Source organism: Panthera uncia, assembly GCF_023721935.1.
Source record: "Panthera uncia isolate 11264 chromosome B3 unlocalized genomic scaffold, Puncia_PCG_1.0 HiC_scaffold_1, whole genome shotgun sequence".
Lineage (NCBI taxonomy): Eukaryota > Metazoa > Chordata > Mammalia > Carnivora > Felidae > Panthera > Panthera uncia.
Window position 1 is genome coordinate 78439791 of NW_026057582.1, and position 72089 is coordinate 78511879.

Sequence of the window (72089 nt, forward strand, 5' to 3'; positions counted from 1 at the left end):
TGTCTGTTTTTATGCCAATACCATGCTGACTTGATGATGACAGCTTTGTAGTAGAGGCTAAAGTCTGGGATTGTGATGCCTCCTGCTTTGGTCTTCTTCTTCAAAATTACTTTGGCTATTCGGGGCCTTTTGTGGTTCCATATGAATTTTAGGATTGCTTGTTCTAGTTTCGAGAAGAATGCTGGTGCAATTTTGATTGGGATTGCATTGAATGTGTAGATAGCTTTGGGTAGTATTGACATTTTGACAATATTTATTCTTCCAATCCATGAGCAGGGAATGTCTTTCCATTTCTTTATATCTTCTTCAATTACCTGCATAAGCTTTCTATAGTTTTCAGCATACAGATCTTTTACATCTTTGGTTAGATTTATTCCTAGGTATTTTATGCTTCTTGGTGCAATTGTGAATGGGATGTTTCTTCATTTGTCTTTCTGTTGCTTCATTGTTAGTGTATAAGAATGCAACTGATTTCTGCACATTGATTTTGTATCCTGCCACCTTGCTGAATTCATGTATCAGTTCTAGCAGACTTTTGGTGGAGTCTATCAGATTTTCCATGTATAATATCATGTCATCTGCAAAAAGCAAAAGCTTGACTTCGTCTTTGCCAATTTTGATGCCTTTGATTTCCCTTTGTTGTCTGATTGCTGATGCTAGAACTTCCAGCACTATATTAAACAACAGCGGTGACAGTGGGCATCCCTGTCGTGTTCCTGATCTCAGGGAAAAAGCTCTCAGTTTTTCCCCGTTGAGGATGATGTTAGCTGTGGGCTTTTCATAAATGGCCTTTATGATCTTTAAGTATGTTCCTTCTATCCCGACTTTCTCAAGGGTTTTTATTAAGAAAGGGTGCTGGATTTTGTCAAAGGCCTTTTCTGCGTCGATTGACAGGATCATATGGTTCTTCTCTTTTTTTTTTGTTAATGTGATGTATCACGTTGATCGATTTGCGAATGTTGAACCAGCCCTGCATCCCAGGAATGAATCCCACTTGATCATGGTGAATAATTCTTTTTATATGCTGTTGAATTCGATTTGCTAGTATCTTATTGAGAATTTTTGCATCCATATTCATCAGGGATATTGGCCTGTAGTTCTCTTTTTTTACTGGGTCTCTGTCTGGTTTAGGAATCAAAGTAATACTGGCTTCATAGAATGAGTCTGGAAGTTTTCCTTCCCTTTCTATTTCTTGGAATAGCTTGAGAAGGATAGGTATTATCTCTGCTTTAAATGTCTGGTAGAACTCCCCTGGGAAGCCATCTGGTCCTGGACTCTTATTTGTTGGGAGATTTTTGATAACCGATTCAATTTCTTCGCTGGTTATGGGTCTGTTCAAGCTTTCTATTTCCTCCTGATTGAGTTTTGAAAGAGTGTGGGTGTTTAGAAATTTGTCCATTTCTTCCAGGTTGTCCAATTTGCTGGCATATAATTTTTCATAGTATTCCCTGATAATTGTTTGTCTCTCTGAGGGATTGGTTGTAATCATTCCATTTTCATTCATGATTTTATCTATTTGGGTCATCTCCCTTTTCTTTTTGAGAAGCCTGGCTAGAGGTTTGTCAATTTTGTTTATTTTTTCAAAAAACCAACTCTTGGTTTCGTTGATCTGCTCTACAGTTTTTTTAGATTCTATATTGTTTATTTCTGCTCTGATCTTTATTATTTCTCTTCTTCTGCTGGGTTTAGGCTGCCTTTGCTGTTCTGCTTCTATTTCCTTTAGGTGTGCTGTTAGATTTTGTATTTGGGATTTTTCTTGTTTCTTGAGATAGGCCTGGATTGCAATGTATTTTCCTCTCAGGACTGCCTTCGCTGCATCCCAAAGCGTTTGGATTGTTGTATTTTCATTTTCGTTTGTTTCCATGTATATTTTAATTTCTTCTCTAATTGCCTGGTTGACCCACTCATTCGTTAGTAGGGTGTTCTTTAACCTCCATGCTTTTGGAGGTTTTCCAGACTTTTTCCTGTGGTTGATTTCAAGCTTCATAGCATTGTGGTCTGAAAGTATGCATGGTATAATTTCAATTCTTGTAAACTTATGAAGGGCTGTTTTGTGACCCAGTATATGATCTATCTTGGAGAATGTTCCATGTGCACTCGAGAAGAAAGTATATTCTGTTGCTTTGGGATGCAGAGTTCTAAATATATCTGTCAAGTCCATCTGATCCAATGTATCATTCAGGGCCCTTGTTTCTTTATTGACTGTGTGTCTAGATGATCTATCCATTTCTGTAAGTGGGGTGTTAAAGTCCCCTGCAATGACCACATTCTTATCAATAAGGTTGCTTATGTTTATGAGTAATTGTTTTATATATCTGGGGGCTCGGGTATTTGGCGCATAGACATTTATAATAGTTAGCTCTTCCTGGTGGATAGACCCTGTGATTATTATATAATGCCCTTCTTCATCTCTTGTTACAGCCTTTAATTTAAAGTCTAGTTTGTCTGATATAAGTATGGCTACTCCAGCTTTCTTTTGGCTTCCAGGAGCATGATAAATAGTTCTCCATCCCCTCACTCTCAATCTAAAGGTGTCCTCAGATCTAAAATGAGTCTCTTGTAGACAGCAAATAGATGGGTCTTGTTTTTTTATCCATTCTGATACCCTATGTCTTTTAGTTGGCGCATTTAATCCATTTACATTCAGTGTTATTATAGAAAGATATGGGTTTAGAGTCATTGTGATGTCTGTATGTTTTATGCTTGTAGTGATGTCTCTGGTACTTTGTCTCACAGGATCCCCCTTAGGATCTCTCGTAGGGCTGGTTTCGTGGTGACAAATTCCTTCAGTTTTGTTTGTTTGGGAAGACCTTTATCTCTCCTTCTATTCTAAATGACAGACTTGCTGGATAAAGGATTCTCGGCTGCATATTTTTTCTGTTTAGCACACTGTAGATATCGTGCCAAGCCTTTCTGGCCTGCCAAGTTTCAAAGGAGAGATCAGTCACGAGTCTTATAGGTCTCCCTTTATAAGTGAGGGCACGTTTATCCCTTGCTGCTTTCAGAATTTTCTCTTTATCCTTGTATTTTGCCAGTTTCACTATGATATGTCGTGCAGAAGATCGATTCAAGTTACGTCTGAAGGGAGTTCTCTGTGCCTCTTGGATTTCAATGCCTTTTTCCTTCCCCAGTTCAGGGAAGTTCTCAGCTATAATTTGTTCAAGTACCCCTTCAGCACCTTTCCCTCTCTCTTCCTCCTCTGGGATACCAATTATGCGTATATTATTTTTTTTTAGTGTATCACTTAGTTCTCTAATTTTCCCCTCATACTCCTGGATTTTTTTATCTCTCTTTCTTTCAGCTTCCTCTTTCTCCATAACTTTATCTTCTAGTTCACCTATTCTCTCCTCTGCCTCTTCAAGCCGAGCCATCGTGGATTCCATTTTGTTTTGCATTTCGTTTAAAGCGTTTTTCAACTCCTCGTGACTGTTCCTTAGTCCCTCGATCTTTGTGGCAAGAGATTCTCTGCTGTCCTGTATACTGTTTTCAAGCCCAGCGATTAATTTTATGACTATTATTCTAAATTCACTTTCTGTTATATTATTTAAATCCTTTTTGATCAGTTCATTAGCTGTTGTTATTTCCTGGAGATTCTTCTGAGGGGAATTCTTCCGTTTGGTCATTTTGGAGAGTCCCTTGCGTGGTGAGGACCTGCAGTGCACTTCCCCTGTGCTGTGGTGTATAACTGGAGTTAGTGGGCGGGGCCGCAGTCCGACCCGATGTCTGCCCCCAGCCCACTGCTGGGGCCACAGTCAGACTGCTGTGTGCCTTCTCTTCCCCTCTCCTAGGGGCGGGATTCACTGTGGGGTGGCGTGTCCCGTCTGGGCTACTTGCACACTGCCAGGCTTGTGTTGCTGGGGATCTGGCGTATTAGCTGGGGTGGGTAGGCAAGGTGCACGGGGGGTGGAGGGGCAGGCTTAGCTCGCTTCTCCTTAGGTGATCCACTCCAGGAGGAGCCCTGTGGCAGCGGGAGGGAGTCAGATCCGCTGCCGGAGGTTTGGCTCCGCAGAAGCACAGAGTTGGGTGTTTGCGCGGAGCGAGCAAGTTCCCTGGCAGGAACTGGTTCCCTTTGGGATTTTGACTGGGGGATGGGCGGGGGAGATGGCGCTGGCGCCTTTGTTCCCCGCCAAGCTGAGCTCTGCCGTCCGGGGACTCAGCAGCTCTCCCTCCCTTTGTCCTCCAGCCTTCCCGCTTTCCGAGCAGAGCTGTTAACTTATGACCTCCCAGACGCTACGTTGCGCTTGCTGTCGGAACACAGTCTGTCCGGCCCCTCCGCTTTTGCCAGCCAGACTCGGGGGCTCTGCTTGGCCGGCGAGCCGCCCCTCCGCCCCGGCTCCCTCCCGCCAGTCCGTGGAGCGCGCACCGCCTCGCTGCCCTTCCTACCGTCTTCCGTGGGCCTCTCGTCTGCGCTTGACTCCGGAGACTCCCTTCTGCTAATCCTCTGGCGGTTTTCTGGGTTCTTTAGGCAGGTGTAGGTGGAATCTAAGTGATCGGCAGGACGCGTTGTGAGCCCCGCGTCCTCCTACGCCGCCATCTTCCGGAACCTCCCCTAGATATTTATTAAGTGCTGACTGCTGACGACTGCTGACTATGGATTTGAGATGGTTCTAAGCAATGAGAATACAGCAGTGAAAAATTCTATTGATAAAACCCTGCCCTTGCTAAGATTGTATTCTAGTTGGGGCAGAGTTGAGATCTAGTAGACCTACCATGGTATCTACTCTGGGCGGGGTGGAGGGTGGTAAATCAAAGCAGGGGCTGAATACTGGATGCCTATGGCAATTCAACAATAAGAGTCAAGGGGTCACCAACAGGCCCCACTCAAGTTAGAATGGGCCATGTATGCATCAAGCACATTAGCTGACCTCAGACCTGAGTGCCAGCAGAGGGAGTAGCAACCAAGTCAAAGGGAAGCAGAGACATCATCAGATGAGAGAACTTCTTCAATCCACTGCCACAAAGACTTGGCAAGCCCCTTCCCCTAACATATACCCAGACACCATTTTGAGAAGAGAAGGGAGAAGATGGCAAAATCTACAAGTGGTTGGATCCTCAAAGGAGAGAGTACTCGAGTGGATCTTGATTAAAAGTGAATTATCAATGGACTGAATGTTTAAACTAAAAGGAAGCTTTATACTGGAATGACTGAATTATTTTTATCTGGGTTAAATTTACTTCTTTTTCCTTGATATCTGACAGTAGGGAGACCTGCCAGAAGAATATGGGTGATTTTATGACCTTGCCATAATGCTATGGAGATGATGTCACAGAAACAGCAAAGGTACTTGGATGCCTCACTGTTGACTATTTGTCTTAGACTAATTTTGAGACAAAAAAGAACCTTTTTCCTTCCTCTTTGACGCTTGCAGTCTTAACTAAGCTCAATCTACTGGAGGGAGATGATTTTCCAGTGATTTCTACTGTACGTTTTATCCTCAAGGTACTAGAGTGTTCAGAGGGTAATATAGAAATTGTCCCAGAACTTAGGACTACCCATGGTTTAAGGTGCAGAAAGTTGGGCTCCTACTGGGTAAATAAAGAGGTGCCTCAATTGAGAGAGAAAGAGAACTGCTAGGTCATAGCAGGGCTGGGCCAAGGATCACCCAAGGATTTATGTTTCTTTTACTTAGTTCAATGGGACCCTTTAATCTTTTTGTGATGTCTTCCTTCTTCCCCTTCCTGTTCTGAGTTCCACCCCCAATTTCATCACCCAAACTGCTTTTCCAAATGTCAGCAAAGACCTACATGTTAAAAATCCAATGAATTCTTCCAAGCTCTCATCCACTATCTTTCCACTGTATTCTTGTTTCTGGAGTTCACTGCTGAAATTCTCCTTCTTTAACATTCTGAAAGTGCAGTGCTGGTTCCTCCTATCTTGTTGAAAATTCTTTGTCAATTTTTGTTATGGGCTGGGCTGTGTTTCCCTCAAATTCATAGATTGAAGCCCTAATTCCTAGTGCTTAGAATGTGACTATATATGGAGATAGGATCTTTAAAGATGTAAATAACTTAAAATGAGATTATTAGGATTGGCCATAATGCAGTATGTCTGGCATCCTGATAAGAAGAGGAAATTAGGACACAGACATGCACAGAGGGAAGACCATATGAAGACTGAGGGAGCAGATGGCCATCTACAAGCCAAGGAAAAAGGTCTCCAAAGAAACTGCCCTTACTGACACCTTGATCTCAGACTTATGCCTTCCAGAACTGTGACAAAATGAATTTCGTCTGTTTTACTTTGTTGCAGCAGCTCTAGAAAACAAATACAGTCTCATATTGTCTTTTTCTGCTCATTCTCTAATTTCCCAAATTTCAGTCCCTAGATCAGTCTTCATGCTTAGACTTGCTAGTATCATATACCTCCACACATTCAATTATTACCACCATGAAAGTGATCCTCTAAGTTACTAGGTTGAACCATATGAGAGGACCATTTTTATATATTGAAAGTGGTTGGCTATTGATGGTTTCATTGGCTCAACCTGATATGCCTCTACTGTGGACTTTCCTGAGGCTCAAAACTTGCATGTCTCTCTGCCTTTTACACCTGCCCACATAATTATATGCTAGGAACCTCCCAAATAACACATCTAACACAGAACTTAACATCTTCTTAGGAAACCTGTAGGCTTCAAGCATTGGCCTCATCTTTGGGTCATTCCTTCCTTCAGTGCCCCATACCATGATCATCACATGTGTAGTCATATGTGATACCTGCCTTCTATATGCACTTTCTTAGGTACAGCACTTTGAGGGGAATTTTGAGGAGCCTCCTAACAATTTGCAATTTAAAATATAGTCCCTGAAACTGGAACATCCCCATTGCCTTCAATCTTGTTAGAAATAAAGAATCTTAGTTCCCACCTGGATTTAGTCAATCAGAACCTGGGCATTTTTTCTTAAGTCCCAGATGATTCTCTTACAAATTAAAGCTTGAGAAGGACAGCCTTGAAGTAGGGTAGTGGCCATAGGAATTCTAACTTTCCATAAAGATAATAAAAATTTATTTTTCCACTGGCAGCAGAAGAGTTTAGAATATAAGAAAACCCAACTCACCATAGTCTTGCAACATAGAGTATTGCCCTTAATTAAAAAAGAATTGCATTTTTATATTTAATTTTTTTATTGTTTATTTTTGAAAGAGAGAGAGTAATAGAGTATGAGCAGGGGAGGGGCAGAGAGAGAGGGAGAACACAGGGTCTGAAGCAGGCTCCAGGCTCTGAGCTGTCAGCACAGAGCCTGACATGGGGCTCGAACCCACAAACCGTGAGATCATGCCCTGAGCCGAAGTCAAATGCTTAACCAACTGAGTCTCCCAGTCACCCCTAAACTGCATTTTTAATAGGTGAAAAATTATATTTTAATAATGTTACTTCTTATTCCTCTTTGATTACTGGTGAGGTTCTTTATTGATATTTGTCCATGAATTTCCCGCACATAGCATTTGATAGTTGTTTTTCTAATCTAATTTTTTGCACACTTTTCTAAATTCCATTATTATTATTACTTTGTTATTATAATGTGGATGACTTCTAAGACTTTTTGTTAACCTGCTAAATTTAAACCAAAGCATTCTCAATATTCCTGACAGCTATGCTTTTAAACTATGTAGAATGTGAGGAATACATTTTCTTCCCAAATGATTTTAATCAGCTACACAAGTCACAAGTTTTTGCTTAATTTATGAGTCAGTTTGAGGACATTAATGGTTAACGATGATTTTAAAATAAACACTACATTGCTTGACACACAGTAGGAACTGGGGATGATTCTGAACTGAGTCAAAAGGCAGAAAATAAAATAAAAAGCATGGCCCCATTCGGCAGCCTCTTCTTTAAACCTAATAGCTGCAGCATGCGTGCGCTCACACGCGCGCACACACACACACACACACACACACACGAGGAGTCCTTCTGGAGAGCCACTATGGATACAGAGATATGAAGCACTAGGAATCATGCCTTTTCTTATCATTCAGAATGATTAGTCTGCTGGTTGTGACTATCTGGGCAGCCTGGGAGGTGGCTTGACAAGGTTACTCAGGTCAGAGCAGGATAACAAGCAGTAGAAGAAAGAGCTATACACTATTTAAGAAAATAAATAAACAGCCCTGATCATGCTCCTAAAGCCAGCTGCTTCACTTTGCAGTTGAGTAAGCCGTGCTTGTCTTCCTTGTTTCTCTTTGTTTATGAGGATTTCTAAGTTCTTGCCTATTGATGGTGTAATTTGCTCAGCCAGACAAGCAGGTACTGTACACAATAAGTTATTCTAAATAAAAGGGGCGATTAATCAAGGAAAATCAAACTGTGAGCCCTAGTACCACTCCTTCCTGGCTGGTCCCAGACTCCCAGCTTGTTTATTTAGTGTCACCCATAGTCTGTCATGGCTGACCTAAAACTATCAGGAACAGCCACAATGGCAGCCAAGCATAAACAAAAATCTGAACTGAAGGTACAGTGGGACTGCCATTCCACAGATAAGATCTATTGCTGTAATAGCCCTTGATTATGAAGACCAAAGGAGAAAAAACACCAAATATACAGACACTTTTCTGTTTATTTATACATGAAGAAGGAGGGGGAAGCAAATCATTTACAAAGAGGAGGGAAAAAAGGGAATAAGGTTTCATTACATGTCAGTGTTTCTCAGTTTATACAACAAGATTCTGTGATAGCAGGGGTTTGCTGCTGGTCTCCTTTGTTTGTGTATTGACATTTTGCAATGCTTAAAAAATCACACACTGGGACCAGAGATAGCTGGGAGAAAGGAATTGAGGTGGGAAAATCTACTGGACTGTTACCTAGGGAAAGAATGTTTTTCTCTTCCATGTAACTGTTCCAAAGTAAGCTATAGATTTAGGCAACAAATGAGTAGGTTTTTAGAGGATCTCTCATATAAAAGGATGTGCTGGGAGATTATGCTTTTTCAGATGAATGGGACCCCTTAATTATTGCAAACATGCATTATGCATTTTTCGACATGCAAGAAGCAGTCCTCACTTCTCTCTTTGCCATGATATTCTTCCATGGTGGAACCCTTTCCCTTTTTTCCCCCCATCAGTTTATTTAATTTTATAAAGTTGGGGAATTACTTGGAAAGAAAGTTATCTGGAGATGCTACTTATCCGAATGTGATGAATGTAGGTGTCCGCTTCAGAGCCAATCTGGTCACTGCTTCAAGAAGGAACGTGGAAAGATTACTTTCATCCTTAAAGAGGCCCACAAGTTCTGGGAAGCGGTGGAAATGGATCTCTTCATTGTTGTTTGTAGGTGCTACACTGCTGTTGCTCATGTTCCAGGGGCCAAATTTATCCATTTAATGGAGAAGTGTGCTTGTCCTACTCGCATTCCACTTTATAAAATGTGTAAGAGGAAGGGCAAGATGCTTCCAATAGGGTCATAGTATTGAGGAATACCGCTTTATTGTTCTCTGTTGGTCAATTACTGGGACAAATGGCTGCAGGAAGTTCTCCCCAATCTATTTTCTTGCAGGCCATGCAGTATTACATTTCACTCCAAAGAGTAAAGTTCTAATGCTTTATCACATTCCAATGCTCAAAAGGGAAATTGCTGCTAAGGTACTTAACACTAAATGCATCCATTTTGGTATACTGACATTGCCTGGGACTACAGATAAATTTCAGCAAATCACACTCATACACTAAGGAATTGGGATCTCATTCTCTGAGGCACTGGAGGAAATAGAAGGCTCTGCCTAGGGAGGGCACAAAATGAGGGTTGGCATTATCAAGACACTGCACTGAAAAGGTGAAATGTTCTATCAGCTACTGTGAAAAACCCCAACTGTGTTCACTTGCATGACTGGCTGAAAATTCATTTTCTTTTCCCTCTTGGGTCTTTTGTGGCAAAGGAAAACATTTGGGAAAGGCTGGTATGAGGACTAACATAGCGTACACAAAGAGTCAGAGAAGGGTCATGTGGTTAGCACTAAACTAACATTCACATTTAGATAGATGCTTTAGTCCATTTCTGCAAACCGTTCTAAATTCATATTTGTACTCTCGCAGTCTTTTATGACTCAAGATCCGAAGTTCTGAAGGTGCTTGTGAAGTACAACACTAGTTTTTCTTTGCCTGCTTGAAGTTTAACATGCCATTCTCTCCCCAGTGAGAGAGGCTCTACAGTGAGTGTAGAGCCTCCCCAGTGCTTTCCAGTGTGATTCCCATCTCTCCCCTGGAGGTGTTCTTTGTGCGTGGTGATGATCTGTGAGGGGATGCTTCTGTACACACAAATGATTAACTGATTGAGGCCATTTTTAGGATGAAATATGATGACCAGAATCAAGTGATTTATTATCACGTGCATTGGTTATGTTCTATCTAATTTTCCTTGTCTGTAAAAAAAAATGTTTTTCTCATATCATTTTTAAGTTAATTCACATACCATAAAATTCACCCTTTGAGAGTGTATAACTCCGTGGCTTTTCGTATATTCACAAAATTGTGTGACCATCAGCACAATCTAATTTCAGGACGTGTTCATTATCCCAAATAGAAACCCCACACCCATTAGCAGTCATTCCCCATTTTCCCTCTTCCCAACTCCTGGCCACCACTAGCATAATTTTTGTCTGTGTGAATTTACTTATACTTGGCATTTCGTGTAAATGGAATCATTCTACAGGTGGTCTTTTATGTTTGGCTTCTTTCATTTAGCATGATATATGCAAGGTTCATCCGTGTTGTAACATGTATCAGTATTCCAATCTTTTTAAGACTTTATTTTTTAGAGCAGTTTTAATTTTACAACAGTGAGAGGGAAATACAGATACTTTCCATATACCCTGACTCCACACATACAGAGCCTCCCCTTTTATCAATATCACTCATCCAAATAGTTCATAATTTACCAAGGATGAATTTACACTGACATATCATAATCATCCAGAGTCCTTAGTTTATGTTACGGTTCACCCTTGTTGTACCTTCTATGGGTTTGAACAATTATGTAATGACATATATCCATTATTATACTATCATATAGAGTATTTTTACTGCCCTAAAAATCTGCTATGGTCTGCCAATTCACTCACCCTTCCCACCAGCACTGGCAACCACTCATCACTTTATTGTGTCCATAGTTTTACCTTTTTCCAGAATGTCATATAGTTGGAATGATACAGTATGTAGCCTTCTCAAATTGGTTTCTTTCACTTAGTAATATACATTTAAGCTTCTTTCATGTCTTGATAACTCATCTCTGCTTACTGCTGAATAATATTCCATTGTGGGATGTACTACATTCACCTGGTGAAGGACATTGTAGTAGTTTCCAAGTTTTGACAATAATGAATAAAGCCACTATAAGCATCTGTGTGCAGGTTTTTGGATGGACATAGTTTCCAACTCCTTTGGGTAAATGCCAAGGAGTGTGATTACTGGTTCATATGGTAAGAATATGATTCATTTTATAAGAAACTGCCAAACTGTCTTCCAAAGTAGCTGGACCATTTTACATTCTCATTAGCAATTGATGAGAGTTCCTGTTGCTTCACATCTTTGCCAGCATTTGGTGTTGTCACTGTTCCAAATTTTTATAATATTACTAGGTGTATAGTGGCATGTGACTGCTTTAATTTGCATTTCTCTGATCACATAATGTGGAGCATCTTTTCGTCTGTTTGTTCTCCACCTATATATCTTCTTTGGTGAGGTACTTAGTAAGGTCTTTGGCCCATTTTTAACTGAGCTGTTTGTTTTCTTGTTGTTGAGTTTTAAGGGTTCTTTATATATTTTAGATAACAGTCATTTATCACACGTCTTCTGCAAATATTTTCTCCCAGTTTGTGGCTTGTCTTCTAATTCTTTTGATTCTGTATTTCACAGAACTCCAAAATTTTTAATTTTAATAAAGCCCATCCTATCAATTATTTCTTTCATGGATCATGTCATTGACATATCTAAAAAGGCATTGCTGTGCCCAAGGTCATCTAGGTTTTCTCGTATCTTATTTTCTAAAAGTTTTGTAGTTTTGCAGTTTACATTTAGGTTTGTGACTCATTTTTAGTTAATTTTTATGTAAGATTTAAGATTTGTGGTTAGATTTATTTTTGTGCATGAGAATGTCCAGTTTTTCTGGCACCAGTTGTTGAAGAGACTATCTTTACTTCATTGTGTTGCCTTTGCTTTTTTGCCAAAGATCAATCGACTATATTTATGGGGGTCTATTTCTGTTCTGTTATGGGGGTCTATATTCTGTTCTGTTCTCTCTATTCTGCTCCATTGATCTATTTACCCTTTTTTTTTTTTTTTTTTTTTTTGCCAGTACTACAATATCTCAATTACCATAGCTTGTTAGTAAATCTTGAAGTTGGACGGTCTTATTCCTCCAACTTGGTTCATCTCCTTCAATATTGTATTGGCTATTATGGGTCTTTTGCCTCTCTGGGCGCTTGGGTGACTAAGTCAGTTGAGCGTCTGACTCTTGGGAATTGCTGGGCGCTTGGGTGACTAAGTCAGTTGAGCGTCTCTTGATCTCGGCCTAGGTCATAGTCTCACGGTTTGTGGGATGGAGCCCTATATCAGGCTCTATGCTGGTGGTTGGAGCCTGTTTGGGATTCTATATCTCCCTTTCTCAGCCCCTCACCTGCGTGTGCCCACATGCATGTGTGCACTCTCTCTTTCAAAGTAAATAGATAAACTTTAAAAAAATGAAAAATAATTTGGAAATGCTTTGTTGATTGTTTTATTCTTTGCATGGCTGAATAATATTCCACTGTATGGTGATACCCTATTTTGTTTATCCATTTATCAGATGAAGGATATTTGAGTTGTTTACAATTTTTGACTATTATGAGTAATGCTTCTGTGAACGTTCCCTACAAGTTTTTGTTTGAACATCTATTTTCAATTCTTTTGAGAATTTACTTAGACGTGTAATTGCTGAGTCAATGTGGTAACTCTACATTTGAGTTTTGGAGGGGAATTTCAGACTGTGTTCCAAAGCAGCTAAAATCGAAGTATTTATAATGGTAATTTATAATTCACATTCAACAACGTTTAAAAATTTCTATTGTTTTATCTATGGTTTGTTATAGCTTTAACTCTTCTACACAAAATATTCTTTGATCAGAACTCCATTTTATATAGGGGGCGATTAAGTTGAATTGAGTTTTAATTTAAATGCCCATTCCTATTCCTTAAACTTTTTCTGACTCAAAACTTTTACTATGCCATTGCAGTCTGTATTAAAGACAAACCTAAAATACAGTTACTTCAATAATTGATAATCAATATTATATAGTTGATTGGATATATATATATATTAATAGCTATTAGTAAAAATACATTGACAATATTTATTAATTATGGTTCTTTTTACTTTTTGTGTGTATTTTTGGTTTAAATAATACCCTGTTTCACTGAAAAAGATTACCAAAGTTCATATTCCAGGAATGAAATGTTCTATTTTATTTAAACATATTTATAAAAATCAAATACATTTTCATTCACAGTGAGGACAGAAACTTTAAAACAATAAAATATCATAATTAAAAGAAAGCAACTATTAACCTTGACATTCGAACAGTAAATTAACCAATTTGCCAATTATTCTCCAGGTATGCAACAAATGAGCTAATTGACTGATTTTTTTTAAATGTTGGTCTGAATTATGTTGTTGGAGTCAGTAAAATTTGGAGTGTCAATGCCTTTTAAACCATTTGATGATATTCAAGAACTTTCTCAGAAATAAGTACAAATATCGGAAATAAATCCTATTGTGTGTGCTTTTAGTAAATGAGAAATGGCTCTTTATTCTGGTCTTGCTTGTATAATCATGCTATTTTTAACACATTAAGAATGGGTTAGGAAAAAACAAGAATGGGATGGATTGTTTGCTAAACTTAGGAGATTGTCTCTCTTCTAGGTTTATGCTTAAATTCCATTTATCCAGCTTCCCAAATTAATGACAAGTTTAGATGTTCTGCTCCTGCATATACCGTTTAGTGCTGAGAGTGGAATTAAAGACCCATGAGAAATTGAATAGGAAAAGAAAAAAAAATCTTCTGAGAATATCAAGTGCATTTTAGAAAATATTAAGTTAAAGAAATCAATAACTCAACATTTCTAAAGGTAAATAACATTAGACAGAAAGCAAACAAGCACCATTATGGTCAGTGGTCAGATTAGAGACATTTTCCCCAATAAAGATCTTATGGCACCAGAGAAACCAACACAGACTCTGTTAAGCTGTTGGAATTATTATTCATTTAACAGAGTGTCTCATATAAAAGATCTACTAGGGTGTTTGAGACCACATACCCCACTCAGGTGGAGAGTTACTTGCAGATCTAAAAAGCTTGGTTGTTATGTGAAAGGCTGATGTGATTTTGTGGAATAGCAGATCAATTTGAGTATAGCAAATTAGTAGTGTAGACTACATAGCAAGCTTAGGACAAGTAGCAAAGCCTTCTTGGGAAAAGCTTGCAAATTTTGTATGTAAAGATAATTAATAGTTGATTCTAATTTGAAAAGGGCATTCATTTTTATGCTTGTCTACTATTGAGATTTATAACATTAAAATCATTGTTATTCCTGTTTCAGACATGAAGTCTCTACACAGAAGTGCATTTGAATATTTCTTGTTTTTGTTATGAGTCACGGTAGCAAGCAACAGAAAGCGATTCTAGTCAGCTTAAATGGGCAAGAAGAATTCATTATAATGATACAGGGATGTCCCATGGAGTCCAGTAGTGGGAAGGAATTTGGGCTTTGAAAGGAATTGATACTAGGGACCAAAAAGTTGTCTTTTCCTCTCTGAAGATTGTTTTCTTTTGCATGATGATAAATGAAATTTCTTCCCCGCATTTCTAAGTCTGTACCTCACTGGTCCAGACACTTCCAAAAGGACAACCTAAATCCAATTTCTGAGGGAAGAGACTCTTTTTGGCTGAGATTGAGACAGATGCACATTCCTGGTCCAATCAACCATGGCTAAGGGGATGGGTTATAAATAAAATGGCTACGGTTGTGCCTACCATTGTGGATGGAAGGACAGGGAATGCAGGGTGCCTGAAAGTGTAATGAAGTGTGTTGCCTGTGATATGGGCAGAAATTGATCCAAGTATGCATCAGCCAGAACTAATTTCAAGTAAGTCACCTAGAATAAGATATAAACAAAAAACCATTTGTCCCATTCCCCAATAATAATAGCTATATTGTACAAATGTCCCAGAAAATTCTGCATGTGCTTAGCCTAAAAAAAAAAACAAATATTGACTTATATGTAGTTTTTTTCAAAGTACAGACCAAAGGATGCGTTCTTACGGGAGAGCATAGTAGATAACTGTTTACCAATCTTTTGAATACAGTCTCCAACTAGGGGGAAAATCAATTGCTTTTTTCAGTTGTTTCTATTAAAAGTCTTGTGAGGTCTTCAACAAAGAGCTTTCAGTTCAAGAAATTTCAGAGCCAAATAACTATTCATTCAAGGGTAAAGTGTAAAAAGTACAATTGAACATAGCAATTGGGTAGTTGTTAGAGTGACTGCTAAACTATTTACTGTGTACAATGTTGTCTTTCCTCCACATCCTTGAGGAATAAAACTCACATAGACTGTGTTCTTAATGTAGATGTTTTAGAGGTATCCAATATAATATGAACACTCAAATAAAAAGCTACAATAGCATATTAATTATTTTCCAGGAGCATTCTGCTTTAGAATTTTTATATTTATTAAAAATAAAAGAGAAGTTCTGGTTTTGCCTTTCTTTGTGTATTTTACCTTTATTTGTATATACATATGTTCTGTTATATCCCATTAAATTTTTTTCATGTATATTTATCTATTTTGAGAGAGAGAGAGAGAGAGAGAGAGAGAATCCCAAGAAGGCTCTGCACTGTCAGCTCAGAGCCTAACCTGGGGCTTAATCTCACAAACAGCAAGATCATGACCTGAGCCAAAATATAAAACCAGATGATAAACTTACTGAACCACCCAGGCGCCCCTGCTATATCCTGTTTTAATCACACAATTCTCTACTTCCAAAAAAAAAAAAAAAAAAAGGCAAAACAAAACAAAACCAAAACTGAAAACCAGATACATATTATCTTACAACAAAGGTATATTAAAAGGGGATTGTTGCTAAATCGAAAGGACTATTTTTTTATTATAGTAGGCAGAGGCTTCAAGGGAGGGAGGATGAGATCACCATAATTTGGGGAACAGGAAATGAGAAAATATCTTCATGAAGGAAGGTGAATTTAAAATTGTAAGGGGAAGAAATCACAGGGTAAGGAAATGTCATGATCTAAGTTACTGAGTGGAAGGGAGTGGTGGAAACAAATATTTCTTAAGCCAATATTATGTGGCAGAGATATTGTTGGGAAGGATACAGATATTTTAAATTGGTGATAATAGTATTTGGAATATGGAGCATAGAGAGCAGAGTTGTAGTTTTGCATAGTAGTGTGGGGTCATAAAAATGGCTGTGCAAGCTGAACCCATGCAAAGCAATCTTAATGGTCACTGGGAGAAAGTTACAATTGTTTAGCAACTTAAAAAAAAATTCTGTTAAGGGGTGCCTGTTAATTGGTTAAGCGTCCAACTCTAGATTTCAGCTCAGGTCATGATCTTGCAGTTCGTGGGATGGATCCCCACTTGGGATTCTCCCTCTCCCTCTCTCTCTCTCTGCTCCTCCCCTGCTTGTACTCTCTCTCTGTCAAAATAAGTTAACATTAAAAAAATTTGTGTTGAAAAGTAAAAACTGTCGTATTGTCAGTTATAAATAAGTAGAGAAATTAAAACAGTGAAGCCAATTTAATATACTGTAATAAAAAAAGTGAGAAATATTGAGAATTAAAGAATATTATTGTTTTTGTAAAAAATCTATCAAGAGTAGTTTTAATAGTACTTGTTATCTTCTTGCCTCTAATTTATGACAGGGGGTGAACATTTTTCTATGCATTGGCATATTGTCATACTCCTTTCTAAGTTTTGATTAGCTTCCAACATTTTATCCTCCGTGCTTTCAATATCACAAAATATCTCTGAGAACGCCTTTAATATTGAAGTTGTTTGCCAGCATCTCCCCTCTGGGACATCTTCGTCCTTTTTGTCAAAACCTCTTTCCTCATTTATGTTGATAAGTTCACCTTCAGTAAGTTCCTCTGGCTCTACATCCCAAGTCTCTCAAATGGTAGCCCTGTCAACGATCCTGTGGTCAGCTCTTTCTTCTATAACTCTTCACTAGATGAGAATTTCAGTTTTGACATTTTGCTGTCCATTTCTTTGCTGCATTTTTATCTCCGTGAACATTTTGATCTCTGTTAAGAGGCCAATTCCCTCGTTCACTTATCCATTTTTGTAATAACGTCATCTGGGCTTATCACTGGGAAACAACAAAAGTGTATTCTTCACTGTCTATGCATACACTGAGTAACAGATGTCCAGGGGCTAATCACTGCCAGACCTTGAAAGAAGTGATGCGATTGGTCACTGATTATGATGCATATCAGTTATTTGTTATATGTAATTTGTGGACCAAAAAGCTAGATGTGAAGTTCACACTTTGTGTAATTACTCATAAATACTATACTGTGGTAACTGAAATTTGGGCCATTTTGTTGGGAGACTGGTATAATTTAATTTAGCCATAGTAGCTGAAATTCATGCCAGTACTGTGTAAAGTGAGGACTGCCTGTAGAGAATAGGAATATAGTTTCCAGAGAAGATGAAAGTGAGGCCAGAAAAGGGCTATTTTTATATCTTTTAAAAAGTTAAGGTAAAATTCATATAATATACAATTAACCATTTTAAAGTATACAAGTCAGTAGAATTAATGTATTTATAATGTTATATAACTACCACCTTTCTCTACTTTCAGAAATTTTCATCACACCAGAAAAGCACCCTGTACCCATTAAGTAATCACTCCCCATCTCCTCTCCTCAATTCCCTGATAACTACCAATGTATTCTCTGTCTTTATGGATTTGTCTATCTGGATATATTATATAAAAGAAATCATACAATATATGACCCTTGTGTCTGGCTTCTATCACTAGAATAACTTGTTCAAGTTTCACCCACGTTGTAGCATGAATCAGTACTTTGTTCCTTCTTGTAGTTGGATAATATATCATATTATTGATATACTTCAATTTGTTCTTCCATTCATCCACAGGCATTTGGGTCATTTCTAACTTTTGGCTATTTCCACCTTTTGGGTAATGCTGCTACAAACATTTGCAAACATGTTTCTCTGTGGACGTATGTTTCCATTTCTCTTGGAGGGAAATTACTGGGTGTTATGGTAATTCTATGTTTAACCTTTTAAGAAACTACCTGTAAATGTATTAGGGTGCATGTATGTATGCATTTCCTTTGGGTGGGATTGCTGGGTCTTAGGGTTTGTATATGCTCAGCTTTAGTAGATGAGGATAAACAGTTTCCCAAAGCAATTGTACCCATCTACGCTCCCACCTGGAGTGTATGAGAGTTCCAGTTGTTCCATATCCTTGTCAACATTTGGTATTGTCAGGTTTTCTAATTTTAGCAATTTTAGGTGGGTATGTTGTGGTATATTATGGTCTTACTTCATATTTCTCTGATGACAAATGAGGATGAACACCCTTCCATATGGTCATTTTCTACCTGGATACCTCTTGTGCAGCACCTATTCAAATATTTTTCTTAGTCTCTGTTGGATTATCTGTCTTTTAAAAATTGATTTGTAGGAATTGCTTATTCATTCTAGATATGATTCTTTTGTTGCTATATGTATTGTGGGTATTTTCTGCCACTCTGTGGCTTGCTTTTTCTCTCTCTTAATGGTATTTCAGATGAGAAGATGTTTCCAATTTTAATGTCTTTCATCAATCATTTCCTTTATGGTAATGTTTTTTTGTGTCTTAAGAAATTTTGCTTTACTCCATGAAAATATTTCCTATGTAGTCTCCTAAAAGTTTAATTGATTTTCCTTTCACATTTAGATCTACAGTCCCCTTGGAATTGATTTTAGTGTATGATATGAAGGTCAAGATTAGTTTTCTTCCGTATAGATCTCCACTTGACCCCAAAGACCACCTTTTTCCTCGCCACACTGCAGCACCATATTTGTCACAAAGCCTGTATCCATGAAGCTGTATCTGGTTTCTTTTGTTCCATTTGTCTTTTTGGTTATCATTGTGTCAGTATTACCAGATCTAAAATATTGTAGCTTTAGAAGAAATTTACCTATATAGTTGTATAAAGCCTACAGCTTAGTTCTTCATCTTCAAGATTATTGTGGCCATGTTTTACCCCTTGCAGGTCCGTATACATTGTAGAATTTGTATGTCAATTTCTACACACATGAAAACCATGTATTCCCCAACAAAACAAAGTCAAACAAGACAAAAAAACAACGTCTTTACTTGGTGGAATTTTGATTCACTCTATAGATCAATTTGAAGAGAATTAGGGTCTTTAGAACATTGGGTCTTCCAATTTCCAATCTACAACCATTATATATCCCTCCATTGTTGAAGTCTTAGTAATGTTTAATAGTTTTCTTTTGAAAGAACTTGTATAACCTTTTGTTACATAAAGTCCTATCTATTTAATAGTTTTGATGCTATTGTAATTTTTAAGTTAAAAAACTATTTGCATATATTTTTCCTGATATATAATTAATTTTTATATATCACTCTTGTATGCAATGACCTTGCTAAATCTGTCAATTTTAAGGTATATATATACAGATTTTTCAACCATAGTCATGTCCTATGTGAATAATGAATTCTCAATTCTTATAAAGTTCTTATTTCTTTGTTTTTGCCCTTCTGCACTAGCCAGAACTTCCAATATAATGTTGAAGAGAAGTAAGGATTGCGTACATAATTGGCTTGTTCTTCATCTCAGTGGGGAGGTGTTGGTGATTGATTGTGTCATACACGTCACCCATACACTCAGTCCTCGTCTGCCTTGCTCAAACCTCCACCTTCTTGGAGTTCAATCCTCTTCTTTCCTCCACTTTTAAGGTACACAAACATACAGAATGCTAGTCAGAGTAGGCTGATAATATTTGAACTAACAAGTGTCTTTGTACATAATATGGAAGTGTTTTAAAAAGAAAAGAATACTCTCTGAGTCAGCGGGGAGAAAATAATGGTTTGTATAGTCAGTCCTCAGATGAGTGGAAAGGAGAGAGAGAAGGAAGGCTGAGCATGATTGAAAATGGTCACCACCATTTCTTCACATGCAAACTTCCAAGATCACTAGCCCCACCTGGACTTAGCTCTATTCTTCTGAGAGTGGCTACCAGTAAGAACTATCTGGTTGAGTGATGTGTATGAAATGTGTAACATCTCCACTGTCTGTAAGTTAGAGGGCCCTTTCTGGCTTTTCATCATGGATCCATTCCTATGCAGTTTGTTGACCATCACCAACCTTCCTTCCAATAGGAAAACTCCCAGAATGTCTTGACATCCTGGCTGTATCACACTTGCTGACATTGGAAACTCTAGAGAATTGCTGACTTTATGGGATTTGTTCAGAGGCCTAACTAGAGAGAATAGAGAGTAAAAGCAAGCAGAAAAGAACCATTTTGTAAATGTCTTAAATGCTATGTTGAGATGTTTTGGGACTTAAGTGGGTACCCTGTGGAGAGCCACTGAAAGCTTTTGATCAGATGAGTGAAATGATCAACACTATATTTTAGGAAAAATAATTCCACTGTGGTGTGAAAGTTGGTTTGGAAGGGTAATGATCTATTATTAAACGATTTTAAGAATCTAGCTGAGGGGTGCCTGGGTGGCTCAGTTGGGTAAGCCTCTGTCTTCAGCTCAAGTCATGATCTCGTGATTTATGGGTTCAAGGCCCACATTGGGCTCCGCAGTTGAAAAGCCTGCTTAGGATTCTTTCTCTCTCTCTCTCTCTCTCTCTCTCTGTCCACACCCTGCTTGTACTCTCTCTCTCTCTCAAAACTAAATGAATAAATAAACTTAAATAAAAGAATCCAGCTGAGAATTAATAAGGTCCTGACCCATTGTTGTGGGCATGGGTAGAATGAAGGGCAGTAAGAGACACAAAATTCCATTCCCCAATCTGGGCTCCTGCCCATAGTGGGTACTCATTAGCTGCTGAGGTATCAGGTAGATCTAGGGCAATAGAACAGTATATAGCTCTGTTTCTAACTGTAAAGGAAGGCTTACTAGATTATCCTATCATGGTTCTTCATCCTACTATGAGGCCATATGTAGCTGGTACATTCTTGGCAAGTTTACAGGACAGGGTCGCTGTCTTGTGTACATCTGTATCCAATATAGACTGCACAGGATCTTTTTATTTTTGTTTCCTGGGTTAGGGTTCTTGACACTTTCTCCCCAGCTCCTCCCATTTATTATTCAGAATTTGCCTGAAGCATCAAGACTAGAGGGAGAAATCCTAGGAACAGATAGTGTGAGAGCTCCAAATTATAAACTGAAAGGTGGTTGGTTGTGGCTAAATTTTCTGTTATAGGATGCACTCCACTGCACTTTGGGGGAAAAAAATGCCATGCTGAGCTGCTCTTTTAGAAACTCAGTGCATACCCGTTGTTCAGTCCTCTCATCCAAATTCTAATGACTCCGTAAAGAATAAAACAGGTGCAACCAAAAGCACCCAGGGATTCAATACTTATACACCCCTGGAAATCTTGCTGCCAAAGGAGATACTGTAGAAATGGGTCATAAGACAAGGTAAGGGGAATCTTTGGCCTCACAAGCAGCTCAGTACAAGGAAAGTGAAGGGAAACTGTCTAATGAGAATATGCTCGTGTGGATCTGATGCCAAGCATTTGCAAGACTCACAGGGTCTACAGTGTATGAAGTGACATTATCTGGCTGGGGGGTTTCAGTGATGAAAATGTAATGTTGCTACTGCAGAAACCTCAGAGACTCTATCGAACCAGCAGACGTGTGTCCTTATATGAGCCGGGCCTCTAGACCTCAGCCTGTTACGAGGTGTAGAGATCAGTTAAACTGGAGGAGGATGGGGGGGGGGGGGGAAATGTAATTTGTATTAAGTGCAAAATCTTTAGAGCACTTGGCAATATCACAGCGTTGGGAAGGCATATAGATATTCAATAATCATCGTTGATTGTTGCAGTACAATATAGGCTGTCAAGCCCTGTCTTAGAGCCACTTCTGTAGATAAAGTCCGTACTGTTACTCTGGGATTTCAAGACTTAGAATGGACTCTTGTATTTTACTCAAAGTATTTTAATCAAAATACTTCTATACATTTAAAAGTACTTTAGAAGTTTGCAATAAATGACTAATTGCTTTGTACTTTAATTTCAACTTTATGAGTTGTTTTTCAGTTGTTTATTTCCAGTGTCTTTAGATCTTTCTGTCCAGACACCAGCTTTGAATTTCTTGAGTTCTGTGGATAATAGGATATAGATAAGGAAAAGTCTACAAGATAAACTGTTAGAATTTAGACATGACACCTTAGTTGCAGGTTTTCTTGGTGAAGTTTCCACCTGACTTCATTTTGAATTATAATCATGAGCTTACCACATATAACAAACATTTGTGCTAAAGATTGCTCGTGTGGGTCCTCAATTTGCCTATGAAGAAAGTAAGGATCAGTGAAGTTTAGAACTTACCTGAAGTCATTTGGCCACTGAATGATGGAGCTCTGGTCCTCTACTCCAAATCCTTGATCTTTTAATTTTGCTGCCACATTATGAGAATTAACTAATTAGTCTTTTTTCATTCTTAATTTTATTTCTTTGGAACATTTCAAATCTCTTTGCTCTCAGTAGTGTCTAGCTTTTCTCCCAATATGATTTTGTATTTCTTCAGAACAAGAGGAATGTTACATACTTTTTAAAGTTTGTCTTTCAGAGCAAATGGTATCTTGCCTCTAAGACTTTAACAGAGGTCTTTAATGGGCTATAATGTTTCTTCCAGTTCCTTCATGGCCTTTTCTCTACTTCTCTTTTCTTGGTCAGTCAAGTCTGTACTTAGATGTTTGGTGATTGTCTCATTATTGTTGTCATGAGTCTATTGACTTGTGGTATGTAAGACTATTATCTTGAAAGTCGTCCAAGGACACAAAGGATTGTCTTCAGAGACACATGTAAATTATGCATGCTTTTAATGTAAATGTCTATGTAGTTTTGCCAGCCAGCTCATACATGTGGGCATGGTCCTTCAACATAGTGTAGTAGAAAACAGTGACAAAGGGGAGGAACACACATGAACTTGTTACTGACGGACTTTTAAAAAATATCTGAGATTACTAGAATCATATTTTGTTCATGTTGGCATTTTTTCTTGAGTCCAGATGCTGATCTTTCAGGCAGCCTGATGGATTTTGCTACATTGTGAATGTGAATCCCATGGTTTTCTGACCCCTAATGTGCTGAGCAGTCAAACACAAAGCATTTGGAATCTCTCTTATCTACTTTGACTAGCTCTATGGCCATTTTTTTCCTTCAGTGTCTCATTTGCAAAATAGGAATAGTACTCTCAGTTTACAGGACGGCTTCATAGGCTGCTAAAAAAATGGAGTAGCAAACATTAGCAAAGTGAGGTGGCACACGTTAATGAAATTATGGGAAATAGAGAAATAGAGAAATAGTTCATATACCTGCAGACAGCAGGCTACAGCTTCTGATGTTCATTTCCTGCTAGTTTTTATTCCTCCATTCTATTTATACATGGTAAGAATTTATATGCTTACATTTTCATGTGTAGTTTGGTAAAACTAGAGAGAAAAAAGATTTACTGAATGTATTATTATCATGGGGGGCTTGCACTTTTCATCATACTCTCCATATTTAGGGTTTACAACTAGCCTATAAAATATTTGCCCCAGACTGAAGCTCGGCAGATGAGTTCTCAGTCCGTCCTAAACTGTGAATTTAGTGCCAAATTTCAAAACCTGTAGAGTGCCGTGTTTACCATGAATGAGATCTAAATTATAGCAAAGTCTAGTTCAAAATAGCCTGCTTTAACACTAACAGGTTATGGCAATAGCTTTACAAATAAATTCTAATGGGTAGATGGCATCACTTCTATTAGGAGGGCCTGAGGGGTTACCAACCATGCCGGCTTTTATTTAATTATACAGATGTATCACCAGTTTCAGCCTTATCATATGCCTAAATGGTTTAACCACAAGTAAATGTATATTTACCTGGAGTCAGGGAACCATATTCTTTTATTTTTTTGGAGAACATACATTTTTAGAATTGGTGTCTCCATCCTTGGAGGGATGTAAGGATGCTAACTGTATATTCTGGATTATTATATTTACTAATTTTGCCATATGAAAATCAAGTCAAGTTAGTATTGATAAAGTTTATTTTTTATTTTCTTTGGCTTCAGGTTAAAATAGTACTTTGCTCTAAGCTGGCCAGATACCTTTTTGAGGCTCTCCGGATGTTTCAAAGCATCAGGGTCATCAAAAGGAGTCATTTTTGGTCCATTTTACAGATAAGACAGGAGGTAGGACCTAAAGACTTAGAAAGTCACCTGATGGAGAGGAATTATTTAAATGCCAGTGTTCATCATCAGGTATGAAAACACATCACCTTCTGTGTGTGTTACACTTAATGTTTTCTCTTTACAAGTCATCTTGTCCATTCTAAAAATGTCCAAGATGCCAAGAGGATTAGAAACATTTCCTCTCTCCTTTGTGGAAGGAGTTGCATATTGAGGATTTGGCCCCTTCTACTTCAAAGAAGGTAAATACATTGCACGTTGCTGCATGGTGGGGTGCTTGCTACAAGTCTCTTTCTGATAGGATATTTAGTCCTATGGGGAGAAAAGGAGCAGGATGAAGGACAAAAGATAAAGGAAGCACAAATAAAGAGGAGATGCTCAAGAAAAGATGAGGAGAATGGGGGCAGGAGCAACTGGGCATTTGTTCTCCAGTCCCTGAAAGTTATCCACTGTTCAGCCTGTGCCCAAAGGGGGCTATGGCTGATTGCTTAGCAGAACTTTTGTGAGACTCAATGCTCAAGTACCCAGTAGCTTCATAGGCTGGTGAATCAGAACTTGACTCAAAAGAGAGGCCAGGGGCGCCTGGGTGGCTCAGTCAGTTAAGCATCCGACATTGGCTCAGGTCATAATCTTAAGGGTCTTGAGTTCGAGCCCAGCATTGGGCTCACTGCTGTCAGCGGAGAGCACATTTCAGATCCTCTGTCCCCCTCTCTCTTTGCCCCTCCCCTCCTCTCTCTCTCTCTCTTAAAAAAAAAAAAATAGAGGCCAAAGAAGGATTCATCCTACCAGCATGTTGTCAAGTCATTACTTGAAGGGAGTCAGTATTATCATTTGGGGGCTGAATATATGCTTGCCTGATCTTCAGACCCTTGAGAAAAAAGCTTATTTGTGCCCCAGGAGACCGAGGATACCTAGCAGGACATTGGATCCAGCAGAATGGAAGAAGAGAAGCTCCTGTCCTTGTACTTTATGGCTGGAATCGGGCCCTTCAAAGCATCCCCAGCTGGGGTGAGCAGGAAGTGGATATCCTGGCACACACTTCTTAATTTATAAAATAGGAGTGTTATAAAGGAAATTTCCAGTTTATTCTTTTGGTCTTAATGCATGCTTTTCCTTTGTCCATGTTTTATTTGGTCATGTACTAAAGTTATTATTGAAATGTAGTTATGTTCACAACAATCATATTATTTTGGTATTCTGTCCCCTTCTTTGTTACATTAAAATTCTAATTGGAAACATTAATCATTCAGTTCTCATAATCATTTTTGTCAAGCAGAATATTGACAAAGGTTCTCTTTTTTTTCCTTAGAAGTTATCAACCAATGGTTATTTTGTTTTTTCTGCAAGGCTGTGAGGAGGAATTTATCCACAGTAATGTCTTTGTTGTTATTTACCTACTCTTGGTTGCATTCTTAATCTTTGCCATGCTTTCTAAATCTGTGTTCACCAGATGTGAACAAGTTTAGAGCCCCAAACACTCTTGTTTCATAAATAATATCAATAGAAGGATGAAGAGGAATATAATGGCTGCCTTTGTCATAAAGATAAAGCATCACTGAGAAGCGATTTTTAAATTCTTAATAATTTGGCATCTACTGGAATATCAATCTTCGAGTCAACTGGGACACCTGAAAAGCAGCATTTCATCTTGGAACCAGGAGGCACTCGCGGTCCTTTCCATTCTCCTGCTGTGTTCCTTTTTCCAGTTTTCATTATCTTTTAACCACTTCTCCTTCTGCAGTCACTATCATTCTTGGACTCCTGTATGGGCTTCCTTCTCTAGCTGTTCTACCCTGGTCTATATTCTCAGGTCTCCCTCGGTAACAGTGACTAACACACTCCCACCTCTGGGCCTCCTCTCTGTCCCACATGCCCCTGTTGTTACAGATAGCATGGTGGGATTGTGATGTGAGAATGAAAAAGTAAAATCCCACAGCATCCCTTCAATTCAATGCAGCAGGAAGTCTTATTAACCCATGAGTTCTTCCATATATTATATTTAGGGCTGGAAGTCTTTGACAAAATTTTTTTTTTTTTTTTTTTTTTACTTCTTTGGAAAAGTGCTATAAAGAATGAAGAGCTACATGTTCATCATCTTTCATGAACTGTTATTTGCATCTTACGATGCTGTTGTCTAATCAAGCCAGGATATCTGCTAAAAAGATGTTTGTTTCTGTTAATAGATTGGCCTTTCCTTAAATTGCCCCTCTGAGGAGAAATACCAGACCTGAAACAAACCCAAATGTGTTGTCAAAAAATTAGGTTTGATCAGGATGATTGAATGCATCCAATTTGAATTCATTGTCCTACCTCTAGGTCTCACTTCCTTAGCTTCTCCCTTCCTGCCATGTCAGGGGGAAAATTATAGGAATGGCTCTTAATTTCTTACTTTGCTTTCTTTCCCAAGTCAATCCATCAGCAAGTTGAAATTATATCGCAAATTCATCTACTTCTCCTCCATCTCTAATACTGCCATTCTAGCACAAGACAAAACCATCTCTCTCTTGGGTTTCTGAATTGGCTCCTAATTTATCGTCTTGCTTCTACTCTTATTCTTCTTCATTCTACTCTCCACACGGCATAGCCAACATGATTGCTGACCCCTGCTTAGAATTTCCCAAAAGCATCCCATTACATTTGGAATAAAAATCCCAACTCTCACTGTGGATGAAAGGTTGATGCATGATTTGACTTCTGCACACTACTCCAATCCTTTCAGCTTGAGTATCTGCTATGTGCTAGGTACTGACACACCGAGTGGAGAGAGTATCTAAGATAGATAAGATTAATCCTCAAATAGCATATGTTCCAGGAAATGAATATATGCCATAAACAGAAACTTCAAAAGAATAAATATGATGTGTCAGGGCGCTATCTTAGACTGAGCCCTAAGGGAAGGCCTCATTTAGAAGGTGGCATTTAGGGGCACCTGCATGGCTCAATGGGTTAAGCCTCCAACTCTTGTTTTCGGCTCAGGTCATGATCTTGCAGTTTGTGAGACCAATCCCCACGTCAGGCTCCCCTCTGGCAGCACGGAGCCTGCTTGGGATTATCTCTCTCCTCTCTCTCTGCCCTTACTCTGAGCTCGCCACCTGTCTCTCTCTCTTTTTCTCTCTCTCTCTCTCTCTGTCTCCCCAAAATAAATAAATGAACATTAAAAGAAAACTAGAAGGTGGCATTTAAATGAAAATCTGAAAGACAAGGTGGAACACATGATATGGTTATCAGAATGAAGTGCAAACGGATGATTTTGGAGGATTTTATGCAGGTTACTTATGTGAACTGTTTTATATTTTTAAGATTGCTCTGGCCACTGTGAGGAGAATGGAATCAAAGGAGGCCAAGTGGAAGCAGGCAGCCTAGTTAGGAAGCTATGGCAGTGGTCCAGGCAAAAGATGATTATAAACTAGACTAAGATGATGAATAGAAAGGAGTGGATAGATTCAGGAAGATGTGTCTAAGCCAACAGGACTTGTTGATTGATTGGTTGTGGGGTGATTTTCCAGGCTCACGCCCTTTGCATATATACTTCCTTTTGCATACGATACCCTTCCCATGTTTGGGCATGATAAATCCTCATCCTTCAGGTCCCAGCTGAAGTGTCATCTATTTAGAGACATCTTCTGACCTCTTGCCTAAATTCCATTATTCTCTATTTAATTTAATTTTTAATTATTTTATTTGAAGATTTAAATAATTGTTTTATCTTCCCACTACTGTAAAAAGCTTCTTGAGGGCAGAGATCCCTTCACCTTTCTCCCCACTGAATTCATCCCCCCTAGTAGAGATGGTACACAGTAGGCATTCAATAAATACTTCTTGAATGATTGGATTATGTAGGTCACTGTGCCAGTTTATTAGTTCTGTTTACGTGTCCACAAATTGTCTGATTTAAATTGAATAGATTTAAAATAAATCAAATAAAAAAATTTTTTTAATTTATTTACTTGCTTTGGGAGAGAGAAAGAGAGTACAAGCAGGGGAGGGGCATAGAGGGAGAGAGAGAGGGAGGATCCCAAGCAGGCTCCATGCCATCAGCACAGAGCCCAACACAGAGCTCAAACCCATGAACCATGACATCATGGCCTGAGCCGAAATCAAGAATCAGACGCCTTACCATCTGAGCCACCTAGGCGTCCCTAAAACAAATCAGATTTTATGTGTCCCCCTTGGTTTATACACTGACAGAAAGTTTCAATGAATAGATAATTGGTTTCTTTAGGAAATAGACTACTCTTCATCTGTGAATGCCCAGTGCCTAGCTCAGGCTGACATGGGCAAGGCACTTTATTTTTCTCTCTAAGCCTTTAGATTCATAATCTCTAAGACAGATATAAACATCAGCCCTGTTTTAAAGAGTTGCTGTTGAGAATTAAATAGGATAATCCATATAAAGCACATAGCATAGTTCAGAATATATTATAAGCACTTAATCAATGTGACTATTTTTATTGTTATTATTATTGATATTCATTGCTGAAAAAACAGGAAGTTTGTGACATCTGAGGACTTTATTGACCAGTAAGCGTGCTGCTATTTATTCTTATTGTCTGTAGATAGAAGTCATTATGTTAATATTGAAAATCTGCTTTCCAAACAATATATGACAGGTGTATACTCTTCCAAGGTAATTCTTAGAACTGGTGTAAGTGATTAACTTCATGATTCTTTCTATGATTTGAACAGATTTAATTAACGGCCAGCCTTCTTAAGCTTCATACTTAAAAAGGTTTTTGTGGAATTAGAGTTTTAGAAATTCTAAAATGTAGAAAGAGAAAAAAACATTTGACTCCTCAGACATGTGCAAACAGCAGCAAGCAATTATATCTACTGAGTAGATTAAAAGTACCATCGAGCATTGGCTAAACATCTTTTTATTTTCAATATGAAATGCATATCAGAATTCTGAATAGCAGGTTACTATTGAGAATCATTTATTTTTCCTCAGCAAACATCTATACTTTTGATGATATGGTGTCATCACGAGGTAAAATATCAATATGCTTAAGGACCCAGCATTGTGAAACACAGTTTTTTAATATTTAAAAGGTTTGTGCAATTGTAAATAAGACAGTGCACCCAATATCAGAGCATGCTTCATGAGAAAAAGATGCTAAATTTCCTTGACCTACTTTCATCTTCATGTTTAGGAAACAGTGTCTAAGAAGTAAACAAAGTAGTTGTGCCTCACGTAGGAGATGATTATTGTTTGAATTTATGATTCATGCCTTGAGCAAAATTTTGTTTGTGGCCTCATTTGCAACCATAATTTACAACTTTACCAGGGATATGCTGTGTATTTGGGAGGTAATATATCAGACTTGCTTTGTACTGGAACAGTTCTGTAGCTCGGGGTATAGTATTTTCTGTGTTTCTGTTAGCTATAAAATTTCTAGGCATAACATTTATTGTGGCAAATATGGAAATTTTTTAAAAATTGTATTCCCCTTAGGAATGTCTCATTGTATTTGTATTCTTATTATAGCTAAATCCAACTAGTGTTTAAAGGAGTTGTTAATTCCAACAAATAGCTGGTTGCACAGTAGGAAGAATTAACCTTTTCAGATTCTTCGAAAATAAAGATCTCCTCATTTTTGCATTTTGTGTACCTCTCATCTAAGAAACTAATAAACAATGTGTGACTCTGATACACTACTTGTGCGTGCCCTTAATATCCAGACTTTTTTTTTCTATTGCAAATAATAAGTAGGCTGTAATACTGAAAAATGAGTTTTGCTTTATTCTCTTTGATCTATGAGTTAGTGAAGAATTTCCCACAATACTAACTGGACGTTTTGTTGTCTGTTCTAGTTTCAACTGTCTTAAACAATACATCTGGAAATACTTGAGATTTAAAAAATAAATAAACAAACAAATAAATAAGTAATACTACTCCAAGTTGCCATGATCCCCAACTGAATGTGAGGTTCTTTTTATTTTTTTAAAAAAATTTTTTTAACGTTTATTTATTTTTGAGGCAGAGAGTGACAGAGCACGAACAGGGGAGGAGCAGAGAGAGAGGGAGACACAGAATCTGAAACAGGCTCCAGGCTCTGAGCGGTCAGCACAGAGCCCGATGCGGGGCTCAAACTCACGGACCGTGAGATCATGACCTGAGCGAAGTTGGGCGCTTAACCAACCAAACCACCCAGGGGCCCCTGTGAGATTCTTTTTAATATTGACTTGTATCTTTTCATGTTCCTGTTTTGGCATTTTTATTAGCATGGTCTTGTATGAAGATGACTATTGATTACTCCAAGTAAATATTTAAAAGTTAACTTTGAACTTCCGTTGGAAAATTGGAGGTAGGTTGGTTTGCAAAGAGTCATTTTCATAAGTACAAATAACAAACATGATCCCAAGTTATAGTTTGAATTACTAAAATTATAATTTTCTATCTGATTATATACGTTTAAAGCACAGTTCAAACAAGAAAGTACGGCCATCTTTCCTGTTTGCTGATACAATCAGTGAAGAAGGAAGCTATAAGCCTGGAGGAAGCTTACAATTTTAGGAAAAAAAGCTTAATGATTCACATTAGTCTAATATGCTTCATGCTGCATGTGCTTGCGTCATCAAATATAGAGCAACCTACAATACGACTCCTCCAGAAGTTCTCTTCTGTCCTCAAGTTCTTAGCAGAGTTTTTCCTGACATAAAGGCAAGTAGATGAGATAGTTTGCTGAGAAGGGAAATGGTCATTTTTATGGCTGGGCACGGTAGGGAAAGAGAAGTAGGATTATGCCTTTCGTCTCCATGTTTGGACTTCAAAACCAGAATCAAAACTGTTTAGTAGTACGGAGGCTTGAGTCATTTCAGTGCTATTACATATTTCTTTTCCTCCCCTGGTAATTATTCATTCAGCTATTATAACTAACCACAGTAATTTTCTTAGAACAAAGGAGAGCATGGCAACAATAGTTTTAAAAATGACCAAGTTTAAATGCCCAAGGTCAGAGTGTAACGTTTTGATTTCCGTAAGTATTTCAAATGCTACAGGCTTTATGTAATAATTTTAATGTGAAAAATATGCAGGCCACGCTTCACTGCTCTTTGCATATACTGCAAAGAGGGAAAAAAAAAACCTTAAAAATTGCTTAGCTTTAATTGAGCAAAAGGATTCACATGTGATCTGAACTTGTGGCTCATAATTCCTCTAGACAGCTTTGGTTGCCGTGTGATGATCCTAATTAAATTATGTAACGGCACTGAACTAGCTAAGCGAAAGGGCCTGTTCTTTCGTATCACCTGGCCATTTAACTCTTTGCAGGATTCTGGGTTTTGGGCTCTGGTCTTCTACCGCGATTTTGTATGTTTTTCATTGTTAAGGGTAGGAAAACACAATATTAATGATATACGCCTTGAAAGTTTCGGCCTGTAGGTGGCAGCATTGTAAGGTTTTGGAAGTCTTGAGCTCTGAGGTCTTTGCCTGTTCTAGCTGCCTTTCCCCCACGCCTCAACCTCCACCGCCAGCGACCCCCCTCCCCTCACGCCCTCCCCCACCTCATCAGGCCCAGCTAACATCATTACACACTCATGTCAGGTAAAACTAAAATGGAGAGAAATGTCATAGCCAAAAAATTAGGCTTTGTTCACTTAGGTCTGTGTTTCATTATATCTCTGATAATATGGTACATTTGTAATTCTGACCTGAGATTCAGCTAAAGGAGGCTTCTCAGTAGTCCAACGTTAACCCATTGCAAACCATACACCTTTCAGATAGGCATTTTACCAAGTACGGGGGGGAAATTATAGTTTGGGTGAATAATTAATTTCACTTAAGCCTACCTATTTTAATCACTTGGGAACAAGTCAGGAGGCTCAAAACTACCTTATGAGATCCCACAACAACCTTAGCATCCTGATAAAGGTTCTTTCTTTCTTTCTTTCTTTCTTTCTTTCTTTCTTTCTTTTTTCTTTCTGTCTTTTCTCCATGCGTGGCCACCTGTTTTAGTCTAGTTAAGTTAGATGATTACTGCTCTGATTTGGGCAAAGTAGAAAAGAAACAAAGATTTACCAAATTTGATATATCTGATTTAAAAGTCATGATTCCTGGGGCTTTAATAATGAATCACTTTGTGCAATACTAATATTGTTTAATATTATACAAATCAAAGCATGATAAATAATAAATACATATATACAGATACTAGCATAGATTTCATTGACTGTGGTGTTTTTCATAAGATCCACAGAGATCTTACAGTTCCATCTTGTGTACTTCTCATCTATGAAAGTTATACTTGAAAAATTTTCCCTGGGTGATAATGGAAACAGTATAGTGTAAGGACATTGGTATCAGGTCTTGTATGAAGTCTTTCGTTAACTGGATCCTTGGGGAAATGGTTTCCGAGGTCAAGATTGACAAAATTATTTAAGTATTATTGAAAATATAAAACAAAATTGTTTCCTCAATAAATATAATTAGCTGTATATACTGCAGTTTCAAGAGCAAGCACTGATATTGGGACCAGCTCTTTAAATAAAATAGGACCTCTGTGGTCTCTGGAGGGAACATGCATAAAGCAAAGTAAATGATTTTCTGTCAACACTAAGTAGACAGGTGCTTACATTGAACAGCATTCTAATATGTCTCTGAATATTTATGTCTTCTTTTTCAAATGCATTGCCCATGAATGTCACAGCTGTCAAACGTCTGTACACAAGAAGATAAAAAATGAAATTAATAAAAGGCAGATCAACATTTCGTTTGTTTGGAACACTTTTCTTCCCCGCTTCTTTTTCCTTCCTCCCTTCCTTCCTTCTTTCCTTCCTTTTTTTTTTTTTGTTTTTTTTTGTTTTTTTTTGTTTTTTTTGTTTTTTTTTGTTTTGTTTTTCTAAAAACTCAGCTGTTTTTTAGGATTTGGGCACATCTGCATTTTCTAAAAGGCCAAGGGAAATGTGAGTTGACTTGTATTTTAGGCTGGCACCAGGGTCTGTCTCAGTATTTAAACACCAAAATAATCAATGGAATTAATGACCAAGAGAACCAGGGCCTGAGGATTTTTCTAGCCATTTCCGCTGTCCATGTGCTTGGTTGGCTTGGGTGCCACAAACGAGATTCTGACAGGTTGTCACTGCCCCAACCCAAAACTCAAGTTTGTGAGGTGAGAGGCTCTTAAATCTTTCTGCTTCTGTAGCCCGGAGTTTTAGTTCTAAGAGTTAGTGCCAAAACAAGCCGTCGTGTGCCCTCAGAGTTATAGAGGAATTTGGTTTTCAGAGCAGAGATGACTAAATAGAATTGGTGGTAGATCAAAGCGATGGAAAAAGGGCCATTTAGTCGACAGATCCCTGCCTCTCTGCTTCTCATGGTTACTGAAAGGACCATGTGTACAAAGAGCGCATGTTGGGATGAACTCAGCAGTCCCCTGACAAGAATTTATTTATTAAGAAGCAGCCGATTTTGAGGTGTCTGGTTACCATTACTACTAACTAGTCCTCAGCCAATATATCCCCCCAGCTACTTCTTTTTTTATTAAAATTTTTTAATGTTTATTTATTTTGAGAGAGAGAGAGAGAGAGAGAGAGAGAGAGAGAGAGAGAGAGAGGCAGAGCACAAGCCGGGGAGGGGCAGAAAGAGAGTGAAGGAGACAGAATCCGAAGCAGGCTCCAAGCTCTGAGCTGTCAGCAGAGAGCCCAATACGGGGCTTGAATTCACAGACCACGAGAGATCATGACCTGAGCCAAAGTTGGACACCTAGCCCACTGAGGCACTGGGGCGCCACCCCTCCTCCCAGCTATTTCTGTATCCACCCTGAATTGTCTGAACAAACCATTGGGCCAAAGGAAAAAGTGTAATTTAAATGTTGTACCAGGGTTTAAGCTTAGGGACTCTGCCCTTGCTTGGTCCTTGATGAGAATTGTTCTAAACAAAAATTCTCCAAATAGTCCAATAGTTGTTATAAAAGCAGTTTATTAAGACTTAAAATTCATTGTCCAGATTTTGGTGACCTAATTGGTATTTCATTGATAACCACAGATATGAACCAGATGTAATAAATATTGGTTTAGCTCAGATTTGATTTAGAGAACATGCTGATTGCCCTGAGTTTGTTATATTTATAAAAGCTTAAAAAAATCAACTATAATGTAAACTATGGACTTGGGGTGATTATGATGTGTCAGTGTAGATTCAACAATTGTAACAAATGTACCATGCTGGTGAAGGATGTGGAAAATGAGGGCAGCTATGCATATATGAGGGCAGAGGATAGATGGGAAATCTCTGTTCCTTTCCCTTAATTTTGCTATGAACCTAAAACTTCTTTAAAAAAGTAAAGTCAACTAAAAAAACAAAAACACCCACATAGATTCAGTTCTAATTTGATGTTCGCCGGACACTTTTTTTTAAAAGAAAATTTCAGTTGAGTTGGCAGTCTGATTAAGCAAATATTTGAGTATATTTGAGTATATTTATATTACATGGCTTAGTTCAAGTCCCTCTGGTTGGTAGTGTGCTATTGTAATGGATCGCTTCAATATAATATCAACTTATTTCAAATCAGTAATTTAACCTCTTATCAGTAAAATTGTAGGTGATATGATTGCATGACTGGTAAGCATTTTCTGAAAGTTGCTGTTGATCCTTGGCTCCAGCCTAGAATTTCTCTCCATCTCTGCCCCTGGAAACCCTACTCCTTTATCAAGATCCAACACAAACACCAACATTTCCATCAAGCCATCCCTGATTCTCCTTAGACAGAAATATCTTTTTTTTCTTTTCTTTGTGCATATACTTTGTATGTAGTTTAATTAAAGTATCATATTCTGCTTTGGGTTACAAATAGTGGTTTATGTGTTTACTTTTTCTAACATGTCACGAGCTCTTTGAGGGCAATAGTTTTGTCTATTTTAAAATTTGTGCTGTCATAGTTCTAGTGCTTTTGTTTGCAGATTACTTATAGATGGTGTGGCTTTTGATGTTGGTTGAATCTTTGTTGTTGCCTGTTTTGTCAGTTTGTATTGGTGGGAATGGGTCCCTCGGAAGGAAAAATGCTTGTAGCTATAAAATGTCATCTAAATGCTTACCATCGAAACCTTCTAGGACATTCCACAACATAGGCATAGAATATCTAAAAAAAAAAATATATATACATATATATATGTATATATATATATATATACATATATATATACATATATATATATGTATATATATATGCAACCATTATGGGCAGTTCACTCAAAAGTTCACATTTCAAATAGGTTGCATCTGTTTCTAATCAGGTAACTGAATGATTAGCAGGAGAAAACATATGATTAGAAAGCATGCAAGCCTTGCTGATATGTATTATTTTTAAAGCTCTCCAAAGCTAAGGTCAATAAAGAAATAGTCCATGCAGCAAGAAGAGCTAGATTAGAGGAAGAGTTTCAGCTGTAAACCCTTTTGTGAGCTGTTGTAAAAACAGAACTAATTTAACTGATGAGTTGAGGCATTTGGGACTGACATGCCAACTAAGGAATGTGCAAATAGACGAGAAGTATGGTGACTAGAAAAATTATGAGAGTTGTAGTTGAAGAAAACAACAAAAAAAGTTTACTGCGTAGAAAGTTAATAAACAGATGATTTCATTCCTTTTTATAGAGCTGTACTTGAACTCAAAGAAAGCTAGTGAGAATAATGGGGAAAAGCCCAAGAATAAAGAGGGGCAATTCCAAACAAGAAACATTGGAAAGCCCTTTGTTTACTTTCATTATTAATGGGGGAAAAATGACTTTCTTGAGGTATTATATCATTTTAAGTATATCATACTTACCTCTTAGTTTAATCTATCACACTGAACTACCTCTTTTGAACAGTTTTTTACACCACCGAGCTTGAAGTTCGCAGAAAAAATGAACAAAAAGCTTGTTCTCTATTCCTGATTTGAACCAGACACAACCTACTTCCACACTGCATGCTGTCCTTCAGTTAATGACCCTCCTGAATTCTATCAGATGTCCCCTGTCTGCAAGCTACAGACAGTCTGCAAGGGTAGAAAAGTATGGTGACGTTTGCTCACAATAACTTGCTTTTTGAATTGACTTGGTAATATTCTTCCACAGTTTATTACAGAAACTGGCTACATTTTTGTGCACAACATCCTTACTTGGGGCAGTTGAGACTCTCATGGGCTTAACAGAACATAATTTCTGAGAACACTAGAGTATCTACACAGCTATTCTGAGAGGATACATTCAGTTTAATGTGAGAGTCCATGCATACAATGCCTTATAACACTGGGTTTATTATTATTTTTAATTGGATTTTGAGACTCAAGTGAGACTTAGAGTTCCAAGCTCAAAGGAACTTGAAGCCATGGCACCCTTAGCCTTGGGATATTCTCGAAATCTTAGAGGGCATGGACCTTCCAAGGGACAGGCAATAAGGACCTTGAGCCAATTTTAGCTAAACGTAAACGACAGAATGACTTCACCTGACACTGGGTTTACCTTTCATCATTAGTTTTTCATTTCTGGGTATTTACAAGCTTATAACTTAATTACATGGTATAGTTAATTAACATGATTTGAGCAATTGTTTTCCAGAAGGCTACCCTACTGATCAAATTCAAATGCTTAATAACCAAACTTTATAGGAATTTTTAATATAAAATTTGAAATATGAGTCTATTTTCTATATGAAATGCTACTATGTCATTTATAGAATCCTAGTACCTAATTTTTTTAAAAAAGCAAAACAACACTTTAAGAAAGGACATTTAGGGGCGCCTGGGTGGCTTGGTCGGTTAAGCGGCCAACTTCAGCTCAGGTCATGATCTCGCGGTCCGTGAGTTCGAGCCCCGCGTCGGGCTCTGTGATAACCGCTCAGAGCCTGGAGCCTGTTTCAGATTCTGTGTCTCCCTCTCTCTCTGCCCCTCCCCTGTTCACGCTCTGTCTCTCTCTGTCTCAAAAATAAATAAACGTTAAAAAATAAAAATAAAAAAATAAAAAAAAAGAAAGGACATTTATTGATTCTTATTATTTCCATCCCAAATTATTTCTATTGCAGCTTTTGTCAGTTAAACTCTGTGTTCATGTTCAAATAGAATAGATGGTGTCTGTTTCCTATATGGTTTTCATAGGCTTAAGGATCATTTATATTAGTTTTTAACCTTCCTTGCTCCAGCCCAAATAATTCCATGTTCCTTGTCTCTTCCCAAGGATCTTATTTTCCATAAATAATCACAAAGCCTCTAGACCCATAAAATCTTATAATCCAGTATCTGTTATATTTCTTTTCTTTATTTCTCCTTTCTTTCCTTTTCTCTTCTTGCTGATGGGAATAAAGAGGCTAAGAAACAATTCTTCAAAAGTTGTGGGAAGACAGAGCATGTAATATTTTAATTTTACCATTAAAGTTGTAGATTTTCCTCATAGTTTATCTTTCGCTCAAGACATTCAATAAAACCTCTTTTCTCAAATCCAGACTACACATTTATGTCAATCAGTTTACACCCTGCAAAACAGACCAGCTTACCACTCAGATCAATCTCTAAGCACATAGGAATCTAGGCAAGCACTTGTCTTTATAGAACAACTTAGTTTAAGCAATTAACAATCAAGCCCCATACACATAAACACACTGTAATTAACTGTTTAATAGTGGAAGCTTGCTTTTCACATTTTTCCCTTTGAGTGGAGTCAAGGTGAATTACTTGGTTTTTCCATCACTAAATGCTACAGCAGCTCAGTCTTTTGCAAGTCTCCAGTCTCCACATATTTTCCTATGCCCACTATATTTGACAGTAAAACTGCCAAGCTCCATTATTTCCAACTGGCAGCAATTTAATACATAGTTGAGTCAGTTATTTAGCTAAATAAATTGCTTAAAGTTAACTCTATTTGTAAGACCACAAGGTGTTTCTAAAATGTGCTGCCCTTTTATATCATAAACCTGGATTAGGTTTACAACCCCATTTCCCCTCAGCAGTTTATAAATCAAACAAAGAACGTAGAACAATGCATAAAAATCCCCGTGAAACCACCCTTAGAGTTTTTGTTAATGACAAAAGCATACTGGGAGCTGGATTTACTCTGTATGGTAGAGAATAAAAGTTTGGTTTAAAGTAACCAGCGTTTGTAAGGGTTATCCAAGCACCTTTAAGAGGGATCAACTTTGAAACTAGAATTTTGTGAAGCCACAAGCCATCTGTTCCATGTTTTATCTAGAAAAATGTCAGGTTGTGCTAAAAAGCTTTGAGCATGCTCCTCCATGTCCTTTGCTCCTACCTATTAACAAACATGCCAAGCGTTCTTAAAAGTACGTGGGAGAATATGTACTGACTTACTTATGATGTCTCGCCACAGGCGCTCATTAAATATAAATGAATGAATACACATACACACAAACACACAAACACACACAATGCCCACAATGAGCACCATGTAATCTGGCCCGGATGTGATGTTTTCCTTTTCCAGTTAATCGCGATAGGTTTCTGAGCTGAATTAAATGTAGCCACTGCTTTCACCGAAGGTATATTTGAAAGAGTAGAAGGAAGCTAAAGATTGGGGTATCTTCTCCAAGAACCCCAGTGACTAACCCTCTTCTAAGAGTGAACATACTTTGGAGCGCCTGGGTGGCTCAGTCAGTTCAGCATCGAACTTCAGCTCAGGTCATGATCTCTTGGTTCATGAGTTCAAGCCCCATGTCAGGCTCTCTGCTGACAGCTCAGAGCCCGGAGCCTGCTTCAAATTCTGTGTCTCCCTCTCTCTCTGCCCCTTCCTTCCTCCCCGCTCACAACCTGTCTCTCTCTCTCTCTCTAAAATAAATAAACGTTAAAAAAATAATAAAAGTGAACATACTTCATTCTTTTGACCTATTTCAAGATCTATCTAAACACGATAGAAAAAAAACCCGTAATGGTTCAATCTGCAGGGTACAAACCCAGAGAGTAGAAACCCAGGTCATTTGTAAATGTGTATATTTTGTTTAAATTTAGAAATCTAGCCATGGTAATGTTTTTAGGGAATGATTTTATTTGCCAAGTGACATCCTGAGTGCTCTGTAGAGCTGAGCATGGAATTTCTTGGCTAGTCATGCTCTGAAAGGACAAGGACTGCAGAATAGGTAACCTTGCCTAGCAAGTTATTGTCAAGTCCTCCATATCTACACTAATAGGAAGGAGATAATCCCCAAAGTGTTTGCTTTTGTCTCTGGGTGGACATTTTTACATTCATTTACATTTGAACATGAACGCATCACACACTTGAGAGAGATGAAGGTGTTTTCATTGTCTCTCCTCACCAGTACCTAGAAAGTCTACCACTTTCTCAACTTCCCTGCTCCCACCTCAGTGGGGGAGACCGATGTCTGGTAGGTTGAGCTCCAGTTGAAAAGATTTGTGTGACTTAGTTCTTAAGCTCAAATTTGGGAGCAGAGACTTTGAGAAATGAAGATTGATTAAGTAAATCTTTAAGCAATCAATTATTGAGGTAGGATAAGTCCCTCAGCAAAAAAGAAGGCTGGAAGACCAGCCTCGGGTTTGTTTCCTAGGCTGTTCTAAACCCCACTGTTCTGTTGCGGGCCACCACTGGCTGTAATTTAGGCTCTTCAGTAAGTCAAAAGAGATAATGAAAAATTCACTAGTGAAGTTAAGGCCTCACTAGGTTGTTTGACTTTCAGCTTTTACTGGTGAGAACTGAAACATGTGCAGAAGACAGCAAAGCAGAGAAACACCCACAGCTAATCAGGGATATACAGAGCAGGAACAAAAGCAATTATTTACTAAGCCAACTTTTACTTATAGGAAGGAAAGAAAAGAAATACAATATTAATGAAAATACACAAAATACAAGAACCTGAGTTAATTTATCTTAATTTTTCAGTATGCCTACCAAACTGTCAATAAGCAAGCCAAAGGGAACATTCTGTGATTTATCCTCTTTTTTGCCTACCTTGACTCTTCACGGAGAGTTAGAGAAAAGTAAAATTTCCAGAAATGAAGCAAAAAGGAGGAAGAAAATGATCTGAAGAATCCTTGAATTTGCTCTACTCAAGAAGCTTGAAAGCAATGAGTAAGATAAAAGTAGCAACAAAGGAAGACTACCCCCCAAAAACACTGCATAAAAACTTTGATATGAGTCATCTTTAAGAATTCTTTCATTGCCTAGAGAGAAGGAAGTTTGCAAGGGAGGGGGAAATACCACCCAAAGTACACATTAAAGAGACAGATTTGGCTGAAATAACAACGTGTTATATGAAGGAGTACTGATATAATTCAGATCTCAGAATAGTTGCATCACAGTTCTTTTTAAATTTATTAAACCTGTATGGTATAATATTTATATACGGTAGACCAATCCCCTAAGAAAATATATATGGGAATCTTCACTAGGAGCTATAACTAGAGGTGACTGCGTCTTGCTTCTGATCTGAGTTCTGCTCCTCGTTGGTCTCTTCTCTCTAGATCACTGCCTGATTCTCACTTGTTCGGCCACTCTCCACTATTGCTTATGTTGTTCCATGTCAAACCCGTGATTTTTAAGACATTTTCAGTGATGTACCAATTACAGACAATTCTCCATCTTTGTAATTGTTCAAAGTTCATAGTTTATGCCGTGATGGTTTCAGTGTTTGCATTTATTTCTGTAGGCTAGTTCTTCCACTTCTAATTTGTTACTACATAAATTCTTGCACATAATAGAACTTCAAGAAATGTCAAAATCCTTTCATTTCTTCAGATATACCTACACCATTGCCCTTAAATGCTTTCCCCTCCCTCTGTGCTGCTCTAGTGGGAAGGGATTTTATATATAGTGTTGCCTCTTGAACAAAATAGAAACTCTCTGGAAAGGACTCCACAGTTAAAAGTCCTTTACGTCATGTTTACCACAATGTTAGGTTTCTTCTTTCTTTCCTGTGCCATTACTTTGGTTAAAATACCTTGCCATTTAACTATTTTATGGATTCCTGAGCCTGTCACAATAATTTTTATTAATTTTTTTTTTTGAGAACCAACTACACTAGTTATTAGGGCAAGCCATCAACTCGGGTTTCTGACCCTGAAGTCCTCCACCAGACCACAAGTCTTGCTTGCCATGGATTTACACTATACAGTATAGGATGTGCACACCATTGGTAATAGAAGATAATCCTTTATGGAAGCAGTTTCCCATATTGTTTTAACAGATTCTGGGCATTTTAATTTTATAGCCAAGATCCATCAATTTGCTGGAGCATGTGCTCCAAGGAACTCATTGCTGAGACAGGGATGTTTGTTTTAAAAGGTGATGTTAGTTTTGAGAATGGGTTGATATTTGTTTTAGTGTTTGTTTGTCTTGCTGATTACTTGCATGGCATGTTTTGATTTAATTGTGTTAAGAATTTTTTTTTTTTAATCTGCCTAAGGGCAGTAGGGATGGGTTCATTGAGAGATACAAATTGGGGAAAAATAATAAATTCAGAGCCTATTTGTTTGTTACTGCCCTTTGGAAAATAGATGAAAGAATGTCCTACTTTTCTAATATCAGTTATACACTAGAAATGACATCGATCTGTAGAAACAGATACTTCATACACTGGAGTTGTAATTGATGGAAGAGAGAACTACCAATAGACACAAATGTTCTACTATACTGAAAATACTGAATTCCTAAGATCTCAAATGATTTTGCAAAAAAAAAAAAATTAAGATTTATCACTCAGTTACATACACATGATCCTGAGGTTTGATGCCAACCAAAGGTCACATGACCTCTGCCTTATCTGGCAGAGCTTGACTTAGATTGATTCTTTCTAAAAATTTACAAATCAAATAAATCTATATTTCTTGCAAGTTTGCATTCAAGACCTTTTATGACACTGATTCAGAGTTTGAGTTCTTACCCGGAAATTTTGGTAAATTTTCTGTTAGCATTAGGTTGAAGAAAGACATTTTGGGAGAGGGGAGGTATATACTGTTAATTAGTTTTTACTATGTGTCTGTCACTGTGCTAGGCAGCTTACATTTATTATCCCATGCAGTCTTCATCATAGCCTTTTCCTTTTTCAATGAATTCATTATTATGTGGAATATTTGTGGATATTTCTGATCTTAAGAAAATATGTCCTTAGACTTAAAAACTTTGGAAAGACAGGGGCGCCTGGGTGGCGCAGTCGGTTAAGCGTCCGACTTCAGCCAGGTCACGATCTCGCAGTCCGTGAGTTCGAGCCCCGCGTCAGGCTCTGGGCTGATGGCTCGGAGCCTGGAGCCTGTTTCCGATTCTGTGTCTCCCTCTCTCTCTGCCCCTCCCCCGTTCATGCTCTGTCTCTCTCTGTCCCAAAAATAAATAAAAAACATTGAAAAAAAAATTTAAAAAAATAAAAAAAAAAAAAAAAACTTTGGAAAGACATAATCTTATTCATGCTCATTTATTATATGAATTTACAAAATTGCTGGACAATTGGAGGTATAATATATTTGTGAAAGAGTCTTGCCCCTAAGTGAGATTAATTACGTTTTTAACTTCTAACCGTGTTTTTAGTAGTGCTGGGATGTAGTTTGCTAAGCCAATGAATTCAAGCTATTTCAAAATTTATAACCCATAAGTAATGATAAAATAATTCTACCTATGACAATTAAAAAATTTTTTTAATGTTTATTTATTTTTGAGAGACAGAGCACAAGCAGGGGAGGGGCAGAGAGAGAGGGAGACACAGAATCCGAAGCAGGCTCCAGGCTCTGAGCTGTCAGCACAGAGCCTGACGCGGGGCTTGAACCCACGAACTGTGAGATCATGACATGAGCAGAGGTGGACCACGTAACTGACTAAGCCACCAGGCTCCCCTACCTATGACACTTTATGTGCAGTGGTTCCCAAAGTGTGGTTCAGAGACCCCTATGGGTCTATGAGATCCTTTCAGGATATTTTCAAGGACAAAGCTGTTTTCATAATAATATTAAATGATATTCGCCTTTTCACTGTCATTCTCTCATGAGTGCACACTAAAGCTTTCCAGATGCCACATGACTTCTCCTACTGTTATTGATTTAACAACTAATAGATTTGGGGTGGTGGTGAATTCTTATTTTTAATAGAATTTTCCAAGGTAGTGGTTTGAATGTATAAATATATGTGAGCTTTTAGAAATTAACTCAATTTGTTCTCAATTATTTCCATCTTATTTTAACCAGTTATTTTTGGTTATGCCTTCTGTAGTCTCTATAACTCATTATTACTCACTAAATTGTTAATTTCAAATGCTAAAATTTTCTTTGCAACTACAATGAGCTTAATAGCTTTCCAATACTTCAGAAAACTTTTTCATAAGCTTGGTGGTGATGTAATTAAATGTGATGTTTTGATATTGTACAATAAAATGTGTCAACATTTGGAAGATCTGCATGATTTGGTGAAATGATATTTTCCTTTTTTTTAAGGGAAAAAATTGTTAAGTGTATTTATTTTTTTGCGGGGGCAGAAAGAGAAAGAAAGAGAATCCCAAGCAGCCTCCATGCTGTCAGGGCAGAATCTGACATGGGGCTCAAACTCATAAACTGTGAGATCATGACCCGAGCTGAAATCAAGAGTCAGATGCTTAACTGACTAAGCCACCCAGGCGCCCCAGAGAAACGATACTTTCTAAATGACCAGTTTATGATGTTACACAATTCTATATGAATAAAGATCCATGGAAATGAAGGATAGGCCAGTGAATTTCAATGTAAGAGATATGAAAAAAGCTTATTCATAAGTTTCAGATTCCATATGGCCACTAACCTTTAAGTAATTACAAACTGTCAAGTTTTGATATATTATCAAATAAGAATAACCATAATTATCTGAAATGACTATTCTATTACTCTTTCCTTTTCCATGTACATCTCCATGTAAGGTTGGATTTTCTTTATGTACTATACCAAAACAGAGTGAATGCAGAAGCAAATATGAGAATCTAGTCATCTTTTATTAAGCCAGATATCAAAAACTAAGTAAAAAATGTCCCCCTTCTTACCAAACTATTTGAGAATTGGTGCTATAATAGAAGCAAACTAATAATTATTGTTGCTAGAGATATAGAACATATTCTCCTAATCAAATGACTCAGAGACTATTTAGGAAATAGATGACACTTAAACAGAATGACAGAAGAGAGTTTAACAAAAGGACCATTTCAACAAATATGGGAAGAATTAAGGGAAACCAACAAGAAATAGTGAAGCTTATTGGGTCTACCAGAGGCCAGGTGCCATTACTATTAAGTTTGAAGGAGCAAGAAGATAGAGTATTTCCAGAACCTGGAGGGAGAATGGTAGCCGCAACTGTAGACTGATCAACAAGAACCATGAACTTTGTTGGGGAAATGTAGTCTTTGCCAGTCTGCAGTCTATCATAAAGAGATCTTGGACAATAAGTACCCTGATCTCTTGCTTTCCACCTCTGATCAATTGCTGATGCCTCCCACTGTCTGAGCTCCACTGGGAGCCAAGCTGGTCCAGTCTATTGAGGTCAGGATATAGAGAAGGTAGAGAAGGATGGAAGGTGGATCTGGAGGGAGGACAAAGAATATCCAAAATAATCATTGTTGGCAGAAATAGTAGCAGGCAATATTGAATGTATATCATGGAATTATGAGATGTATTACAGATTCTTTGCCTTCAAAGAGCTTGCATACTTTTTGTATTTTGTTTGTATTAGGTCCTTTCTTTTTTTTATTAAAACTAAACTCTATACCTTATTCAGATTTCACTAGTATTTCCACTAATGTTCAAGTATTACTTTTAATAATATTTTGAATACATAAGTGAATGGGGGATGAGAGAGTATATGAAAACAACACTGAACAGTGAGAGTGGCATTCATCAATGAGTATGGAAAGTGAGGATTAGAAAGACTCTCTCTCTCTTTCAAAATGGATGTATATATATTAATCACAGACAGTGCTGAACTCTATATATTTTTTTTCCTAAATATACATAGCTATGATAAAGCTTAATTTATATATTTGGCACATAACAGATTAACAACTATATATATATATATATATATATATATATATATATGTGTATATATATATATATAAAACATATATACATATATATGTACAACATATATACATATGTATATGTACATATGTACATATATATACACAAAATATATACATATATATACAATATATATTATATATATAACAACTATATATATATGACATATATGACATGTATATTATATATATTACATTTGAGAGAGAAAGAGAGAGCATAAGTGGGGGAGAGAGAGCAAGAATCTCAAGCAGACTCCACACTCAGTGTGGAGCCCAATGCAAGGCTCAATCCCATGACCCTGGGATCATGACCTGAGCCTAAATCAAGAGTCAGATATTCAACTAACTGAGCCATCCAGTGCTCCTTAATATTTTTATTTTATGTTTTTATTTTATTAAGTACTTTTATTTTATACTTCTTATAATTGCATGTCTTTAGTCCTTATAAATTTTTCATATACAAAAGCTGTAGATAATTTATGTATACAACTTAATAGGTTTAGAAAGGCATATTAGTTTCTAATTTGTATTAATTTGTTTAGAACTATAAATGCTTGGAAGCCAGTTAGGGATGAGGAGAGGGACACCTGGGTGGCTTAGTCAGTTAAGCATCTGATTCTTGATTCTGGCTCAGATCATGATCTCACAGTTTGTGAGTTTACGTCCCGTGTTGGGCTCTGTGCTGACAGCATGGAACCTGCTTGGATTCTCTCTCTCCCTCTCTCTGCCCCTCCTCCCTTGTGCTCTTTCTGTCTCTCTCAAAAAATAAATAAATAAGCTTTAAAAAAAGGATGAGGAGAGATGAGAAATTGGGGTGAGTTTGTGTTGTTAGAAAATATTTCATGGTAAGTATGGACATGAGTAAGATTGGAACACAAAGAGAAGAGAGATCTTTCAAGGTGACAGGGGCCAATCTATGAGGTAGGAATTATGTGAATAATAAATAGACATAGGGCTGACTGTACTATGAGGGTTCAGAGGGATAGAGAGAGAAGAAATAGATATCTGTACATTAAGGCCAGCCCAAATGCTTTGAATGACAGAAGATTGTACATGATTTATCTGGCAAGAAACAGAGCCATTGGCCATGGCCAGCTTACCATGGGCTTACCAACATGGTGTGTAACAATCAGATAGGTGTACACAATAGTCCCCCCTTATCCATGCCAGATACATTCCAAGACCCCCAGTGGATGCTTGAAATCTCAGACAGTGCTGAACCCCATATATATATTTTTCCTAAATATGCATGCCTATGATAAAGCTTAATTTATATATTAGGCACATAACAGATGAACAACAATAGTTAAGAATGAAATAAGACAAATATAGCACTATACTGTAATAAAAGTCATATGAATGTGGTTTCTCTCTCTCTCTCAAAATATCTTACTGTACTATATTCACCCTTATGATGATGTGCGATGATAAAAGTTCTATGTGAGACATGAAATGAGGTGAGGTGGGCTACTCTTGACCTTCTCTGACACATCGGAAGGAAGATCATCTGCCTCCAGACCACTGTTAACTGCAGTAAGTGAAACTGTAGGAAAGAGAAACCATGGGTAGGGTGGCAACTACTGTAATTACAGCAAGATGTCCTTACATGGTAGAAGGGTGGACTGTGACCACTTTTGAGTAAGGACATAGCCACTCATAGAAAGGGCAGTGAGTCCCCGGTCCTGGGTTCCCTTCTCCTGGAATATGTTTCACTGTGTGTTAAGTGGATCACTGAACTTTAGGGGGTCTCTGCGAGGAGCCTGAGAAGCATCAGTGAGCTGTGTGTATTCGTGCATCTCCTTTTTTTTTTATATACCTTTCACAGTACTTACTGGTCGGCTCGGTGGCCAATCAGAGTAAAAACAAAGTTCATTTTAGTCTGTATTGTCCTTCCTGCTGGTGTTGAAGCTCAGAACTGACTTTGGGTCTGCCGTAGGTCAGTTAATCACCCAGGATGCTAAGTAGCGACACCTTAGAAGTGTTTTCAATCCTGGTCTCAGGGAAAGGAAATTCTTGAAAGTACAATGCATTGACAATCTCTTATAAGTTAAAACATAAAATCTTTATTCATAGATTTGGCAAAACTAGTCTTGTTATGCAGGAGCAGTTTGCTTATTCATTTTTGACAAACAATGGAAACACGGCATTATTTATATGGGTTTCAAATAAAAATCTATTGTAAGTGATGTTGAATTTTACATGACAAAAGAAGTGAAAAGCAAGTAAGAATAGAAGGAATACAGGCTATGACTTTATTCTCAGTAGTGAAAACTTTTTTTTTTTTTTAAACATAAAAACCCTGCAACAAAGCATGGTCCTTTGTAGACTTTAAAAGAAATTGATAACTCATTGTAAAGCGTTATCGATACTATAATTTCATGGAAGTTATGCTTTTAACCTGAAAACAAAAAATGTTTACTGATAAAGAACCTGCCTCCCCTTGGCCCATGAAAAGAAAATGACCAATATTTGCCAAATACCTTCATTACTTAATGCATTGCAAATAAACAGATATTGCATTTTCAAATCACTTCTTTTTTTCACCTCAGAGAAGCAAGACATTAAGATGAAAACAGTGCCATCATTTGTGTGTTTGTAACATTGTGGATTTTAATGTTAGGAGTTAATGATCTTCTAAAATCTCTGCCCTTATTTTCCCCACTGAGATAAAATATTCTTTTAAAGAGATTTTTTTTTCTTTTGTGTTGGAGACCACATGCTCTGTGTTCTCAGAATCTGCACCTAAGGAAAAAGCTGGCATTAACTGGGAGAAGTGCATCTCCTTTGTAGGGTCCTCTTCTATTCTGGGCAATACAGCAGGCCTGTAGGGAGAAGCTTGGGAATGTCACTTTATGGTGATGAATACAACTAATGGAAATTAATCACACAACCTAAAAAAGGAAATGTAAGAGGAAGAAGCAGAAGTCAATTAGTAGCCTATGAGAATTAATGTAATGTAGATGTCTTCCTATGTATGAAACCAGTCCCTTGGAAGTAGCATGCCAGTTAAAGGCACAGACCTTAACTAAAGTGGCTACCCAGGTTGTAAGGAAAACTTTGAGGCTGATAAATAACTATCTCATGCGAGGATTCGTAAGAGACCTGACCTGTGCGAGGATGAAAGATAAGACAGGTAACATTTGTCTCTTGCTACCAAAAAAACTGCATTTGATGATACTTTACAAACCATCTGAGGATCATAAGAAATTCTTACTGGTGTTTGAACGACACTCAGTGGGAGCTTTCTCAACAGGAATGCAGATGGTATTCTATGTTATGCAGATTTCATAAGTCTCACAGAAGTTAGACTTTACCCAAGTGTCTAGTTTGTTAGCTCCAAACATTGCGTCTCAGACCTCGTAAAGATGCTTCAAATCTTTTTTTATGGTTACAAAGACTTTTTAAAACTCGATAAACTAACAGAACTTGTTTTGAGAGCCCTCACAGGTAATTTAAAATTTCTATTTCCATGATGCATTTCTGAAGGTGGAAGCAATTGAAGAAGTGACTAGGGCAACATTCTAGATTGTAAATATTTCTCTTTCATTTGTGGCTTACTTTTCCCCAATTAGGAGAGCGAAAGGTGTTTCTGCCGCTAACTGTTAATTATGTAAGACAAAGAGTAGGTTATAAGCATATCATTTTTCTCCTTCCCAAACTTAAGAATCATGCATTTGATGTGCTAATAAGCTGTAAGAAACAGTATCAATTAGTTAAGTAAAACATGGTGGGGAAAAAAGTGTCAATGTGGAATTAGTCTGCTGATAAGTTGATGCTACTGGATATTCACTGGTTGGAAAACTGGTCTTAGCAAAGGGTGTACACTTTTAAGACTATTTTAAGTAGACATGTTTTACAGAACTTTAGATCCATTAAATTCCAAAAAGCGGGGGGCGGGTACTAATTAAGGTCATGACACTATTTTTTGGTGCCTGAAAAATATCTTCAACTAAAAAAAGTAGGAGCTGTTATGATAACAGCAAACATTCATTGAGTCATCCTTCAGTGGCAGGCACTGACCAGACTTAACTCCTTTAATCCTCAACCTTTGGGATAAGGATTATTATTATAATTCTCACAGAAGAGAAATCCTCAGCATAGGGTGTGAAGTTGCTCGACCAAAGGTAAATAGCAAGCAAGTAGCAGAGCAGAGATTTGAACTCAGGCAGGTTGGCCCTGAAGCCCACTTTCTTAGCCATGATGCTGAGATGATTAGAAGACATGTATAATGGAGAAAAAGATATTAACATAGCCCCGTTGTACGGATTTGTGGAAACCCAAACTAAAAAAGGACTGGAAGAGATAAGTTCTAGACTCTTTAGATGTGTGTTAGAGTGTCATTATTAGTTGTAGACATTCTTATGGCTGGAAAGGATCGAGATGAAGAAGAAGAAAGAAAAGCAAGTAAATGATGAAGGAAGGATGCCACAGCTAAGAAGATATTGCTAAGTATGGAAACACTGCTCTTCAACTCAGCTTTTCTTTCTTTTTCTTCTTTAAGGTTTATTTATTTATTTTGAGAGAGACAGAGACAGCATTGGGGGGCGGGGGGCAGAGAGAGTGGAAGGGAGCAAGAGAGAATCCTAAGCAGGCTCTGAGCTGTGAGCACAGAGCGCAACACAGGGCTTCATCCCACAGACATGAGATCATGACCTGAGCTGAAACCAAGAATCAGACGCTTAACCACCTGAGCCACTAAGGTGCCCCTCAACTCAGTTTTTCAATTTAATTACTTCTGAGATGTTTTTCTTTTCTTTTTTTGTGGAAAAGTCTTGGAAAACAATGGAAAACGTAAGTTAGATTAAGTTTGCTTGAGTGATATTGACTCAATAGCCCTCTTCTCTTCCATAAGATATAAACTTATGGATTGATTCTACAAACTTAAGGATTGATTCTACATACATTCATGTACTTAATTGAATAATAAGAATATATTATAACTGGACAGATCAACTTGGATATTCAGTGTTTTAAGAATAAAAGTAGACAGCTTGCTGCTTGTCTAAATATGCCTTGTTATCAGGGATACAGGAGTACTGATGCATAGGGGCACCTGTACCCCAATGTTTATAGCGGCACTCTCAACAATAGCCAAATTATGGAAAGAGCCTAAATGTCCATCAACTGATGAATGGATAAAGAAATTTTGGTTTATATACACAATGGAGTATTACGTGGCAATGAGAAAAAATGAAATATGGCCTTTTGTAGCAACATGGATGGAACTGGAGAGTGTGATGCTAAGTGAAATAAGCCATACAGAGAAAGACAGATACCATATGGTTTCACTCCTACGTGGATCCTGAGAAACATAACAGAAACCCATGGGGGAGGGGAAGGAAGGAAAGAAAAAAAAAAAGAGGTTAGAGTGGGAGAGAGCCAAAGCATAAGAGACTGCTAAAAACTGAGAACAAACTGAGGGTTGATGGGGGGTGGGAGGGAGGGCAGGGTGGGAGGGAGGGCAGGGTGGGTGATGGGTATTGAGGAGGGCACCTTTTGGGATGAGCACTGGGTGTTGTATGGAAACCAATTTGACAGTATATTTCATATATTAAAAAATAAAAAAAAATAAAAAAATAAAAATAAATAAATAAATAAATAAATATGCCTTGTTATCAAAGGTAACTCTGAAGGTTAACTTCAGATAATCTTGATTGACAGTGATACAACCCTTTAGTTTCTCACAGGGGCTATAAGTAATTATAATAATTGCATAAATTGTTATTAATTGTAACAATAATAGCTACTATTACGGAGTATATGCCAGTCTTAGGCTCTATGCCAGATGATTTACATAAGTGGTCATGTACAACTTACAATCACCCCATGCGTTAGGTGTATTCAAATCATTTTAGAGATGAGGAAACTGAGACTCAATGAAAGAAACTAGCATCCATAGCTGCATGCATCCAGCATGCATCATTTGCTTTCCATCTACTTGAGCAATGCAGTTGAATTTATTGTGCTTAGATATTTCAGAGGCCTATAATGAAGTCATTATAGTGATACATAGTTTTTAAATTTCAAAGCAGGATTTGCTGAGATAAAGTAGAGTAAAATGAATTATAATTATTCAAAAAGAATTACTCAGGGTAAGCAGTGACGATCTGGTAAAATTACATTTTCCACCAAAGAGCTATATTAGATTAACTTTACCTTCATAATGGTCTAATTACTGGTACATACATATTATTCTCTGTTTTTCTTTTTTCTTTTTTACCTCTAGTTTTAGCTATAGATGGGAAAAGAGGGACTCTATCTGTTGGTTGAGGTACTTGAGCTCAAAAATAAATTTCTGGACAAATATAGCAGTCCCTTAGAGGGAAAATGGGCAATGATAGGATGTTCAAAAAATTAATGTCCTTTATTAATAAAAACTCTTCCCTAAGTGAGTGTACTCTTCAATTGCTAGACACAAAGGAAACTGCTTTTAATATGGCAGCACTGAAGCACAGACACACATCCTATTTTTCTTACTTTTTTGACTCTGTCAGCAGGTGGCGTGACGCACTGTAAAGGGCTGATGTTTTTCTTGTGGGTGGAGACCCAGCCAGCTGCGATCGGAGTGGTGGGTGGGGAGCCTCGTGCTTGGCCTTCTGTGAATGTTGATAACTTAACACTGACAAATGATCGCATTATCATTAATCGGGGGGTTTGATATGAGGACCTGCATATTCATCATGTAGACACTAGTTTTAAACTCAAAACGTTCCTAAATAATCATATATATCAGGTTTAGAGGAGGGGCAGAAATGACATGGATATATGAACAGTAAATGTAAATTACCCTTCTAACTTGAAAATCATTTCATTGATTTGGAAAGAAGACCAAAAACTCCATCCAGTTATTCATGTGCTGAAGTTAAATAATGAGAATGGGAATATAGAGGTACCTCCACCCCTGATGCCCACGTCTGGCTCTGTGGTATCTGTCATTCACATTCATACTTTTTTAAAAAGAAAATTATCGCTTTTTCAATTCCCTTTACTACTTACTGGACATAAAAGAGATATAAGCTTGTATTATATATGTGGCGATGGGCTTTATGGAAGCACTAAATCAACTAATTAAATCAGCACTTTTAGTGTTGCCCAAATATAGTTGCTGGCTTCAGGGTATTCTCATAACATAAACAATTGGTGCAGGGTAATGTTAAAAGCATGAAATAGACTCCTTGTGTTTGTGTCCTGAAACTACCATTTGCTGAGCAGGTCTCCTCATCTTTCAACAACAGCAGCTACCTCATAGGGATTCATGAGGTTTAAACAAGTTAATACACGTAAACACCCCTGCCTGACATGTTATAAGGGTTTAGTAAAGATAGCTTGTTTTATTTCTACATACATCTTTCATAATGGCAATTATTCTTTGGGAATTCCTTTGGAGTACGTAAGTAGGATGATGTCTTGTTCATGTTTGCTTCCCTAATACTTCATGCCCAACCAAATAAGGTCTGCAGTTACGTACATATCCATATCTACTTTTGCATCTCTCTCTCTCTCTCTCTCTCTCTCTCTTTCTTTCTCTTTCATCATCATCATCATCATCATCATCCTGAGTCTTCTATTTGCTGAAATGCCAAATAAAGTCCTGTATATTCTGTTTGTAAGGTTCTTACTAAAGGTATTTTAATAGCATGAAAAGTCCCCAAACTTTTTGTTAGTTATGAGGAGCTATACTGCTTCTCATTTGAAGCCTGGTGGATGGTTGGTATTTGGGGTGGCAAGGTGTGTTATGAATTTATTCAGTCAGGACACATTTATTGAGCCCTGACTATGTGCTAGGCACAGTTCTAGGGCTTTAGGGATGTGCAGGTGAACAAGACACATGATGTCTCTCTTCTTGTAGAGACTGAGGGTGGGAAAGGGCAGTCAATAGCTTTTAAAAATGAACAAATAAGAAAATGCCACATAGTGATAATTCTCTGCTATTGAGAATGAAAGAATGTCTTAAGATACATGGTGATTGAGCGGCCATTTATGTCAGATGGTCGGAGAGAGCCTTTCTGAGCCTTTTTGAGTGACACTTGAGCTGAGCTTTAAATTAAAGGAAAGACCCAGGAAAGTGAAAATAGAGGGCAAGGCATTTCCAGAAAAGGAAGTGGCTTGTACAAAGACTGAACAGGAAGGCATTTAGACTGTTTAACCAGTCAGAGAGGACTGGGAGCAAAGGGGAGACTGGATAAGGGAGGAGTAAAAGATGAATGCAGAGACTTTTTAAACCATCATAAGGAGTTTTGATTTTATTCTAAACACGGTGGAAACCATTGGGGAATTCTAATAAAGCAGAGACGTTTAAGCACATCACCCTATGCGGAAAGTAGACCATGGAGACCAAGAGTGTTAGACTTCTTTGGTTAAACAGTAAGCAGTTTTGGCCAAAGGGGTCTGCCGATGAATGGAGACCTAAGAAGGGTTGAAGATCCAACCCACGGGAAGGCCAGAGATGCCTCTGGCACAACTGATAATTGCATGCTATCGGGAACTCGCTCCCTCTATCTTTTTATCTTATATCTCTTGTATAAAAACCTTATATTTTTCTTAATCCAGATGGAACTTTTTTTTTCTTTTGTGAGGCCACATGGCTACAGACAACTCCTAACTTTTATATCTTCATGGCTTCTACTACCAGAATGGATGAAATCTATCTTCCAGTAGTAGATTAAAATATCTTAGGGGAGAACTCAAACTGGCTACTCTTGAGCTAAATTGTAGTCAGGGAATGAGCTCATGAGTCTCACCATGTAGATGTGAGGGACAAACGGTGGGGGTGGGGCACCAGTGCAGATCCAAGGGGAAGTAGAAGGGAGGGACTAGACAGGCAGTCCCATATTGTCACTACCCAAAAGAGAAAGTATCTTTAGGAGAGGAGGAGAGGGAAAGGTGAATACTAAATATTATTAGAGTACTGACTTCTAGGGATACAGAAGCAAACAAAACAGATTAAAATCCCCGTGCCCATGAAGGTTCCATTCTAGATTCAGTGTTTAAAGAATGCTATTTAGGCGGGTGGGGTGGGAGGTAGCGCCTGGGTGGCTCAGTCGGTTGAGTATCCGACTTTGGCTCAGGTCACAATCTCTTGCTCTGTGAGTTCGAGCCCTGTATCGGGCTCTGTGCTGACAGCTCAGAGCCTGGAGCCTGCTTCAGATTCTGTGTCTCCCTCTCTCTCTCTCTGCCCCTCCCCCACTCATGCTTTGTCTCTCTCTGTCTGTCAAAAATAAATAAACGTTAAAAAAATTAAAAAAAAAAAGAATGCTATTTATGGTACCACTAAACAATGCTCAGTGCCACTGTAGCAGCTGGGAACACACCAAGGAAGCAAAACAGAGACAAACTTTCTGCCTTGATTGAGCTTAGCACCCACTGTGAAATATAAAAGGACAGAGAAGTCCAGGGTGTTCCTGCTATATAGTGTTCAGGGATGAAAATGAAGAGGGAGGAAATTGTAGAAGTTGATTTCTCGCTCTGCCATTTATTCCCAGGCCCTCATCACCACGTAAATAATGAGGAGGAGGAAGCTTCCCTGGGCAGAAGCTTCCAGGGTTATGGCCCCTTCCCTGTGCCTTGCTGCCAGCCTCTCTTTTGTAGGTCTTATATTCCAAATGCCATGAGGGAGGAAGCCACTGTGCCATAGTCAGCCTGTTGTGAATCTCCTCTTTTAGTCTAAGCATTGCATTTGTAAAACAACACATTCTCGGTTTAATGCATTGGGTTGTTCACTGCCACATCTGTCAATCACTTTCAGTCACTTGCCAATCAGGTAACGGAGCCAGAAGCCAAGAATCTGCCCAGGGCAGAAAAAGACCTAATGGGTTTGTCTGTCAAATGCATCTTAATCCTCTGTTCTAGTGAAATGTTTTGAGTCAACTAATAAAATGACTCAACTTTTTTTTTTTTTCTTTTGGAAAAGAAGGAAAGAAACTATTAGAGATAGAAACACAGTCTGATAGAATAAATGACAGAGCTTTATATTCTAGCTATATTTATTAAACTAATTGAAAGATTAGACAATTGGGCCTAAGGCTGTATTTATTGTGGTCAAGAAAATGGGGTGTTAGTGCTCTACCCTTATGCTGGCTATACTTGAATGGAAACCAGAATGATAGACTAAGATTTTAAATGTCATTTTTTTTTGTCTGGGCAAAAATAGAGAAATAAATGTTAATGAGGTCAAATTTGGATTTGAGCTCAGTTTTGTCCAATGCCTTCACCCCATTCCAATGCTATTGATCTTGGTAGCATTTATCAATGTATTGCCCCCAGCTCCAAGTTTACCCATTATTGACTGATTTGTAAAAATAGAGATGGGCCCTTCAAATAAATTCTCCTTTTTTCCTGATTGTACCATGTTAAACTACATCCATAAAGGGCACTGAAAAGACACTGCAGGAGGAAGGGGTTTTCCTTCCTGGTTCCCTTGTACTTCTCTTAGCAGGCTTCTAAAGCACAGGGGTCTTATCTAGTGCCCAGTTTCTATACCCAGAGCCACTTTTATGGGCATGTAATCTGTGCGGTCATCTAAGGTCCTTGCTTCGTTCATTAGTGGTCTGCTGCCACCATCTTGAAATTCTTAATAATGGGCATGAAGCCTCACGTGTTCAGGTTGAACCAGGCCCTACAAATGATGGAGCCAGTCCTGCCTGCATCTCAGTGTTACTTCCCCAGTGCCAGGCTCCTGCAGCATGGGCAGTTCTCCAGCACCCAGGTATGATGGGGCCCTGTGGTCAGCAGCACCCACTGTCCGGCAACTTCTTCCAGTACCTGCAGAGGCAGTTTGATAGCAGACTCCTCCCTGTGGATGGCTTTCCCCAGCACTCCAGAGTTGAAGCATCTCCTGGCCCCATTCTTTCATGACCTTAGTCTGGCCTGAGCGTATTAAGTCCTCTGTCAGCCTTGGGCTTGACAAACCAGGAGGCAGAACTGTTCCTGGGCAGCACTCCTCCTGCTTTGAAGCAAGGGGCCCCGAGGGCTGCCATGGACATGGGGAAGTCCTGGAAAGGGGGGCAGCACAGTAAATGGGAGAACAAGGGAAGGAAGAAGAGAGAATGCTCTAGGGATTGGGAGTGGTCAGGAATTGGTAGTAGGAAAGGCTGGGGAAGCCATCCAGGCTGCAGGAAAGCATGCTGGACAGCACTTGTGATGATGTCAGCTGCTGCTAGGGCTTTGATATCCTAACTGTAAAGGACAGAACAGACCCATGTGTCTGTCTTAGGGACACATTCACACACAGACCCCGGAATAGACTCTTCTTCTTTGTTCTGTCCTTCTCTCTGTCTTTCTTTTCTTCCTTTATGCCAGGGGCAACCCCTTTCTGCTTTGTTCCCCCTTCAGGGATAAATAACAGCATCAGATAAGACCTCCAGACACTCAAATGAACTGAAATAAAATGCTGATTACTGGGGAACTAATCACTTCCTATGATTTTTGTAATCAGCTGAGTTTGATGGCCCTAGGTTTTCACGTTTATTCATTTTTGAGAGACAGAGAGAGACAGAGCATGAGCAGGAAAGGGGCAGAGAGAGGAAGACACAGAATCTGAAGCAGGCTCCCAGCTCAGAGCTGTCAGTACAGAGCCTGACGTGGGGCTTGAACTCATGAACTGAGAGATCATGACCTGAGCCGAAGTCGGATGCTCAACCGACTGAGCCACCCAGGGCCCCCCCCCCCCTTTTTTTTTAAATTTTTAAAAAATGTTTATTCATTTTTGAGAGACAGAGAGAGACAGAGTATGAGCGGGGAAGGGGCAGAGAGAAGGAGACCTAGGTTTTCAAAATAGAGACAAATCTCAATCCTTTTGGCTAGTTCCTTCTATAAGAACGTGGTGAGAGATAGTTTCACACGCACAGGAAACTTCTCAGAAACTTTAGTGTCTCAGGCAACCTAATTATGCCTCAGAACAGATAACCAGTTTCCTATCCTATCATTTTCTGTGAAAACTTGCTTTTCCTTGTATTTTGTTGTCTTCAATGGCAGTGTATATTACAGAGTTTCTGAAATTTAATGTTTGCAACATGAACAAAGCTTTATGCCAAATACATTTAAAATTGCATAAATGTTGGAAGTAGGTTTCTATATTTAAATTGATTTTTATGTTTTCTTCGAAAAGTGGCAGAGGTAAAGACAATTTAACAAAGAAATTAAATGGTGAGAAAAAATTTTTAAAAATAGGAACAAAATTGAACACATAAAATATATTAAATCATGGGCTAGAAGTATTATGTAAACAATTTCACATTTATTGTTTGGGATTCTACTTTTGGAATGCTTTTGAAACTCTTCAAAAATAATGTTAAATTTGATAAATTCTGTATTTGAGACCATTTTCCCAACTCTGTGATTGATATTTGTAATTGTACTATACCTGTCTGTCTTCAATCCTGGAATAATCCCAAGCACCATCTGGTGGGCACAGGTAAAGATCTACTTATCTTGTGGTCACTCAAGACAAACCTCATGAGTAAGTTCCCTTGCTTATTAAACATGTGACCTATCAATCTGGAGTAGTGGTCTGCCTCCTTCAGACCACTGGAGGCTGGTTTTAGAATCCCCCCAGAAGGTCTCAAGATTGCAAGCTAACATCCAATCACCCAAGGAGCATTTTAATCAACACATACTATGAATTAAGTAGAACACTACTTCTTGTGGGTTAAGTGGAAACCTCCCTCCAATGCTCTCTTAGGCCAATGGAAGAATAGGAATAGACAAACTCCCTTGTCCCTGATTTTGCTGCAAGTTTGACCTATGATGTTTCTATTTAATTTTGAAATTTTAGAAATTATTGTGCACTAGTCTGGTTCAATAAATAAGCACCCTGCTTTGTCAATTTATGAGCAGTCCTCACCAGGTCTGTGATGTCATTACTGAAGAATATTGAAGAACATGAAAGGGTAATGCCACATGTCATGTACATGTCAAAGGATTGCGTAGATTTGGCTAGCACAACTGCAAGAGTTTAGCTTTTTCTCATCTGTTCTTCCAAAATCAGCACAGCTTTTGATATACTTATGAGAATAACTGAAACTTTGAAACTCTAGCTTTTATTTAAAGAAATCAGATCTAACCAGGATTAGTAAGCGGTGCCCAGATTAGCTTTATTAGTAATAAATGGTGAGTCAGAAAGGAGAAGCACCATCAGGAGAACCAGCAGCTGTGCCCAACATGTGCCGGTTTTCCCCATTTTTATCTTTTACTTGTATTGTTTTTGTAAAATAAAGAGGCGAGCAAGAAGGAAAAGACAGATGAAGTAGAGCAAAAACATTGAGGAAGGAGAATGGTTGCAGAAGGAGGAAATATTCCATAAAACAAAGAGCAGAGAGGTTTATTTAGGATAAGAAAGAAAATGAGACAGGAGGTCAGGAAGGAAATAAAATCAGAACAGGGACAAATGAACTGTCCTTTCCTTCACATGCACGGAATATTCTATATACAACATCCCCTTTAACTTGCTAGTCACCGTCATATATATTCAAGAGAAAGCACACCACAAAGACATCCTACTTTTCAATACAAGCAGGAGGATAGCTCCTAAATAAACTCATCTCTCATTCTCCCTGTTCCCGCAAGTCTTAAATGGATTCATTCTCCTAGGAATAGAAATTATGGAATCTAAGTGTAAGACAATAATCTGGAAAAAGAGAAAGGAGAGAAAGGGCAAAATTTTCTTTTGTTTGCAAATCTAGTGTATTAATTGCATTCCTGGGAGACTTTCTGGACAGAGCCTCTGGTAAACAAATTAGATATAAACCGAAGGCGAGGGCATCAAGGTCACCGTGGTGAGGGAACATCAAGTGACAGGCACTGGGACCCCCGATGCATGGCTTGCAGAGCAGATGTTCGCAAGGATGCAGTGATTATTGAACTGGTAATAAAAAAGCATCAGCTTACAGGCAGCCACGATGGATGCTGGTAATTATAAAGCATCCCCTGGGAGGAAAGTGACACAAGTCAGCTACAACTCTGCAATCACCGGGGCATAATTAAAGCTCCAGTAACAGTTGTTAATAGGGTGCAAATAAAACAGGGGGAAAATTTGAACACAACCTTCCTTTTTCTTTCTTTCTTTCTTTCTTTCTTTCTTTCTTTCTTTCTTTCTTAAGAGACGGCAAAGGGCAATGTAATTGCAGGGATAGCAGATTTTATAATTTTGCTCTACATCATAAAGCGAAGGGTTGGGGCTATTAGGTGGTCATAGATATTTAAAGTATGGAAACCCAGATACACCTACATATACATACATACATATATATATATATTATATATATATTTACACACACCAAAGGGAAAAATTGTGTTTGCTCTTTGAATATGTAGTATGTGGGGGAGAACAGATTTTTAAACAGAATGTTTATATTCTAATTTTCAAAATGGTAGAAATACAAATATGTAAAGAAAACGGAATACATGTAAATATTTGGCCATTTCATCCTTTCCGGAAGATCTGTAGTGGTATAATGTGCCAAGCTATATGATACTGTTGGTTAAAATGGTTTAGATATTGTTAAATAAAGTCAGCAAATCACTTATAGTGTTGAAAGTGTCACTTTTTCACAGAATGCTGCCAGCCACTCCCTAACCTAAAACATTAAGCAAAACAGGGCTCATTTTCCATGGGCTAAATCACTGAAGCTATTTGCCAGTACAGCTCCTAAGAAAAATCATCTACACCCATTGCAACCCAGTTGCTTGGGTGATTGGGCAACTAACTATGCAGCAGGGTATGCATTACCAATTAAGCCTATGTGTACATCTATTTTAAGAGGCACATGGGTAGTGCGACGAGAAGGCAAGGAATGCTCTTGAGCTCCTATATAGCCAGTTTTCCATTCATGGATATTTACAAGATTGAATTTAAAGGGCTAACAAACGTAGAAAACAAAGTCTATGTCCTTGCACTAAACTTTGCGTGTGAAGTACGTGGATACCTGTATGTGCTATGTTTCAATAAATCGTAGGAAATAAAGGGAAGAGAATGGCAATTTTCAGTAGACTTTCTAGGTTTTAATATGATTACAATTAACTACCAGAAAGCTTTCTCTTGCTTTCTTTTGGTATTTGGAGAGCTGGCCAATTAAAACATAACTACACACTGATGTATTTGGTATGGAATGCATGAAGAATAAATTATATTTCCAATATGAACATAGATTCCTAAGGCTGGAAAGGACCCTAGAGTCTATAACCAGAATTACTCTTGAATATCTACTGTTTGCAAGGCACTGGTAAACATGAAATGTACTAAGACAGTGCCTGCCCCAATAAAAGGCTCGACATAGACACGGGAAAAGTTAACAAATGATAAAATGGGGAAGTCTTTGGCTTCTTTTGGGCCCTCAGTTTGCAGAAAAATAATAAAAGGTTCCCGAGAAATGTCCCTTATTCCAAAAAAGATTCAGAGACACAAGATATACTACCCCAGGACTAAGATAGAAACAAATGTGGATATTTTGACTTTGGTGAGGAATAGGGCTTCTTTTAATTGAGAATTATGCCCTGAAGGAGTATAAAAGGTACAACTATTGAGCCCCTCCGGAAAGGAGTAGAACAAAGAGGAGTAGGGAAGAGAGAAAAAGGATATCCTATCTTCACCTAAGGGAGAGAACAGGAAAGAGTGTTCTGCAGGTGGCTCAGGATTCTATAAGGAAAAGAGGGGTTATAATCGAATAAGTGGGGAATGCTGTTTATTGCATTTCCCTCTTGGAGATTCACAATCACATTAGCCTATTAAATGCTCTGATAAAATCCAGCAGGGGGCTATATATCAAACTGGTGAAATGTGCAGCTTGGCTTTGGAGCTAAATGATCTTAGTTTGAACTTCAGCCCTGCCAAAAGCCAGGCAAGTTACTTACCCTATCAAAGTAATAATCAAGACAGCCCTACCCTTGGTTTCTTCAATTACCAAATAGGAAAGATTATAGTATCTAACCTCTGGGTTGTTGTGAAGATTAACACATTCCATATAAAGTATTTAACAAGTTTCCAAGTGTGTAGGGAATGCTTGAAGTATCTTAGATTTTATTAGAATTAATTTTATATTGCATAATAAATAAGTCAACCTGTTTAACTTTACTTGGTATTGTCTAGCCTTTGACTACGGAACTATTTTTTAAAGAACACATATAAAAAGCTGAAGATATGCTACTAGTTTTTGTTTTTGTTTTGTTTTGTTTTGTTTTTGATAAACAGATTTTAAGCATTGGTGCTGTGAGGGAATCACATGGTCCAAAGGAGATACTTATGATTGACTTCTTCCTCTACCCTGAAGTTATTCAGGGTTGCTATAGGGAATGGGGCTCAGGGTAGGAAGAACAGTGGCTTTGGGGCATCAGAAGGATGAGTAGAAGGCAAGTGAAGGAAGGCTTTAATAAGGAAGGAGAAGACCTTTTAATCTATTTCTGCTTTTGTAATTGGTGGGCAGTAGTCGAACAACAATTATCTTACGTTCATTTGTAAAGTTACCACTGTCTGTCTATGTCTATCTCTTAAAACTTAATCATGACATTGTCTTGATTGTCTATTACTTACTTTTTGTATTCTTAATAACTTCGTCAAGGCTTCAGATAAGGCCTTCAAACCCATTCCTTGGATGGAGAAGCAAAAGATTATTCCCCCGGTTTCCTTCTATCTGGTCTTCTGCTTCAGGAGTCTCCAATTCTACTCTTATTTCATTGTTTTCTTTTTCATTTCTCTTTTCTCTTTTGCCCAAAGTATGGAATTGCAGAAGGATGAAAAATGTGAACAGAGTTAATTGGGGTGAAGGAACAGGGTAGGTGAGGAGGTTTGTCAAGATACATGCAATACCATCAAGGTCTTTCATTTTCCCTGATCCCAAAACAAATTAAAATACAAAGGGTCTAATATAACTTCTTCTAAAACTTTCTAAGAGGATCATAGAATCTAGGAACAAATCAGAATGAATGTCTTAACATGTAAAAGAAAATTTCCTTGGAAGAATATTGTCATTTTTAGTATATCAGATATAAATCCAGGGATTGTTGTCCCTTTTAAATTACTTATTTATTTATTTATTTTAAAGTTTATTTATTTATTTTGGGTGAGGAGAGGCAGAGAGAGAAGGAGAGAGAAAATCCTTAGCAGGCTCTTTGCTGTTAGCACAGAGCCTGATGTTGGTCTCAATCTCACAACCTGTGAGGTCATGCCATGACCTGAGCTGAAATCAAAAGTTGGACACTTAACCGTCAGAGCCACCCAAGCGCTCCTGTCCTTTTATTAAAAAGTAAGTTTTCCAAGGACATTATGAAATGTTTGTTAACAGTAGTTTTCAACTATTATACAAATTGTACTTAACAATATCTGTTTTGGATTTAAAATAGTCCTAGGATAAAATATATTAATTTTAGGGAAGGCTTTGGCTAAATTATAATATTTATAGCTTATCCCAAATAATGGACAATTCTATAAATTTCTTTTGTTTCCACAGTAGCTCAACACAGAGCAGACTATTTTGACATCAGAGAGACAAGACCTAGACATGTCAGAAGAGAAAATACATATCAGATCATTTTCAATTTTTTAAAGTGGTTCAAGCAGTGGTCTTAAGGGCTTTATTTTTTTTCTCTTATTGCCTACAATTTCAACCCCTCAACATGCTTAGGATACTTGCCAAGAACTTTAGCCAAATTTGTTTTAGATTTCTGATAGGACGTCTTTAAAGCAGATTTATTTTTAATTCTTCCTCTAGGGAATTTGTACTCTATTAAAAAAAATTGTAAGTACCCCCTGGGATATTACTAATCTTTAGGTTAATAATATGAGAAAAAAAAGCTTGTCCTTGAACAAAGCTAAAAGAAAACTAATAACCATTCTGTTCAATGAAACTTTAAATAGAATATTTTAACTAATGGGTAATAAATGTTCATTCATTAATTTTGGTCAACAAAATTAATGGTTATGTTTTATATTTTAGTGACTACAGAAAATATGGAGGATGCAATGATGATTAAGACAGTTGCAACCTCAAGAAGCTTCTAGTCTACTGGCATGTTAAGAAAACCCAATACTGGGGCATCTGGGTGGCTCAGTCGGTTGGATGTCTTTCGGCTCAGGTCATGATCTTGCAGTTCTCAAGTTGGACCCCCATATTGGGCTTGCTGCTGTCAGCACAGAGCCCACTTTGGATCCTCTGCCCCCGTCTCTCTGCTTCTGCCCCCTGCTTGCACTCTATCTCTCTCAAAAATAAACATTAAAAAAAAAGAAAAAGAAAACCCAATATGGTGCCTTTTGTGCTATTGCTATGTGTGCTGTGAAGCAGGCAGAGTAGGGAGGGTTTGATAGAAAAGCTTACTATTTAAATCAAATCTTAAAGAATAAAGTGGAAATAGGAATGGGTTATGTATGGAAGTGATAAAGGTTGATTACTCCCCAGCTCCTTCCTTGGCTCTTTTCCTGTTTCTAGAAACTCTCACTTTCTAAGACATCTCTTCAAATTACATCATGGTGAATTCCATGTATGTTCATGTGATTACATTTATTTCTTTAGCTCTGACCTTTCTGCTAAATTCTACATTCATATCTAACTGCTTATCTAATATTGAACTTGGATATTTAATATCACATTTTACATGTTTAAAATAGAACTGCTTTAAACCACCTGCTCAGCAATTTGTTCTTTCTCTGGTGTTCCCTGTCACATGAAATGACACCATTTTTCACCTCACTCCTAGATATCTCTTGCACCATATCACATCTGATCTCTCAGCAAATTCCATTGGATTTACCTTCAAATTATATCCTGAATCTGACCACTGGCTGCTACTGCTCTGCCCAGGTAATTTCTCCACTGGATCACTGCACTAGACTCCAAATAGTTTCCCTGCTTCTCTTCTGAGCCTCCTGCAGTGCGAAGATTGCTTCTTTTGAATCATAAGCCAAATCCTCTGGCTAAAGACCTCCAGTGTCTTCCTATTAAAGAATAAAACCCAAAGTCCTCATGTGGCTCCTATACTGCCCATGATCTAGTGGAATACCACTCTCTCTCCTCACTTATCTATTTTTGACTACACCGGTCTTTCTGCCATTTGTTGGACATGGATGCCACACCCTAAGATTTCTACACTTGTTCCCTGTCAGAAATGTCTTTCCTCCTAGAGTCCACGTGGCTTGTTTCCTCTACTCAAGTCTCAACTTGAAAGTCAAACTTTGGAGAGGTCTTCTCTGATGAGCAAAATTAGCAAACCCCTCTTTCTCCAACAGTCTCGATTCTCTTTTTCTAATTCATTCTTTGTCACATTTATCACCACGGGAATGTTATCAGAGATCTACGTGAATTCCATGGTGGCTGCAGCTCCCTTTGTTTCATTTTCTGCTGTATCCTCAATACACAAAAGAGGATCTAGCATATAGTAAGTGCCCAATAAATATTTTTTAAATGTTTATTTTATTTTTGAGAGAGAGCGCAAGTGGAGGAAGGGCAGAGAGAGACGGGGACAGAGGGTCCGAAGCAGGCTTCAAGCTGACAGCAAGGAGCCCCTTGCAGGGCTTGAACTCACAAACTGTTAGATCACTACCTGAGCCAAAGTCGGACATTCAACTGACTGAGCCACCCAGGCATCCCCAATACATTTTTATTGAGTTTTGAGTTTCATATTCTCTTGGCAGGAATGTCCAGTTGTATGCATGGGTATGAAATTAGATAGATCTGTTTTAGAATGAGATATACCCCACATAGAGCAAGTTGCCTAGTTCAGACAAAAGGTGAATGCGGGCTATGTGGGTAAGTTCTTAAAAGATGAGACGGGAAGAAGCCCATAGAAATCCACCTTCTTCATCTAATAGGTGGTCTGTGTAGAAGCAAAGGTTACATTAGCAAAGTTGTAAAATTCCTTCCTGCCTCTGTGACTGGTGAGGTTGCTCCTTCCCTCCTTCCCTGCCTCCTCCTGATACTCGTCTCTGAAGCATATTTTATTTATTTATTTATTTATTTATTTATTTATTTAGAGAGCAGTGGAGGGGCAGAGAGAGAGAGGGAGAGAGAGAATCCCAAGCAGTCTCCAAGCTCAGCTCAGGGTCCTATGTGGGGCTTGATTCCATGAGCCATCAGGTCATATCCTGAGCCAAAATCAAGAGTCATTCACTCAATCGACTATGCCACCCAGGCACCACCCCCTGAAGCATATTTTAGAATCTGCTTCATTTTTTTGTGTCTCGTTCATCTAGCATAGCAAGGATACTCTACTTCAGCAGCTTATTCAAGAATGGAAGATACGCGTATGACATATATGTATAGGTACACATATGTAAACATATAATATTAGTATGTTAGAAAGTACTACATGACTTCATAGAAATGATCAAATACCATGAGAATTTGGAAGATGAATCTAAGGTGGAGATTCAAGGAAAGGAGAAAGCATTCAAGTTGGGTCCTAAATTGGTAGGCAGGATTCACCGAGGCAGAGAAAAGGACAGCTTGGACACATGCAGGGAGGCAGGAGAGTGCAGGATACATTTGAGGAAACATATTGCCAGATGGCCAGATCATAATCTAAGAGTTCTTATTTTAACAATTGAAGTTATATGACATTCTTAGCTCTTATTTGCTTTTTGCTCACATATCAAAGAAAATAAAATAGGAGTTATTTTCACTGTAACTTATGGCATCATTATGTGGCAAAAGGCTATGGTTTTGTTTAGCCCATATGTTTTTGAATGTCAGTATTACACTCTGTGTTGAAGGAGTTAAATCAGCAGTAGTTTATCAATAATGATTCCAATCTCACCCAGACTCAAGGCCACACCCAAGATAGTGACTCCTAGTATGATTTGAAAGTGTCCTTTCAAGGCAGAGAGAAAGGGAGAGAGAATTCCAAGCAGCTCAGTGCTGTTAAAGCAGAGCCCAATGCACACCCCTGCCCCCACCTTAGTCTTTTTGCAGTCCCAGCCCAGTCTTTTGAGTTCTATCAAGGCTTTCTTTAACAGTGATTCCCTACATCACTGCCATAACAATCACCCAGGAAACGGTTTCATATGCAGCCCTTCTGATTCAATAATGAGCCGAGACATGTAAATGTTTAGCATGGCGTGAGATCCAGGAATCAGACTTTGAGAAACGCTGTCTTGAGGATGGACAACTTAAGAGGCTAGTGATTCATACCTTAGTGTGATTTCATTTAGTTAAATTGTTTGCTTTGTGATAGCAATTTAGAATCAACTAGCATTTACTAAATAAAAATAAGAAAGAGAACTAGAGCTTTGTCCTAAGTAGGTGTTGATTGAATGAGAGGCTTGGGCACCTGCAGACAGAATTACGTGTGGGCTATTTTTGTTGGTAAGTGGGAGAGGGATGCCCAAAGGTGAAGGAAGCACTGGCGATGCTCTGGTTACTTCATGGCTCTATTTCCTGCTAATTTCTGCCAATATTTCTGTTTGAACTGTTTCATAGAACTCCCATCGTCTTTCCAGTGGGCATTTCTTACATATAGTTTAAACCATTTGGGAATGCACCGAAGAAACGTTTGTTTGAAAATTGAATGACAGTATTTTGGTAGGAGAAAACTATAATGTGTAAATATTTCTGTTCAGTATACTAAGAGCCAAGTGGATTTGGAAAAGAAAACGGTTTCTGCACAATATTTTTTCTGGTCAGTTCTCTATAATTGTTGAAAATGTCTTAAAAAACCCACCATATTCTATTTTTTAAAAATTTTTTGTGGTATTTCTATTTCTCTCTGCTTGGAGCTTATCAACTACATGAACACATGCATGCCTCTTAAGACCCAGTTGCTACTCTTTGGCAGCCCTTCTTGTCAAAAAGACTTATTCACTAGTCTCCATCAGTTTAAGCATTAAGAATAATGTCTTTGGCTTGACCAGCAAGCTATTTTATTGTCTAACTAAATGTTTAATCTTGGCAGAAGCTCTTCATAACTCCTACTTCATAGCAGCGCTGGTGACACTTCTTATTTTAACAGTGTCAAATTATGCCCAATTTATTTTGTTTGATTTCCTTGTTGTGAACGGTTATGTGTTCTCCAAACCTTCTTTCTGGAAGTTAACCCACAGCAGGGAGACACTTGTCACAAGGTGACTTTACTGGCAGTACTTTCTCCTCAGTGATAGAACTGGCTCACCTGCCAGCTTCAAATGGCTTCCCCCAAACACATAATGGCTGCCTCCCACTGAGATCTGAGGCAACCTCCTACATCTTGGAATCTGGCCAAACTGCCACTGCTGAGATACACAACTAGGAACTTTGTTATGTTTTCTGGTGTGGAAATGGGACAGTGGAGCAGTGAACAAATCTCCCTAATTTGAGACTTTCCTTCTTGGTGGATATATGTTGTAACCTTAAATCTTAAATAGGAAAAAAATTCTACATGTAACTTGAGGTTTAAAACTAGGGATATAATCTTGTATAAGGAGATTGGAACAAATGAGCAGTCAATTTATAGAGATCTGAATAAAAGTCCTTAAAACATATAACACATAGTGTTACCACCTAGCAGCTTATAGCTATTTTTGTACCATTGGAATTTTTGTTCAGTTGTATTATGAGATGTTTAGCTATTTCTGTCCTACGCTTGAAAAAGGTAATTTATTATCTTCAGGAAGATACCATGCCCTAAAATATATCTGTATCATATTTTGACTTATCGTAGTTTATGGTGTTGGAATCACTATAGATTAATTCTCTATGACTGGAATTTCTTGTGACAAGAGATCCTAGAATCTGAGTTTCAAGGAGTCAATTGTTCTCTTTGTGTGATTGCTTTGGTTCTCATCTCAATAGTGATGATTTTCAGTTTGTTTGAGGCCAAATTATAGAGATATGCATGCATAGTTCCCATTAGTGTCAATAGGAATTACGCACAGTGACGGAAGAATAGACCCCATATGTTTATGAGAAATGAATGATTTGAAGCATCTGTGAAACATTCTTAAAGCCATCTCTATCACTGCATGCAATCACAGCAAGGTTTTTTTTAAAAAAAGCAAAAAATATTTCCCTCATTATGTAGGCTTTAAGGAGCTTATCACTATGACTAAACTGCATTAAAAAAAAACTATAGCTTTAAACACTACACTACCTAGAACACTTCTATAGATGTCAAAGTAATTTAAAATATGGGCAGCCTATTAAAAATGTTTCTTTTGCGCAACTTCATGTGTGTTTTAGTATAATTTTAGCATTTTTATTATAAAACTTTACTCAGAGATCATAGAGTCATGCGTGGCAGATAGTTTTTAAAACTTTTTAATTTTAGATTTATAGAAAAGTTGCAAAGATAGTATGGAGAATTCCTCGTATGCTCCATTCATTATCCCCTAATGCTAACTTTTCATATAATCATGGTGCATTTGTCAAAATTAAGAAAGTTACATAGGTTTGATATAATTAGTAGATTTTATTCAGAATTTGCCACTCCTTTTTCTATTCTAGCAACAAATCCACGGCATCATGGTACATTTAATCCTCATGTCTCTTTATTTGAGCCTCATGGCAGTTTCTCAAGTCTTATTTTTCACGACATTGACAGATCGGGGGAATGAGTCAGATATTTTGTAAAATATCCCTCAATTTGAATTTGTCTGTTTTCTCATGATTAGAGTGGGATTATGGTTCTTTTGGAAGAATATCACAGAGATGAAGTGCCCTTCTCATCACGTCAGGGAGTACATGGTATCAACATGACTTACCAATGGTGATATTCACCTTGATCACCTGGTTAAGGTAATGTCTGATAGGTTTCTTGAGTGTAACAGTTGATCCTTGAACAACATGAATTTGAACTGTATGGGTCGACTTATACATGGATCTTTTTCAATAAATATGATACAGTACTGTAAATGATTTTTCTTTTTCCTTATGATCTTCTTAATAATTTTCTTTTCTGTAGCTTATTTCATTATAAGAATACAGTACATAGTACATATAACATTTAAAATATGTGTTAACTCTAGGCACTTGGGTGGCTCAGTCAGTTAAGTGTCCAACTCTTGATTTCGGCTCAGGTCATGATCTCATGGTTTGTGAGTTCAAGTCCCAAGTCAGGCTCTGCACTGGAACCTGCTTGGGATTCTCTCTCTCTCTCTCTCTCTCTCTGCACTTATCCCCCACCAAAATAAATAAATAAACTTTCAAAATAATATGTGTCAACTGTTTATGTTATGAGTAAGACTTCTGGTCAATAGGAGGCTATTAGTAGTTAAGTTTTGGGAGAGTCAAAAGTTACACGCAGATTTTTGACTTAGTGGGAGGAGTCAGGACCACTAACTCCTGTGTTGTTTAAGGGTGGACTGTCCTATTTTTCTTTTTCTATACTCAAATCATTGCAGTGTGTTGTTTAAGGGTGAACTGTACTATTTTTCCTTTTCTATACTCAAATCATTGGCAGTGATGAGAGCAACTTATTCTCAAGAGGAGGGAAACTAAGCTCTACTCCCTAGAGGGAGGACTATCTACATTCATATTATTTAAATTTCTTCCTCAAAGATTTGTCATGTTTAGTTTATTTATCTATATATCTATTTATTCATTCAATCATGTATTTATATAAGTATCGATTGAAGGGTATATGTTTATTTTTTGGTCATAACACAATACTATGGTTATGAATTTTGATGCTCAAGCAATACTTTAACCAATAGAAACTCTTTTAGGTTGGCTCCTACATCCTTTTGACATGCTCCCGTTCTTTTTTATTTTTATATTTTTGAGCACTTCTTTATTTGGTATTACAAGACGCTATAGGTTCATCTTGTATTTTCTCTGTCCCAGTTCTAGAATCAGCCTTTCTCCAAGGAGAAATGGATCCTCTGATTGGAGAGTGGTGTTTAGAAAACGAGATGTAACTGCTGGGTGTGCTCATTGCTATTGGGGTATGACTGCATCTATACCCCCTCAGTAGGCAGTGTTAGAAAATTTTTCATGTATATTTACATACATTCACATGTCTCTATCTATCTATCTATCTATCCATCCATCAGTATATTAAAATAAACATGACTTTATGCTGATATCTATAACTCTAATCCAGCATAATAGGGTTCATTCAAATTTGCCCTTCCACTTTATTTGCAATCTCTTTCTCTTACAACAAGAAATATGTCTCCCATTAACATCAATTTATTTGCTTATTTGTTCAAACCTGGCATATGTACAGTTTCAGAATTGCTAAATCATCACCCTGTGGGGGGAAAAATGTACCATTTAAAGTACAGTGTTTATGTACCATTCTATTTGTCTTTCCAATGTCAAGTATTTTATAAGGTTACTTAGGTCAGCTCATTTTTGCCCCATCACTCCCTTAAGTGAGTTTATGTCATAGACATTTGTAATACAGTTAGATTCACTTGTTACTATCTACTTTCCATCCTGAGTCTGTCAACATCCTGGTTGATTTTTTAAAACATTTAAATAAAGTGGTATGCAATTCTATGTCCCCACTTCTGTTTTCTATAGGTTTAATTTGCTTCTCTGTTGCTAGTTCCTCAAGTTGGAAGTTGGTTATTCATTTAAATCTTATTTATTTTCTAATATGAGCATTTAATGCTATAAATTTCCCTCAAAGCACTATGTTAGCTGCATCCCACAGACTTTGACAATGTCTTTTCATTTTCCTTTAGTTAACAATATTTTAATTTTCCTTGAGTCTGCTTTACCTGAAATTTATATAGTTATTCCAGCTTTTCGTCTGGTTAGTGTTTGCATGCTATACCTTTACCCTATCTGTGTCTTTATATTTAAAGTGGGTTGCTTTAAGATAGCTTATAGTTGAGTCTGACCTTTTTATCCAGTCTAACAATCTTTTATTTAATGGGAATATTTAATCATTCAAATATAAAGTGATCATTGATGTGGTTGGATTAAAATCTACTATTTTGCTAGCCTTTTACTATTTTGTTTTATAGTTCTTTGTTCCTTTTCTCCTTGTTTTCTGTGTTCTAGTGTTTATGTGAACATTTTTTTATAATTCCATTTTATTTCCTCTATTTATTTACTATTTAGACATCTTTTAAAAATGTTAATGGTTTCAGTATGATTTGCAATGTAATTCTAATTTATGTAAATCTGTCTTTAATAATTTTATACTGCCTCATGTTATTTCTACATCCTCATAGTATTTTCCCAATTCCTCCTTCCTATTCTTTGTGTCATATTTTGTTACTCATTTTATTTTTACATATAGTATAAACACATAACACATTGTCAACAGTAAAGATTTTAACAGTTATTTAACTTTTGTAGAAATTAAAAATAAGAACTAGGAAAACATATATTTTACCTTCACTTATTTCTGCATTCTACATTTGCTTGTGTAGATTTAATTTTCTGTCCTATATCATATTGCTTCTGCCTGAACAACTTATTTAAACATTTCCTTTCGAAAAGTTCTAATGAAAATGCATTCTCTGTGTTTTGGTTTATTTTCTGAGAAAATTTTTAGTTGTCATTAATTTTTTAAGGATATTTTCACCGAGCATAGAATTCTAGGTTGAGAGTTCTTTTGACTGAAGTACTTCAAATGTAAAACTCCACTGTCTTCTTTGTGTGTGTGTGTGTGTGTGTGTGTGTGTGTGTGTATTTTCTAATGAGAAGTTTGATATAATTCTTATCCTAGTTACTTTAGAGATAATGTTGTTTCTCTCTCTCACTGCCTTTATGATTTTTTTTATTTTGGTTTTCAAAAATTTAAATACAGCATGCCTAGGTGTGTTTTTATTGCAAATTTTTTATTCTCTTTGTTG